Source organism: Silene latifolia, chromosome Y (genome assembly GCF_048544455.1).
Source record: "Silene latifolia isolate original U9 population chromosome Y, ASM4854445v1, whole genome shotgun sequence".
NCBI lineage: Eukaryota > Viridiplantae > Streptophyta > Magnoliopsida > Caryophyllales > Caryophyllaceae > Silene > Silene latifolia.
This window is the reverse complement of record NC_133538.1, coordinates 261,671,150-261,743,238: the sequence shown is the minus strand read 5'-3', so window position 1 is coordinate 261,743,238 and position 72,089 is coordinate 261,671,150. Positions and strand designations below refer to the sequence as shown.

Here is a 72,089-nt window from a genome sequence, read left to right as displayed (position 1 = left end):
TCTTATTAATGTTATTGTTGTTCTTCTTTCTATTATGCGTAGCTAAATCTCTTATCTAGGGTGAAAGGGGATCTAGGTTGTTAGAAAAGGGATTATTATGAATTGATTGTTAAATTGCTCTTAATTGTTGTTTGATTATCGTATTACTTCCAATTAGTTAATTACTGATCAGAATTGATTAATTAGTCTTGCATAAACTAGGATTATCACCGACCGGGTTAAGACTAGTATAGGCCACGATAATTGAATAGAGATAATTTAATGATAGCGACCGCATGTTAAATTAGATCTAAAAGAAATATTGAATCGACCGATCATATGACTTTCAACAATATACATTGCTCAATCAATGAATTAAATTCTACCCTTTGACGACGACCTAGTGAACCCGATCCCTAGACCTTTTAATATTATTGTTATTCATCTTTTATTTACTTGCAATTAGTTGATTAGCATACAAACGATCAAACCCCCAAAATTGGTTACCTTAAGACGAACTTAAATATAATCAAACTAGATAATCACCGCCTCCCTGTGGATTCGACCCTGACTTACCGCTAGCTATTTTGTTAGTAGTAGTTTAGGTTTACTTTGATTAAGGTGATACGACTTTAACCTTATCACATACACCAGCCATAACCACCATACTAGCCTCACCACCACGCCCTAGCACCCACGAGCTACAACAACAACAAACCCAAACGCACATAACACGATCAGTCCACAACTACCCATAACCACGACCACCATAGCGCACGATACCACCTCTGGCCACCACCATTATCACCTCTTACCCACGGTGATTCCAGTGGTGGGTCTCTCTTCCCTTCACCGCCACCATACCGGCCAAGGCAGCCGTCTAAACATGGTCACAACAACACCCCTGTCCTCTCCTGTTTCGCGTTTTCCACCTTCCACCGCCACAAACCACCACCTACGGCCACTAAACAAGCCCCACGATGGTCGAATCGACCCATAGGTACCAACCCTACCAACCCCAGACCACGACACGACCCTAACGGATCCCAATTCGGGTCGAAATTCCCTAAAGTACCTCTGTTTCGCATACACAATTAAAACCGGTCAAACTCCCCACCTTTGACCACCACACGCCACCCTAACATCATAATTAGGACCGACTAACACCCATAAACCACCACCCACAACCGTAGGTCAGATAGGTCACGCTAAGTGGGTCAAATAATGCAAAACAAACCCGAACCCTAACCCTAATAATGACCCGACACCCCCCTTTTGTTATTCGATTTGACGGTCAACGGGTGGTCAACGACGACCAACGACGGGTTACCGTGGACACTCGGTGATCCATGGTCATGGTGACGGTCTTAGTTCGTCAAACGGTAGTCTAGTTTAAGAGTTATAACAAAGCAAAAGTGAGTATGTTATGAGACGATTAGAAAATTACCTTGTGACGATCTCCTAGCTAGTTATTACTTCTCTTTTCTCTTATGTGAATTATTTGTGTTTTTGATCAATAATGTCTATTTATATAGGTAGTCATAGGTATAAGGAAGCAATTAGGAAACTATATAATTACCATATTATTTCTATTATACAAATACGATTATTATTAGTATTATTGTAATTATTATTATTATTATTATTATTATTATTATTATTATTATTATTATTATTATTATTATTATTATAAAATCCCGATACAATTTCCGACCACTATTCATACTAGGCCAATAAAATATGTCCATACAACCATAGCACACGGCCCAAGGCCTTATTGCCAGCTAAGTCCAATTTCCGACTTGCATACTTATTTTATTATTTAATTAATGTCTTATTTGAAACTATTATTAAAATGTCATTAATTAATTATTTAAATTATATAAATTATTATCATAAATTATTATCAAAATACGGAGTATTACAGTCTTCTCCCCTTAAAATGAACTTCGTCCCGAAGTTCGCCCATAACTACAACCACAACACTTATAAACATCTACATAACTGAGCGCCATCCAACTTATGATAACACAATTACCCATTTACGATTATCAACCACACCAATCTTATCATAAAATTTCACAATAATAATTCAAAACATTTGTAGTAATACATCTTTCCTCCACACATTCCTTACCAAAAGGAAGTCAATTTGACTAGCATGATGATTATACAATTGTAAGAAATTCAAAATGTTAGCCCTAGTGCTAGCATGCAATTCGTTTTATGTTGGGATATTTTATGGACATCTTTTTTTATTTTGATAGTAACTCAATGTATTTTGCATTATACACCTACTCTATCAGGTTAGATTTCCTCCATCATTTATTTTAAGAAAAACTCTTATTAAACAATTGCTTACGACCTCTAATCAACACTATCCCAAATACCATCACAATCTATCGCATGCACAATAACAGTTATATTTTATAAACGAAGATTATAACCAAAAACGTCTCTTCCAACGAATAATATTCTCTAGCAATGTCTTAATAGCGCACCTCCTATCAAAAGAACGGAATTGTAAATCCAAAAATGTAAACTCAAGATACAAAATACATAATGTATAGAGTAATAATAGATTGAATAGCAGATAAATGGAATTTTTGAAAGAGAGAATAGATGTTAGAAACTTGAGATATGAACCCTACAATTTAAACATTTGCCATGACAATATAGCTTATGAAATTGGGATTCTCGCTCAATCTCACTCAATCTGATGATTTTGATATACACATTGGTCATTATAATTTTATATTTGGAAGGTACTGTATAAGGTGCATAATCGTCAAGGAAGGAAAGCTTTAACTAACATAATCGTGTAAGTTTCTCCATACATTGCCCCAACCTCCATACGCTCAATTTATTCCTACAAATAAAAGCCAACAAAAAAATTAGCCACCAAAATTTTGATGTAGTCCGAACAAATATGATAATCATGAAATTCAAATCAATTAACATGAAAAAATAAAGAATAAAGAATAAAACTAAAACGTACTTACGGCAATCTCAAATTAGAATCATCATGTTTATAAAAGCACCATAAATCTAAAACTGAATAAAATATAATGTACATAAACTTATTTATAAGACTCAAGAAAGGTTAATCCCTTGAGTGTAGGCAAAGAAAAGCTTTTCATGTATACCGCATTACCGCAAAGCCATAAATATGCAAGCCAAACTATAGACAATGGGTACGCTTTTGTGTATAATGATTCAATGTCATAATTTTTTATGAGATCAAATGGTGGAAAAAGTAGTCTTACAAATAAAGTCTAGTGAATTCATAAATACGGAAAAACGTGATGAATACCTCGTGTATGCAAATCTCGTAGAGTATTGATCATATTACACTGCATGAAAGGAAACAAATAACAGTCATAAGTTTGCATGTAAGATGATAAGAAGATACATTAAGATATAGATCATATAAATTATATTCTCTAGAAAAATAGATCATAAGGAAAGTGTGGATTAGTGCATATATGAATACAATTATGTTAGAGTCCTTCTCACTCTCTATCAAGTTTCAATCAATAATCAACAATTAGTATTATTAATTGTCTAAATAAATAAATGTGAGTTTGATTCAATCAACAATTCTTGGGCTATATTAATTTCATGTATAGCAAATGTAATATTATTTTATTAATTTTTACAATTTCACAAAAGTTAGACTCTTTGTAATCGCTCGAAAAAAGCTTCCTTTAATAATATAGATAGATTGATATTGATTTGAATGATTTTGATCTAAAAAAGTTTTAATTTGAATTTGCCTAATAAAAATTCCTGAGCATATATGTATACGTATATACTTAAATTAGTTAGTTGTTTAGTTTTGGGTGATAATGTCGACTTCTTGTACATCTTTGTTTTTATTTTTCGCACTTGCAGCTATTGAAGGAAGGGCAACGAGCCAAAGAGTCGGAGATTAGAGAACTTTGCTTTATCAGGTTTTTAATTCACGTAATAAATTGTAGTTTGCATTAATATCCTCCCCTTAACTAAAAGAGGGTAAGCCCTTCAACTATTCACTAATGAATAGTGTTTCCATGATGAATAGTTGAACTCAATTGGGCGGGTAAGTGTCTTGGGTTGGCAGGTAAGGGTCTTGGGCTCAACTCTTCCCTCAAACTATTTCCTAAACCTAGCTGCTAAAGATCGTCGACAAATTACTAAATATCGTCGACAATTTTAATGAACTTCCAAAATTGCCCCTCCCTCACACTCCCCCTAATATTTTCCTTTTTATTCAAAAACTACCTTTCACACTCCAAATTTTGAAAAAAAAAAACCCGACTCAAATAACAACAAAAAAACGTATCGACCGCATCATTTCCGTCACGAATTCAAACATTCAACAAGGTATGTGATTAATATTAAAAAAAATTTGTAGTATTTTCTTAGTTTGTAAATTTGTGACGGAATTAGGATAGATGCCTTTATTGTAGATGGAATTAGGATTGATGCTTTGATTTGAATCGGATTAAGTCGTGTTATGCGGAAAATCAATCGAAAAATTCAAAAAAAAAACGAAAAAAAAATGAAATCTGGGCTGGGACGAAGAACATTTTCGTCCAGGTCCAGGCCTGCATTTAAATGTTCTTCGTCCATTATGGGTCTAGGGACGAAAAACATTTTCGTCTGGGCCTGGACCTGGACGAAAATGTTCTTCGTCCAAGCCCATTTTCAGGTTTTTTTTTTTTTTTTTTTTTTTAACTTATTTTTCCGTCTTGTTTTGTTATCGTTAAAAACTAATAAATTATTAATAATAAACCTCTGTGGCGAACTCGTTGTAAAATTATTTATTTTATTTTTTAAATTTTAAAAAACTTATTTTTCCGTCTTGTTTTGTTAGCGTTAAAAACTAATAAATTATTAATCATAGTTTTTGTCTATGGCGAACTCGTTGTAAATTTATTTATTTTATTTTATAAATTTTTTAATTTTTTTTCCGTCTCCTTTTGTTTTCGTAAAATATTAATTAATTATTACTAATAGACCCCGTTCGGGGATGTTTTGTTTTATTTTAATTTTTTAATTTACTTAAACTTATATTTATAAATTATTTTGTTTATTAATTTAAGTAATCAAGGCGTTTTTATTATTTTTTGAATAGATGGCCGGTGGAGGAAAAGACCGTCACGTTCGAGCTCGAAAGGGGCTCCAGTTTGAGTCTGAGGTTGGAGATGGTAGTACCCAGCCGTGGACTGCGGAGCATTTGGAGGAGGTGGTTCGGTCTGGTGATGTGATAGGTGAGGAGGAGGCGGGTGATGAGCGAGTGCGTAGGGTGCCCCGTAGACGGGATGAGGAGGGGCGTTTTCATCGGATGTCGGATGGTAGTTCTAGTAGTGTCGTGGCTCCGAAGAAGAAGAAGTCGGGTAAGGATGTCTCTTGGTTGATTTCCGATCGTGTTCCGGGTGGTCCGATGTTTCCCCACGTGATTCCTAGCTTTGGGGGCCACATTTACAACACCTTATGGCCGACTCCTAATGAGGTTGGTCGACCAGTTTTGACAGGTTACCACCGGTTTGGTAAGACGAGGTTTTTGAGTTGTTGGGAACTACCTTCGGCCGTTCAGACTATTTATGACGGTAGTGGTCTTTCTCACCTATTAGATTCCATGGCCGAGCATTTTAACATGCCCCTTATTTCTGCTTTCGTTGAGAGATGGCAACCCGACACCAACAGTTTTCACATGCCTTTTGGGGAGATGTCCATACTCCTTCACGATGTTGCGCAGATCTTAGGTGTTCGGGTTGAAGGTAACTGTTGTAAGGTGGAGACTAATGACTGGAAGTTGGCGGATCCCTTATGTTTGTTTGTGGCTTCTTTGGGATTTCATCAGATGAGTTGAGGTTGCCGTTAAACCCTAGTAAGAAGGCCCTTATTTACAAGAGTGGGGGTATATTGGTAGATGCAGTTTGTGAAATGGCGGCAGCTAGTTGTGATGTTGTTTTTGCTCAGGGGTTTTTTGTTGCGGTGTTGGGGTCGACACTTTTTGTCGACAAATCAGGTGATAGGTTACGTCCTCAGTTGTTTCCTTTAGTGTATCATACTGATTGTGTACACCATTACGCTTGGGGAGCCGGTGTACTAGCCTTCATTTACCGACAGTTGGGTGTGGCTTCACGTGCTGGTGTGAAGACTATTGGTGGTTGCTTGACTTTGTTGCAATCGTGGATCTATGAGTATTTTCCTATGTTCAGACTCGGTCCACCTTCGGTAATTGACCCTACTCAGCCTCGTTCGTGTTCTTGGAGATCCGTTGGTCCCTTCGCTCAAAATGCGGAGAAATTGTTGGAGTATCGGAGGTTGTTAGATGGGCTTACTTATGCTTCCATTAGGTGGGATCCGTACGGACCGCGTCAGGAGGAGTATCATCCTCGTACTCTGTTTGCCGGTTGTGTTCGTTTCATGGACATAGCCGAGCCGTACCAGCCTGATCGGTGTTAATGACAGTTTGGGTATGTGCAGATAATACCCAATCCCATTATGAGATTGGTAGCGCATCGTCCTGCTTCGGGGATAGGGTACGAGGTTAGTGTCGGGGCTGCGGTGGCTGATCATCTTTGGGATTGCTGGCAGGATCACATGGTTCACCTTTCTCGTAGATCGAGACCAGTTAGTTTCCCGGGTGAGACGGCGGCAGATTATGAGGCTTGGTATAATGGGAATTCTCACCCGTTGATCATTGATCCCGACCACCATGATGCCCCCGCTGCACAGGACGATTTTGATGTTCATGTTGAGGTAATAATTTTACTTACAGTTGTTGTAATAATTGTTTAACTTTCTTACTGTTCGTCGATAATGTTTATAATGTTTTAGTTATTTTTGTCAATTTGCAGACTGCACGTGCTTTAGTGTTTCAGTTTGCCGAGGCCGGAAGGATTACCGATGACAAGAAACAACTTTCCTTCTTCCGCAAGATGAAGAAGAACATCGACCCATTGGTTGAGAGGGCTAGGGAGATTATACGTCATAGAGGACCTCGTCAAACACCTGGTGATCGTGTTCAGCGTAGATCAGATGGTGTGTACACTGATAGCGAGGAAGAGGATGATCAGTAGTCGGGAGACTAGTTTGTGTTTGTTTTCATTTATGTTGTACGTTTTTGAAGACATTTTTTATGTTGGATGATTATGTTAGTTGACTAATTGAACCTTGTTTAATTCAAAAAAGATGACGGTTTTAAATTCTGAAATTTCTGAAATTTCTTGAATACATAGCAACTGATGCAAATTCATACATTTCTGGAAATACTCACTACTTCATGACAATGGCCAACATAATGAAAACAAACAAATACAAGACACACTTGAAATAAAACTTCATCATCCTTGACATTTCTGAAATCTCCTTTTTTATACCTATCACTTGCTCTTTCATGACATTTCCACTTGATGCATCATCACCTTCATCTTCACATGCTATCTTCAACTTTTTTGTTATTGTCAAATGATCTTCAGTCAACCACGACACAAAATGATCGCAAGGTACACACTTAAAATACGCTTTTTTCGGATTAGTAACTGACCCGGAAATCTTGATGATAACGTTTTTGTGACAACGATTGCAAATTTGATTCTTAAAATCAAGGCCTTCAATTGGGTGGTTTCCCCACATTGAGGATGATGTCGACATAAGTAGAGAGTTGAAGAAGAAAATGGAAGAAGATGAAGATGATTGGAAAATAGAAGAAGTTGAAGATGAGTGCAAAAATACAAGAATATGTAGATGTTTATATAGGGAAAAATAACCGTTGTAATTCAAATGTTACCGTTATAATTCAAAAATAGCCGTTACAATTCAAAAATAGCCGTTACAATTCAAAAATAGTCGTTACAATTCAAAATAACCGTTATAATTCAAAATAACCGTTATAATTCAAAAATAGCCGTTACAATTCAAAACAATCGTTACAATTCAAAATAACCGTTATAATTCAAAAATAACCGTTACAATTCAAAATAACCGTTATAATTCAAATGTTACCGTTATAATTCAAAATAACCGTTATAATTCAATGTTACCGTTATAATTCAAAATAGCCGTTATAGTTAATAGCTTATAAATAGGCCATTCTATGTCAATTTCAATCACAACATCCAATCCTATTCACTCACTACAATACTAAAATGGTTCTCACAAATACTCAAAAAATCAGAGGTTATCAAGGCAGAATCGATCTAATTGTTCAAAATTTACCAGTTCTAATTGAGCGTCTTGAATCAGTGGTTACCAGTGACACTGTATGACACATGCTTGAAGAGCCTCCAATTGGTAGCCTTTGTATAATTTTAGCCGGAAACCCGGATCATGTTCTAACTCTAGCAGTTAGAGATGAGGTTGTTTCTGATGAAGCACTAAACGAGAAGATGTGGGAGTTTCGCAGGTTAAGAAGTGATATCTTTACATATTTTGAGCGCATCTTCACCATGATCGATTACCCAAGACTATCAGACTTATGTGCCGGTAGAGTGCCCAACCAAGGAAATCTTTATCTCTACATCAATGATTTGTTGACTCAATATATGTCTACCCAACCTGAAGAAATTAAGATTCAAGATCATGAAGAAGATAAGGAATCGTCATCTTCATCATCGAAAGATAATTAAGTTCGATAGTTATTTAATTATGTTATGTTTTAAGTAATAATCGTTTATGGTATGGGTTTGAGGTTTGGGGTTTGAGGTTTGGGGTTTAGGGTTTAGAGTTTGGGGTTTAGGGTTTATTGTTTGGGGTTTAGGGTTTGGGGTTTGGGGCATGGTATGTTTTAATTATGTTTTAAGTGGTTTATGTAATGTCGTTGTATTTCAAATTAAGGAATGTTTTAATTAAAATATGTCAAATTGTGTTTTAAGGAATGTTTTAATTAAATTACGTTTTAAGTCATTTAATCGGATGCAGAGGATAATAAACTACAATAATCGGATAAATAAAATATAAGCTACAATATTCGGATATATAAAATAAAAGGTACAATAATCGGACAAATAAAAGCTAAGATCAACTCGCGAAACTGCGCCATAAAGATAGCTGATGTCGATACATGCCACTATAATGAGCTACGCTTTCATCATGTACCCAACAAGGTGCTATTGGAGGCATAGGTGACAAGGGGCGTACCCGGAGCCTCAAATAGTGGTTTCTCGCATGTAATACCCATAAGACACAATATGGGGTATGTACTCCGGTGGGGGCTCGTAAAGGCAAATAAGTATAACTAACATTCCAATGTCGGTGACCATCTTGATCGTCAAATGAAGAAATACAACATATCACCCAATTGTACATTGTAGCATAACCATATAGATCGAAACTGTCCATCCAATGACCCGAGCCACACGGTATCTGATCCATAAATGTAATTCTAGCTACCTCCGCATCAAATCTCCCTGGGCTATAAATATGATCACGGTAAAGGGGACTACGGATTTCCCTAAGTAAATCTATTCTAGCCATCGTGAAATGAGATTGGTCAACCCGAACAGCATGTGAGAGAACTCGAAAACCACAATGACCTTCTCCGGAAGGATTATACCACGCTTCTAGATGCTCGTGAAACCAGGAAGGCAAAAAGTCAAGATAAGGAAAGTACCTCGAATGACCAATAGTGTAGTCTACCTCAAGAGGTGCGCAATACGATGTGCCGAAACTCCCCGTACTCGTGGTAGCAGTAGTAGATGGTGTACCGGGGCCCGTTTGAGTGGATCGGGGGGTACTAGACGGAGTAAAACGAACCGTCGGAGTGGAACGGGGAGTAGTAGACGGAGTAACAGGAACCGTCGGAGTGGAACAGGGGGTACTAGACGGAGTTCGTTGGGAAGACGCGTTTCTTTAGGGCGTAGATCTGCCTACTCGAACACGAACCCCTGCATGCTCAACGGCGGACGACTCTCTACAAGTTCCCCTACTCGGACGTCCTCTAGGGTTCTCGTTCACCCGAGGCTCGTTTACATCCTCCTCTTCCGGATGTATCTGAGAGTAAAGGGCATCAAACATGGATGATCTCATACTCGGACCTGCATTCCGAATTTCATCGAATAACTCCTCCAATCGATCATCGTCACAAGCCGGCATTGCCTCGGAACCATCGTACTCCAACTTCCTCCAAAATGCATGTAACACATCAACAAGGACCCGAGATCCATTTCTAGCAATGCGATGAAGTGAACAAGCACATAACAAACCAAGTGTAGTAGCCTTTACATAACCGCAATCGATCATCAAGGCATCTTCCGTCATCTTGGCACCTCTTTCGAATTCTTCACGCAATTCAATGATGACATTATTTGATATTTTATAAGAAAGTCTGGAAAATAATCGCTGCATCCCCGTCAACCGCCTCGATCTAGATAACTCCAACGAGTGTCGAATCTCAACATGTTGCATTTCCTTCAAAGAATGAAACCGAATCCAGATGCTATCAACGGTCAGTTTCGCGCTATTCAACCATCTCTTCAAATTCGCATGAGCCGACTCAACCCGGGATGTAGAAGTGTTCTCAAAATGAGTTATCTTGTTCGTTCTATACTTGGCCCATTTTTCCAAGTGCGGGAACCATTGCCTCTCAATATAAGCTGCCACTCCCGCCCATTGCCTTGCCAAATTGCCCCACGCCACATTAAACTTATCTTTGGTCTCCGCCTCGACAACCGCTTCAAACAAGTTACAAGTTATGTGCTTAGCCCAACTATCCTGACCCGTGATATCAAGTGCTTTCGTCTCCACGTTAGAATATATATGCCAAAGACATAGCAAGTGAGACGAATCCGGAAAAACAGTGGGAATCGCGTTCAACAAACCTTGCTCGCAATCAGTAACAATAGCATTAGGTTGAACGACAACATTGAGAAGGGTATTCAGTTTCTGTAAGACCCACCGATATCCATCCTCGGACTCATGCATCACAAGAGCATACGCGATCACAAAACTCTTCCCGACGGGTGTGACTCCAACCATCTCAACAAGCGGAAGACGGTATTCATTTGTCTTGTACGTGGAATCGATCAGTACCACATAATAGTATGATCGAAACATCTTAACGGCTTCTGGATGAGCCATGAACACGTGGGTTAGCTCACCGGTCTCCTGATCAGTGACCTAATAATGAACGTACTTATGCTGAACCGCAAGTGCTAACATCTGTTGTGCCGGGTTTCTCCCATCTCTTTCCTCGACCCTTACTTTCTGAGAACGATTGTAGATTTGTCGCCGATTAGGTCTTGACTTTTCCGGATTCCGCTTATGCAAACCCGCACTAATAATTGTCGGTCTAACGTGAGCTCTAACTTGGGCATCGATATAAGCCAACTGCTCTTCATAAAACTTTGCAAAGTATCTGTCGCCGTCACAATACAACGTTAAAGCATGATTATGAAACCCGGATCTCATCACAAGCTTCCACTTATTCTCTTCTAATTCAATAACTTTCATTGAAAATTTGCATTTGCACCACGCGGTAGCCGTGTTACCCCTCATTAAAGAATCGGCATCCTTATTTACGGGACCTCTCCCACCCATCCGACAAACAAAATAATCTTGTCTCAAATTCGTGTTACGACCAACTCTCTTGTTGCTTGCTCTTTTTATACCAAACCCGAGTCGAAGTCCGATCTCATATGCCCAATTAAACGCTTCCATACTTGATGCAAAGAACAAGGTAGTCGTAAAATGATTTGAGTAATCAATACCGTCTCCATCGTTATTCACCTGCGCACGCATTTCGATAAATTAGTTAATAATTAATTATTTTCTACGAAACGAGTCGGAAAAAATAAAAAATAAAAAAAATATAATACAAAGACGGTAACTAATTATTTTAATTGTTTTATACAAAACGAGTCGGAAAAATAAAGAAAAAAATATAATATATAGACGGTAATTAATTATTTGAATTGTTTTATAGAAAACGAGTCGGAAAAAATAAAAAATAAAAAAAATATAATACAAAGACGGGAATTAATTATTTTAATTGTTTTATAAAAAACGAGTCGGAAAAAAAAAATATATAAGACGGAAACAAATAAAAAAAAAAAGAAAAAAAATAATACGAATTGGGCCTGGACGAAAGAATTTTTCGTCCAAAACCAGGCCTGGACGAAAAATTCTTTCGTCCACTATGGGCCTTGGACGAAAGAATTTTTCGTCCAGGCCTGGTGTTGGACGAAAAATTCTTTCGTCCAAGGCCCATAGTGGACGAAAGAATTTTTCGTCCAACACCAGGTCTGGACGAAAATTCTCTTCGTCCAGGCCCAATTCGTCCTATTTTTTTTTTTTTTCGATTGCATTTTCAACAAAAATCCGTCACGAATTCTATCATAATTCCGTCTACAATCATGACATTTATCCTAATTCGGGATTCAATCGATAATAAAACATAAATTTTTAACAAAACTAAATCGTAAACTAACCTCGTTACTAGCTTCATTGTTGGAATCGTTGTTAAAATCGTTCCCGTTCATGTTGTTAATTACAAAACCCGTCTTTTTTTTTTTGTTTGAAATATTTTAGTGAGACGGTGACTTGTGTTTTAGTGAGACGGAAATTGCATTTGTGTTTTGAGACAGAAATTGCATTTTGGTGAGACGGATATGGAGTTATGTTATGGAGGGCAAACTTGGAAATTTACATTAATTGTCGACGATAATTAGTAAAATGTCGACGACATCTAGCAGGAGCCCTTCCTAAAATCCGTCTCATATTTTCAGTCCAATACTCAATATTTCATTGGGTTATTTAATGGGATTAATCCAACTTATGCCTCCCCTTCTCAAATTATCCCAACCTACGTTTTATCCCATATTAATCTCATCTTGTCACTCATTTTTCTCGTATTAGACTACATTTAAATTTTACCTGTTATAACAGGTGAAGTTATTAATCAACCTGTTTCTTTCTTAATTTAAGGTTAATTCTTCTTCTCCCTCCACTAACCTTCTTTCCCTTTCTTCTTGTTACTTTAACTGATTGCTTTAACTCCCCTTCAATTCGCTCCACCACCCGCCTCCGAAAACCCGCTCTCAGGAATTAAACCCCCTCATATCCTCCAACGCCTCTTCAGTTTCCGCCGCTGTGGATATTACTACTAAGGATCTATATGATAAGATTGAGTTCAGTGATGTGGATAATGGTGGGGCTCGGAAACAAGGCTGGATGGTTACTTATAAAGGGAATGAATTGGATGCAGCCATGATAATAAATTGAAGATCTTTGATGTTCGGCATTCGCATAATGATTATGGTTTCCTTTTTTTTATTCCATTTCATTTAATTTATCAATGGTGTTTTTGAGTACCGGGTTTTTGAATTGGAGTTTTCAGTGTTTTAATGAGGTGATGATCGATACAGCATGACATTGATGATGATCAATTTGCTCGTAGGTTAATTGAAAAGGGGATTTGTGTATTGGTAATTTGCTGTTGTTTAATTGAACTGATTGATGAAGATGAACTAATTGCAAAAATAGAAAAAGAAAAAAAGATGAGTAAGGGAAGAGGGTAACCTGTTCAGCAGGTTGCCCTTCCAATAGTGTAATACGAGAAAAATGAGTGCAAAGATGAGATTAATATGGAATAAAACATAGGTTGAAGCATTTTGAGAAGGAGAGGCATAAGTTGGATTAATCCTGTTAATTAAGGGCCTCTTCACTCTTCACACTACGAGCAGGTGCCTTGCCTATACGGTTTTCATAAAGCTCATCCTTCATTTTTTTTTTTTTTTTTTTGATTAGGTAAGAAAACTAGGTTGATCCTATAGGGTAGGACCAACCTATCTCATCCTTTCGAATGAGGGAGGTAAGTTGAAGCCACCGGCTATCAAACCACCTCGAAAGAGTTGGACATGAATGTCCAACTGAAGCCATGAAGTCAACAACCTTGTTGGCCTCACGAAAGCAATGTTTAATTATCACTTCATCGAAAAAATGAAGGTCTAATTTCACATCCTTGATAATACTAGAAATTTCCCAAGGAATTTGCCAAGTACCTCGAATCGAGTTAATAACACATAAGTTATCACCCTCCACAATTAAATTTGAGATTCCTAAGTATTTAGCTGCTAAAATACCTTCTTTTAAAGCAAGTGCTTCCGCAACAAGGATACTATTGGATCCGCACTTTTTTGCTCCCAACAAAACGACTTTACCATTGTGATCTCTTAAAGAATATCCTAAAGCAACTTTATTACCTTCTATTCTCGATCCGTCAAAATTTAGCTTTAGGAAACCGTTTGTAGGTTTTTCCCACCAAATCTCTTCCTTACTAGAATTGTTTCTAGCTAACTCTTCTACCTCGGGATTGTTGAGATCTTTAAATCTAGTCACATTCCATATCTTAGTGCTATTATTACATAAAGTAATAAGTTTGCTGGTACTTAAATTAACATTATTAAAGATAGTATCATTTCTATGGAACCATGCATTCCACCAAATAAAGATAATCTTTATAAAGTCATCTTTTGAAATTAAATCCTTGAGATAATTAAGTTTCGTTAGAAAACTTTGACTTATAATTGAATCATAATTTGACAAAAACTCGTTGAAACTAATAATGTTCATGTCTTGGATGACAGACCCAATCAAGGGACATTCGTAAAAGAAATGATTTTTGTTTTCAATAGGGTTGTTGCACAGAACACAATGAGGTGGGACATTAATATGACTCTTGAGAAGTCTACTTTTCGTTGGAAGGCCAACACAAAGCTTTCCAAAGAAAAATTTCAATTTAGGAGGAATATTCAATTTCCAAATCCACCGAAATTCACATTTGTCAAGAGCTTGATCGAACAAACCTTGCGCTAACCAGGTTCTTTGTTTTGGTAGAGAAATTTCCATCTACGGACAACCCCAAATTAGGGTATCGGAATATCATTATGTGGCACTGGAATGTTAGTAATCTGATTAACAATATCGTTATTCACTAAACTGGATAATTTACAAACATCCCATTGCTTGTCTGAGGTTATGAAATCTTTAACCAAAAGATTAAGATCACGTTTCTATCATCATCAACCATACTCGCTTGTAAGTGGGTGTGAAAAAACCCAATTATCAGACCAAAACTTAATGTTGCTACCATTACCTACCCGCCATCTCAGTCCTTTTCTAAATAGAGTCCGAAGACTCATTAGTTTACGCCATTGCCAAGAAGAGGTCAATTAGGCTTATGATCAAATAGTGAACAATTTCTCAAGTATTTTTTAGATACCACTTTGACCCATATACTTTCCTTATCCATAAGAATTTTCCATAAAAGTTTCATTTGAAGAGCTTTATTAGTCGCTTTAAGATTTAATTCCTAAACCACCAACCGACTTTGGTAAACAAACTTTATGCCAACCAACCAAATTAGAAGAACGCTGGGAAGGATTCTTATTCCAAAGAAAGTCTCTATTAATCTTATCTAATCTATTATGGATCGATGAAGGGAGGAGGAAGCTTTGCATCTGAAAAGTTCCCTTTGCGGCTAAATTAGCATTGACAAGAACTAGTCTACCTGCTTGAGAAAGAGAATTCGCTTTCCATTTCGATAATTGAGTGCAAGAAGATTGAATGATGTTCTCGAAAGTATTTTTAGTCACTCTGCTATCAATTATAGGACATCCTAAATACTTACCCAAATGAGCTTCCTCGTTCATATGAAGAATGCCTCTAAAGGATTCACGAAGAGAACGCTCAATATTTCTAGTGCATTGAAAAGTGGATTTGTCAAAATTAACAAATTGTCCGGAAATCGTGCAAAATTTATCTAAAATAGACTTAATAGTTCTACAACTCTGGTTAGAAGCTTTAGCGAAAATGATAGTGTCATCCGCAAAAGTGAGAAAATGAATTTTCTCCACCCCGGACCCAATTCTAATACCAATGTCACTAGAGCTAACATCACTATTCTTTTGCAGAGATCTTGCTAAAATCTCAGCGCACATAATAAATATATATGGCGAAAGCGGGTCTCCTTGTCGAATACCTCGAGTGGGTTTAAAAACGTCTCCCGGTGTTCCATTTACTAACACTGAGTAAGAAACAGTGTTTATACATGCCATAATCCATGAAATCCACTTAGCATTAAAACCCATTTGCTTAAAAATTTTCTCGATAAAATTCCATTCTAGCCTGTCGTATGCTTTCTCCATGTCAAGTTTGATTGCAATCCAACCTCCTTTGCCTTTTCACCTTTTTTCCTTTCATCTCACCTTTTCCTTACTCTCCCCTCTATCACACACACAATGACACACACTAATATGTCCATTCCTCAACCCTTGCCTCTCCATCACTATCCCCGTTCCTATGCAAATTTGCACCATGTGAAGCTCTGGATCACGATTTTTGGGGAGTAATTGTTTGATAATTCCGTTCACATCATAGTGTGATATTATTCATTCTTTTTTAATGGATGATGGATTTAGAGTCATTATATCATCTTATGATTTTGGTTTGATGGATGATTGTCGCTTTGAGCTTCCCTCTAAGAATGAAACAAAGGTAAGTTTCATTCTCTCTCTTTGTAAATCCCTCTATTATACGGAGTAATTGTTTTCACTTTTCTTTTCTTTCTTCGGCAACACAGAAACGAGGGTTCGCCTTCTTTTACTTACTCTTTTTTACTTGATTTATTCAATTTTATCCTTCAATCTAATTGTTTAATTAGGGTTCGTCGATTTTGTATCACTGTGCGATTTGATCGTGTCTGATTTTTCCTCTTTGTGTGATCGTTGCGAATAGTTTTGCGGAGTAAATTATTCGACATCTGATGTAGGTTATGTGTTGAGTGATCATTCATTTGATATGAAAATTAATGATTGAATTGGGGATGAGATTGAAGGAGTGATTATGAACGAACAGTTTATTTAGTTTACTTTTAAGTATACCTTACTACTGTAATTAGTTGAAATTTGCTTAGCGGTAGCGTATGGAAAATTAGTACTTGCTTAGAGTAGTTGTTATTAGAGTGGATTTGTCTCTTTCTTTTCTAATTTTAAAACAACAATTTTGATATCAGTAAGGATAAATTTTACAGCCCATATAGCTGTACTGTTCAAAGTCGTTTCTCTTAGATCAGTTTGTAGAAGTGAGACCTTGAGTGTTTTTACCATACTTGGTCCAATTCTTTAAAATAGGGTTTCTGTCTAAACTTAGGTGAAGAGATGTGTAAACATTACATCTTTACATATGCTGAAATCTTGATGGTCTATCCTCTTCTCTTAGCCCTTACATAGTTACATCTTAGTATGTTACATCTTGGCCTATTCCTCGTTTGGAATATGATGAGAGTAAAGCAAAATCACTCGCTAAACTCTAGAAGAGTGTCGCATTTAATGATGCAATATAAGTATATTACTATGGGTTACCCCTGAAATGATGTTAAGCACCGAATTGAAGAGGATAGACCATCAAGATTTCAGCATATGTAAAGATGTAATGTTTACACATCTCTTCACCCAAGTTTAGACAGAAACTCTATTTTAAAGAATTGGACCAAGTATGGTAAAAACACTCAAGGTTTGCACCATAAGCAGGAACCATTGAGATACTGAAGTTGTGTTTTTTTATCCTCGCATGAGTAATTAAGGATTTAGTGTCTTGTGTTTAGGGCTCTGCAGAGATGAGGAGACACTTCAACCCACTGTCTATTTGAATAAGTAAGACTCACTCTTGAACGATGATATTTTTCTTGTCAAGTTCGATCTTTTGTACATCACCCCTTGAATAGAGAAATTCAATATGTTACTTCTGATTGTTGGTAGTGGAAAATTGTACAAGACTAACTTTATGCATCACTCCTTGGCTTTCTCATGTTCTAGGTTACCTAATAAGTTTTCTGAAGGAGCTTGTGTATTAGTTGTTGACCCAATGATGGCAACAGGTTTGACATCTGTTGTTTTGATTGAGCCCTTTTCAACTTTTGATTGGTTTACACTGTCTTTTTAACAGAAGAGTCCAATTTTATTGATCAAAATATGGCATAAAGTCGCACTAAGTAATATATGAGATAAATTCCGGCTGATCATCTACCATGGTCAAGTATCCATTATAAGGTAAATTGTGCTAATATGCTAATTGGTTAGTGTCTTGATTTTTTTTTTTTTTTGAGGGAAGGTTAATGTCTTGATTAGGTTCACTTATAACAACATTAAACTTAACATCAATAACTGAACCAGCCAAAGCGAAAAATCGAATCTACTAATGTCAAAAAATAATTGAAGACAGAACTTCCAGATTCGAGGATAGTAAGGAGCTAAGGAGTTGATTCTGAAATCACATTGTCTATTTTCATGCCATTTAAAGACGCTTTTCTCCACCTTTCCTTTTGATATTCATTGTTACTGCTAATTAAAGTGCACCATGTTGATATTTGGTAAAATTGAGCTGCAATGGCGTGAGGTATTGAGCATTACCATCTATACATCCATCCATAATGAATATGCCGCAAGTTTCATATTTTTTACAATGAAATCACGATCTTCAATGGCATGAGCTATTGAGCATTACCATCCATATATTTTGCAGAGTGGAATGGAGAGAGTAGGAAAGGAATGGAATAACAATGAAATCATGATCTTCAACGTTTTATCCAACTCCTTGCCATAGTACTCAATTAGCCATCTATGGTTACTAAGCTCAACAACTATAAAGTATGCAAAAGAGGAGCGGGAGTTTAATGACGAATCGATTGTGGTTGTCTAGTACTCGCTTGGAAATATTACTAATGCAAATGCTGTAGGCATGTTATGGACATTGGGAGCCAAAGTATATCATTTATACACTTCAAGAGAAAAAGAGCTATGGGAAGAGGAGACATGCAGTCTGAGACTGTCTCAGCAATGTTGATCCCTTAATGACAATGTGGGTAAAATCTCAACACCGAGTCTCTTACATATTAAAAGCATATTTGATGCATTCCATTGAACTTAGTAAGCACTAGATTTGGCGAACATGTCATAGGACCAGGTCAATAGGGTGCATTGGTAGCAGGTCAACCTAGGCAGGGGACAGTTTGGGTTTGAGTCAATGTTCCAGTTTGGATCAATCGGTTAATTTCCAGGTCATAATTATTGTGGTCTTTATTTTTAAAATTGAAATTAAATCACCCTGATTATTTAAAGACATTCTGCGTCGTGGTTTACTTTTGGTTGTTCTTTTAGGGGTTGGATCAGGTCTCAAAGGTCGTTCAGCATGTTCTCTTTTAGGGATTAATTATTAAATTATGAGGGTTGTCAATGTTTCCAGCTTATCAGTTCTTTAGTTTAAGACTAACCAATTATGATTGATATTCTATACCTAGATCTTTCTTTAATTAAACCTTGACCTTGTCTGTATTCTGTAGTAGTGCAGATGATATGGTATAATCTTGTAGTATTATATTCTGTACAAATCAATGGAATCAAGTACTCGATATTCCTGCACTTCTCGAAACAATTTTTAATGAGTCATTAAGAAATCGTCTTTTTATTTGTTAATACGGAGATAACATTATGTAAATTCAACATCTCTTATTCCGCTATTTACGAGAGTTTTAGAGATACTAAAGTAAGGATCTCCTTGTACTTGGAGAAATACTAAAGTAACGATCTCCTTGTACTTAGAGTACTATATTCACCAAGCCTTCACACCTTATGATGAAGAATTCTTTCTTATTTTCTTGGTATGATCAGAGTTTTCTGATTTTTTATTTCCAAGTCAGCCTTTAGGATATTTGAAATTAGCAGGTAGTTTGTTTCTCCGATGACTTTATTTAACCAATTCAACACACCACTGCACTTCAACTCCAAGTTTTCTGCTTATTTACTTTAAAATTCTAGTTATGATGACGGCATAGTTGTGACTGAAAGTGGTGAGTTATTGGTATTGTGTCAGTTGTATTCTCGCTTTCAATTTCAGTTTACACTCATTCCTTTGCTTGTTTCCCTCACTTTTTCCTAATCTTGATTTGCTATTTCCGAGAAACAATGCGTGTTGATTATTTATGTGACTATACGTCTTATGATTGCTATTTCCTAATCTTCAAAAATTCCTGTGGAAAATAATATTCTGTGGAAGGGGAAGGGGAGGGAGGAGGAGGCGTAAAAGGAGGTTTTGAGGGAATGGAAGGAGAAAAGGGAGAACAAGGAGAAAGGGAAGGGGAAAGATGGCGAGAAGAGAATGTTGAGAACCTCTTACACCTTCACATCATTCAAAGGAAGTAGTTCGCCTAGAAAGGAAGGGAGGAGATTGAGGGGGGAGAAGGGACAGAAAAAGGAAGCGAGGAGACACATAGAAAGGAAAGGAGGAAAAGGGACGAAGGAGGAATAGGGAAAAGGGAGAGGAGGAGAAGGAGAAGGACGAAAATAGGAGAATCAAAATGTTGAGAAACCCAATGTATCGACTGAGTCATATCAGAAACGTGGTTGAGTATGAGTTTAAGTCTCTAAAACAAATTTGATGATGTGTTTGATATAAAGAGCTTTCACATCAATCTATCGAGATAACTTTATATGTATAATCGATTTAATTCATTTTGCTTGACTATATTATGTATGATAAAGCTTCCTTCTATAACATGATCTGTGTGTAACACCCGCAAATTTCTCATTTTGACATTTAAAATTTATTTAACCGTTTAATTACTTTATTTTATATTTTTAAATTATTTATTTTAAACATGATTTTTATAAAAGTAATATTCTAAAGCTTAATTTATATAAAAATACGTGTTTTAGTCGGATAGTAATAATAGTGACAATAATAATAACATTAATAATAATAATAAAGTTCCGTCTTAAATTATAGTAGGTTTAAGACGTATTTCCGTCTAGCAAGACTGTCACTTTTTCACATGTGAGCAGAATCTATTCTCGACCTATCCCGTATCGACAACACAACGCTCACTTTTGTACCTAAATAAAATAATCCCACTCTCTCACCCTCACAATGTTTTTGGACCAATCCCAGCCCACTAACCCTTCTTTCTTTTTCGATTTTCCTGTCAAACAACAATGCACCCGCAGCAACAACAAACCAAACTTCGAGCAGAGCTCATAAGCTCCATTTTCGTCAACCTAAAACTCAGATTTCACATTCATTCCTTCACCATTCCTCTTAATTTTTGTACCATTCTCATCCTTACTTCCTTCATCTTTCAAGGTATTAAAGTCTCGTTTTTGTGATGGTTTCGTTTTTCGCCGTCTTATAAAAGTGTCGTCTTTTAGCTTCTTTATCCCGTTTTCTTACTTTTTAATGAAGGATTTGAAGAACCAGAGTAAGATTCGTGCCTTGTGGACCGTTTATTCGAAGAATAAGGAGCGTTTAAGGTAACGATGATAGGTTACTCGACAAAAATGTCGATATTTCGTCCCTTATCTCGGTTTTATACTCTTATTTGTCTTAAAGTTTGGTTCTTTATGCTTTCCTCAAATGTGTGGTGGAATATGTGAAATTATTAGTCTTTTTACATGGTTATTTGGATGTGTGTTTCGGGTATGGAGGGTGTGTTTTACCGGGTGAAATTCCGTCTTAAAACAGACTGTTTTCACCTACAGCTAAAATAAAATGATTTGTTTCTTTTAGACTTTGTCGTACTTAGTTGGCTATAAAGGCAACATTGCACTTTCGAAAAGGAAAATTGTGTTTTCCAAATTCTGTATTGTAGGACTAGTACGTAGATGAGAGGTCAAATCATGTTGCTAAAACACACTCCGTACTACTTTCAGAATTTATTCACCTACTGTCGGTTTTTGAGTCGGTTTTATTCGAGTTTTACCTATCCGTTTTGAGAAAAGTTTGTACCTTTGGATTCTTGGTGAAGTGGGTAATCATGTTGGGTAATTTGTTTGAATGAATACTATCTTTTCCATGCTTAAAATTTCGTCTTAAGACGGTCACAAATGAATTTAAATCGTGAAAATGGATTTGTTGAGCCGTTTTCGTGGGCTGTTTTTTGACGGGTTTCTAGCTTGGGTTTGAGCCAACTCCCCTATTACCGTCTCAAATGTATATTCGAGAATAATATGGAGCGTATGATAATTTCCATCAACATGAAGAGTTTTTGCAAGGATGCGTTCCCTGCCTTTCTTTTGCGTCTTTTGCTAGATGGGACATGTTGTCAGCCTAGTTACTCAAGATTGAGTATTTGGGTTTCTTGCGGATACAGAGCTGCTGAGGAGTTAATATTACCCATTAACTCATTTTCTTGTCCAATGAGGTTGATTAAACTGCCGTTTATTTAATTTGGTTGTTCGAAATGTTTAAATTTTCGTCTTGTGTTTTATATAACTCAATTCGTTAAATATCGTTCATTCATATATTTTTCTCTCATGATTTATAATTGTGGAATTCTGTTATTTAATTATATTTCCATCTTAACTTTGGCCCCAAAATGGGTGCTTTTGGCGCCAAGTTTGGTTCATTCGAATTGTTTAATTTTCGACTCGTATTTTATATAACGTAACTCGTTAAATATCGTTCTTTTACGTATTCATGCAAGTTGGGCCACTACTCCTTAGTTTTTGGGCTCTCTTTGTTGTACTAAATGAATTCATTATATTCTAATTGTTGGGCTCTATGTGAGTTGGACTTCTTATGACTAAACTTTTGGGTTGTACATGATTAAGTGTTTGGGCTTGTTGTATGCCACTTATTGGATTTCATATAAATCTTATATTGGGCTTCACATGATTATGGTGTTAGGTTTAATATGTTCCATTTAATGGGCCATGTATAGTTTGTGTTTTGGGCTCGTAAATGAGTCACTTGAGTTGGTCACATTTTATCTCGTAAATTATTCATTATTGCTTGTTATATTTCATTTAACCGACGTGTTAAATTATGAAGTGGAATATTTATTAATATAATACATGTATGATATATTTATTATAAATAGTTACTTGTAGTGAGTCGTATTCTATATAATGTCTTGTTTTGCTCGGTTGTGATAGTCTTGGTCCTATCGGATACTAGAGGTGAGCTATAAGCCCTCTAGTTGCGATATGATCGTCGGGATTGATATTCCCATCCGTACTTATGGTGAGATGCAAGCCATAAGTATGAATGTGACATTAGTAATCCCGTCCCAGATACTTTATGTGTTGCCTCAGACATGTTTTAAAGGTAACCTCTGAGTCGGGCACTTGTTTGTAGTATTTGGACATGTTTTAAAGGTAACCGCTGAGCTAGATACTTTATATGTTGTGTTTCAGACATGTTTTAAAGGTAACCTCTGAGTCGGACATTTGTTTGTAGTATTTGGACATGTTTTAAAGGTAACCGCTGAGCCAGATACTTTATATGTTGTGTCTCAGACATGTTTTAAAGGTAACATCTGAGTCAGACACTTGTTTGTAGTATTTGGACATGTTTTAAAGGTAACTGACGGGGCAGTCGTATACCTATCAAAAATACCAACTGGCTCTAACTAATATAGCTAGGGAAGTCGGGTTGATCTCCACAGGGAGATGGGAAAATGTCAGCTTTGTTTAAGTTCGCCACGATAACCAAATTGGGGGGTTTTAATTGATTGATTCTAAACTAATGAGAGTAAGAAAGAGAAATAAGCAGAGAAAAGGAATTAACCAGATAGAGAAAACAGCTAAGACAGACGGTTCACCATAATCATTCGGTCAAGTAATCTAGGTCTCAGGTCAATGTAAGTATGGTCTGAGGAGCAGTGAATATCTCCTTTCGGTCTCAATTCGCCCTAAAGCACAAATAGCTTAGCTTTCGCCCTAACTATAATGCTCTATTGTTCGCTACTAGTCTCACCTCTTCCAACCTTTCGGTCTAGGTTAAGGGTCACTATGATATAAATGCCTAATCGCGTCGACTCAATTAGACAGATACAGATAAATGCAGCAGTTAACAACAAAGATTACACCAGCATTAACCTAGTAATTCGATTATAATCCCTTCATAATTATGGATCCCCTTTAGTCTTAACAAAAGGGAATTAGCTACGCATCATCATTGAATTAACAACATATAGATAATTGATACTAAACATAATAACAAGCTAATAAGGATTGAATAGAGTAGTGATGAAATAATAAGAGAAGAATAGCAACACAATAACAATAAATTATGATTAAGGAATTAAAGAAGAATAATAATAATATCAATAGTAAATCCAAATTTGAGTAGCAAGAGAGTAGAAGAAGAGCAAAAATCCAAGGAACAGTAGTCAAAGATAGAGTAAAAGTGAATGAGAGAGTTACGCAGTCTAGTGTTCTTTTAACATACGAAAATCCTCTCCTAAACCTAACCTATGGACTAATTACAGAAACCCATACGAAAATTAGGCGGAAAAAGTCTATAGAAGGATAAACCACTTGATCGAGTGGAAATAAACCACTCGATCGAGCAATTATGCATAAAACCCCTCGATCGAGTAAGAATAAACCACTCGATCGAGTACTCCTTACAAAGTCTTCTCGATTGGCTACTCGAACTGCTCGATCGAGCAACCTTCAATATATAAAGCATTCGATCGACTAGAAAACTAGTCGATCGAGCTATTTAAGCACGTTAGACATTGAAACACCTCCGAAACCAGCTCACGCGTCTTCCAAGTGTTAGATTTCCAAGCTCCGGCTCTCCGTTCTCCATAAATGCATGCAAATGGGACGAATTAAGGCTCGATTTAGCTCCTCCTTGGTAAATTCCTGCAAATTACATAAAACGAACCAAAGTAGAATATTCGGGGGTATTTGTTGCTAGATGCTACATAAATAGTACAGAAATGCGTGTAAAAATGAGGTAAAAACCTTATGTAAAATACACGCATTAGTAACCGCTGAGCCAGATACTTTATGTGTTGTGCCTCAGACATGTTTTAAAGGTAACCTCTGAGTCGGGCATTTGTTTGTAGTATTTGGACATGTTTTAAAGGTAACCGCTGAGCCAGATATTTTAGAGGCCATGCCTTGAACATGTTTTAAAGGTAACCGCTGAGCCAAAGTACTTATGGATTTGTGGACATGCTTTAAAGGTAGCCTCTAAGCCGGATGCTTTGCTTTATGTGTGATGTTAGTAGTCACATTTCGTGTATTGTATGCTATTTGGCTTTCAAAGTCCATGCCTAAGGTTTCCATTCACATGTAGTATGATGTTAATCTTGTTTGTCCGTAACATATGATATTCTATCGTGTTTATAGTTGTATTATCATTTATGACGTTTTGGTTGGATTGTCTCATATGTATGTATCATATGCCTTATCTATGATTGACTACTCATGTTTTGAATGTTAGTCTCGTGTCTCAGTGTTTACATCAAATGGTTGTATTTATGATGTTCTAATATGTTCGTGTTTATCTGTGTTTCGACATTTTGTGGCTGAGAGAACCTTGAGTTACTTCCCACTGACTGTGGCGTTCATGTTTACATGAATGACAGGTTGTGAAGATGTTCACGTGGGGAAGACGTGTGGGCTAGCGAGAACTAAACCTTGGACTAGTAGTCGGTTTATTAGGATTGCTTGACTCACCATTTATCATTTTGTCATTCGAGGGATATATTTTCCCTCGCCTTTGACTATCATGTTTGTATAAACTTAACTTTATTTCCGCATTCTTTATTTGTGTTTTAAATTTTAATGAACCCGCGCTTTAAACTTTAAAAGTTTCAAAAATTTCCTAAAATTCCGCACTTTATTATTGTATTTTTCTTACCGTTATTGCGGGGGTTCACAGTTGGTATCAGAGCCTTTGTTGCTCTCGACGCACACACGTGTACCCCAAACTTACTTTGAACTTGACCTTATTTTAGATGGGTAAAACTAAGTACCTAAGTTGGTAGTCTCTTTGTGTATGTTATTTGTTAGGTGCTAACTTGATTGATTTATTTGGTGTCTTGAGAAGATGGTGCGACCAACCAAGGTGGAGAATACTATCATGGAAGCCCTTACTCAAATTCTCCGGAATCAACAAGATGCCGATGCTCAAGTCAATCTTCGTCCTAATTCTCGTGGCAAGAGATCCTTTGTGCCTTCATCTTCGTCATCTGCTAACAAGAAGAAGAAGCCCTTTCCAATAGGACAAGTACCAAGTGGACAAGTGCAAGGTGAACAAGCTCCCTCGTCGTAAGACAACCCTGAGGAGACCTGCACGTACTTCAAGTGTAGGCAAGCTTATCACCCCGGGATTGGATTCTTTGATATGCCCTTGAAGTGTTACCATTGGAAGAAGCATGGACATCTCATCAAGGATTGCCCGGGGAAGAAGAAGATTACTCCTCCTCCTCCTCATCGTGATCCGGAATCTGAGCCAAGAAGAGCCGTTCGTGTCGAGAATCAAGTCGGAGCCGTCGTTCCTCCCGACACCGTTACGGGTTTTTTTTCTATCCTTGATCAACCTTATCTTATTTTTATCCCGTGATGCTCATCCTTCTTCTAAACTCCTTTTTGTTTTACCTTCGGAGTTTCTCTTATTTCATTCATTCCGTTTTACCTTTGGAATTTCTTTTGTAATTCTTCCTCTCAACTCACCTTTCTACCTTTCCTTTTTCATTAACCATAAGCTTTATCGTTTATGCATCTCCTATTCTTTTGGTTGTGCTTTCCCTTTTGAATTATAGTCTAGAGGCTTATGAAAAATTCTATCTTTGACATCCATGATTGACCTTACTTCGACTCTTACCCTTAGGAGGTTCATCATAACTCTGTTGTTGGTTAAATTTGGATCCTCTTAGCATACTTTGTATTTATGATTTCTAAGTTGTTTTTCATTTGTACAATTTCCAAACTTTTCAAGCTATCATTTTTGGTTCGTTGTTAAAAATTTGTGTTACTATTACAAAACCTTACCTATTTGTAAAGATTTGAAAAATGAAAATTCGATTTAATCCTCTTTTCGTTCTTTGAATATAACTTCTTTTTATTGATTTTTAGTTGCTAAACCCGAGTTACTTGTAATTTTGCTTAATTTCTAACTAACTTTGATCTATTATTATTTCTTTGCCAAGTTTGAAGTTACATTTTCAAGAACTTAACTTCTTTTGAATTTAAAAGTGAAACTTTTATTTTTATTTTTGTTTTTGCAAAAGAAAATTTGAGTGGATTATCATTTTCAATTGGTTTTAACGTTGATGAAATGTTAGGACTCGTTATTAAAGGCGTCTAATAACTTGTTCTACGCTTATTGGCGAATGATCTTGTTTTAAATTTGTCTTTGAGTTGGAAAGTTAGCGCTCTTGTGTGCACGACAAGAGCCATTTCGTTCCATGAAGGAGACTTAAACTTTTGAAAATTTTACCTAAATGTTTTTTTTAAAGTATTTTGATTTTGGTTTTCTGCAAATGATTTGATAATTGACCTTATCTTCGATTTGGAGTGTGATATTCTTGAATGCGCAACGAGAACACTTCCGTTCCTTTGATGAGAATCTGGTGCTGTTGGAAAATTCTACTTGAAAATTTTGAAGGAACTTTTAATTTTTACAATAAGTAACCTTTTAATGTTCTGGTTGCCGATTTCAAAAAGTTCAGCTTTATTTTTGTAACCTTTCATTTTCTACTTTCAAATTTCGAGGACGAAACTTTTTAAAAGATGGGGTGATTGTAACACCCGCGAATTTCTCATTTTGACATTTAAAATTTATTTAACTGATTAATGACTTTATTTTATATTTTTAAATTATTTAATTTAATTAATTTATTTAAACATGATTTTTATAAAAGTAATATTCTAAAGCTTAATTTATATAAAAATACGTGTTTTAGTCGGATAGTAATAATAGTGACAATAATAATAATATTAATAATAATAAAGTTCCGTCTTAAATTATACTCCCTCCACTTATCTATGTTCACCCCATTTCATTTTGCACAAGAATTAAGGGTGTTGAATAAAGAATGAAAAAGTATTCATGAAAAAGCAAGTGGGGCTTGATTAGAGCTTATAAACTAAAAGCTTAATAGAATTGTTAAGTTAATTAAGTACATTACAGAGTTTTCATTTCCCTCCAAAATACAATGAGAGGGAAATTTAAAAAGTCAAAAATATTCCCCCCAAAAACCTTGGTTTCCTAAACTATTAGGCAGATTCTATGATTACAACTCAGTACAATAAGACTACAATAATTTACAACTTCTTCACTTCCATATTCTTCTTTTCTATATTTTTCTTCTTCTCAATTCTTCTTCTCTTCTTCTTCTCTGCCATAATCTGCACTTCAAAAAAACGTTAGTCACAAGTTGAATGAAAAATATCATCAATAAAAAAGCTGTAATACGAGTAAAACAGAATACACTTACCAACATTAATAAAAAAATGCGTGGTCCAAATCTATCAAATGATGATAGACATAGAATAGGATGCTATTTATTCGAGAATAGCAAGGATGACAAGCCAATGAGAGGTTCAATGAACTTTCTTGCAACAAAATATCAAGTAGACAGGAAAACAATCTTTGAAGTATGGAGGGTTCCTAAACGTCAAAGAGAAAATGGTGATTCTTTGCAGCTGAATTCCAGAATTAAAGGTAAAAAAAGGAGGGAAACACTTGAAGTACCAATAGACAGAATATTAGCTACACCAATGGGAGAAAGGGGATCACTGCATGAATTTGGTGAAGCAATTGGTGTCTCAGCAACAACAATTTTCAATTGGGTTAAACAAGGTAAACTTCGAAGCCATACATCAACATTGCACTCAAGTCTGACTGATGAGAACATGTTCAACAAGTTGATATTTTCACTTTCAAAGTTAAGTTATGATAGGATATCAAACTCTTTGAAGTTTAAGGACATGGGAAATATAGTCCATATTGATGAGAAATGGTTCTATATCTCACAAGATGGAGCTAAGTTTTTTCTATTGAGTGAAGAAATTGATCCTTATAGACATTGTCAAAGCAAAAGTTTCATCACTAAAGTCATGTTTATGGTCATAGCTTTGAAGACCCATTTATGATGGAGATGGTAATCTTTTGTTTGATGGAAAAATAGGGATATTCCCATTTACTTTCCAAGATCCAGCTAAAAGAAGGTAAAAAAACAGACCTGCTGGAACTCTTGAAACCAAATCAGTGGCTTCAATAAACAAACAAGTGACTAAGGATATGCTAATAAATAAGGTGATCCCAGCCATTCACAGTAAATGGCCAGCATCAATGAGCAAGAAAATTATCATCCAACAGGACAATGCAAAGCCACATATAAAGGGTAATGACCTTGACTTTTTAATGGCAGCGAACTCAAATGGTTTCAACATTAGTTTGACATAACAACCACCAAATTCACCAGATCTCAAAAGAGAGCAAGCATAGTTGATAAGTTGGTGTCTAATGTGTTGGAAGCTTGGGATGAAGAACCAGCACAATGCTTAAGTGATGTTTTGTTTAAATTCCTTGTTGACAAGACTAAGCGAAGGTTATCCTCCTGGAATAACATTCTTCTCTCTTCGGCTGGGAAATTGACTCTTATTCGTTATGTTTTTTCTTCACTATCTCTTTTCTCTCTATCGGTATTTCGCATACCGGTAAGTGTAACATCAAAACTACAGTCCTTGATGGTGCATTTTTGGTGGAGTGGAACTAGAACTAAGAAGGCTATTCATTGGTGTAGTAAAGACTTCCTTAGTAGGCCTGTGGGAGAAGAGGGTCTTGGACTTCGCAATATTGGATGTTTCAACCAAGCCTTTCTTGCCAAGTCTGCTTGGAGAATCTTAAGTGTCCCGGGAAGCCTTATTAGTAAAGTTATTGGTCCCAAGCTTGGTATCCAGGATAATAATTTATTCCAGAATCGTTGGAAGGCTCCCCAAGCGTCGTAATGGGCTCTAAAAAGCCTTGTCTGGGGCTCCGACCTTATCCACAACAATATTGCTTGGACTATTGGATCTTCTTCTCGGCTTAATGCTTGGAAGAGTAAATGGATAGAGGGTTGTAGTCTTCATGATCTTTGTGGGGATTTTATTGATGCTCCTAATGATTCCACCTTGTGGTTGGTGACCTTCATGATAATCATAGGAGATGGGACCTCTCCTCTCTTGGTTTCGATCCGGGTGAGGGAGTCACAAAGAAGATCCTCGCTACTTATATCCCGTGTCAACCCTCGGATGACGCCTTCTACTGGAAATTCACTAAACATGGTGATTTCACTGTCAAGTCGGGATACTGTCTTGCTGTTATGGCCTTATCTAATGGACTTACCTCGACTGTTGATCGCTCTAGAATGTCTGCAACAATTGTAACTTTTTGCAAATCAAAGCTATGGAAGTTGCCTATTTCTAACAAATTAAGGGTGTTTTTATGGAAATTTATGGCTAATGGCCTTCCAGTGAGGTCTGAGTTCCTCAAACGAAAAATGAATTGACTCTTCTCCTTGTGTGGAATCTATTTCTCACCTTTTCAGAGATTGTAGCTTTGCAAAGGCTCTTTGGTTTGGCTGTCCTTTAGGACTTGGAATCGCGAGGGGGGTGGATATTGATGTTAGGGTTTGGGTCATACACTAGGTTACTTATTTCTTAACTGGCCCAGATCCTAACTCCCTCCTTTTTCCCCTTACCGCTACCCTCTGGAGAATTTGGTGTTGTAGGAATGATATGGTCTTCAAGAACCGTCGACCTTGGCCTATGAGTGCTCTCAATTCTATACTTGGTGACATTCAATGTATGAATGAGGTTGTGTGCAGTAAGGATGATAGCCCCTTTCAACCGCCCTTGTTAGACTTCTTTCCTGATTTTGTTTTAGCTAAGAGGATTAGAAACTCCTTCCCCTATTTGATTGTTGGCGGTCCTGGGTGCGGAAATGTTTGCACTGTGAAGTGTGATGCTGCTTAGAGGGATGATCGAAGCTCTGGCATATGGGGTGGTGCTTGTTGGATGATAATGGGACCTTAAAGAATACTGCTCACGCCCGCTCGTTTGCCTCCTCTGCCCTGCATGCTGAAGGACATGCAGCTATCATGGCGCTCAAATGGGCTTTGGACAAAGGGTACCTTCATGTTAGACTTGTTACAGATTGTCTTACCCTGGTTATGCAGGTTGCTGGAGCGGGGAAGGCGATTGCATCTATTAATTGCATTATCCATGATATTAAGTCATTTGCGTCTCGTTTTCATTGTTGCTCTCTTAGTTTCTGTCCTAGGGGAGTCAATAGGATAGCTCATAATCTTGCTCAGGAAGCTTTGTTGTAAGCTATGCTATTTAATGCTGTAAAAAAAAAAGTGATGTTTGACTTAGTCTACAAGCATGTATGTTGGAGATTATTAAGGTAAAAGGACACAATAACTATAAGGTACCACATCTGAAGAAAAAAGCACAAAGATTGGCTGGAACATTACCAAGAAATTTAGTTGCAGATGAAGCAATAGTTAGGGAATGTCTTACTCATTTACATGTAAATGGCAAGGATGCAAACTTAGATGAAATAAGTGTGCCTCTTGCCTTAACTCATCCCATTTAGATGAGTGTTTATAGCTTAAACATTGCAAACATACAATGTTTAAGCCATAAACATCATTAGGGTTTGGATTTTTGTGTGCCAATAGACTATGTATTTTGTGATGAACAATGTTTGAAATGAAAATGATTAAGCTCTCAAAACATTAAGCATTTTTATCACTGAGCTTTATGTCCACACAAGAAATGTCTCCTGAAGCCATATACACACAATATACGGTGGAATCAATTCTTATATGAATACAGAATGACAAGGAAGCTCTCAAAGCATTAAGCTTTATTATCACTGAGCTTCATATTTATGCAGTGTTCAGTTTAAATGTCAGCTGAAAAATTTCATTAAGCTTCATATTTATGCAATGAGACATCAACTCTCAGGCCTAAGAATGGCCTCATCATTGAGCTGTGTCAAGTAATAAAGCCTACTTCACACACACACACAATATTCTGGTAGACCATGCTCGTCAAATAGAGTAGTAGCATCACTAAGTAAGGCAACAAAGAAAGCTCTCAAACCATTAAGGAACATTCATCATAGAGCTCTAAACTGTATTTGACATAAATGAGCACACACACCCATTCAATTGTACATCATGTGGTGACTTAATTACTTGTAGTTATTGGCCACTTACCATTCAAGTGTCTTTAAAAACCTAACTGCTCTCAAAGCATTAAGCTATATCATCACTAAGCAAACTACTAACAGAAAATTCAGTCATTGTCAAGTGTCTCTAAAAACCTAACTGCTCTCAAAGCATTAAGCTATATCATCACTGAGCAAACTACTAACAATTTATTCAGTCATTGTGATTTACTTAACAGAAGCAAATTCAGTACCAACAAAAAATTATACTACCAATTAAACCTAACAACAGATAAAAATCAGCAGCATTATACAGTATTGTTCAACTAAGATGATCAAAATAACATTCAATTCAGTCATTGTCAATAGAAGCAAATGAAGTACCAACATAAAATTCTACCAATTAAACTAACAGCAGATAAATCCGAGCAGCATTATACACTATTGTTCAACTGAAATGATGAAAATAATAGTAAAAGGTATAGATTCAGAAGTATACCAATACCAGAGACGCTTATCCCCACATATTCACCGTGTTCATCAAACTCCGTCTCTTCAACATAACTCCCTAAATCACCCGGATCTAGGGAGTTATGAGTAGGTGAATCAAACTCCGTCTCTTCAACCAGACTCCCTTTCTCCTCCACCCCATTACCGTTCTCTTTTATCTCCTTCAAAGGCCATTTCTCGTTCTCTTCCTTCAGGTATTGCTCTTCGTCCTCCTTCTTTCTCTTTCTCTCCTTTGCATGAAACAAAAAATAGAGTCACAACATTACAAACTCTGTGAAAAATCCCAGAAATAATCAATTTTAAATTTTAAATTTTATGGAGTATGGATCATCTACTTTTATAGATCTATGAAAAAAAAAATGTATAAATAGCATAAAAGTTTTAATTTTTACAAAAAATTACAAAAAATTCCTCATGTTATAAGCCATAAATCAATTGTATTCATAATAGATCTAAAAAAAGAAGGAAAAAAGTCACCTAACCTTGTTCTTATTTAGTGAATATTGCAGACAAAAGGATTGATTAAGTACTTCATTATATTCGATCTTGGACAACCCAGAAGGATCAACATCACAACCATCAAACCCATCCTCCGTATCTTGAACAATGTAACCATGAATATCGGAATAATGTAAAAGAGGATTTTTATTCGACATTAGTAAAGGAAAAAAAAAAGAAAAAGGCAGGAGAGGAAGTGAGGGAATGAGAAAACCAGAAAGCGGCGATGAGATTCAATGAAGAAGAGGAAGAGGCGGCATTGTGAAAGAGAGAGAAGAGGGAGAGTTAGGGTTTTTTTTAGTGAGAGAAGGGAGGCAGGAAGTAATTCAACAATGACGGAAGTTTCTAGAGATGGGAGTGGTAGGGTTTTACGTGGGAAATTCATAAATGGGTTGGGTAATATGGAGGGAGTCATTAGGCTAATTAGGTTTGGGTTGGGTTAGTGTTAATGGGTTTGTGTATTAAGCAAAAAAATTAGGCCCATAAAGCAATGGCACATCTTGTAATATCACAAGTTGGACAAGGACACTTTAGTCATTTACTTTGCTAAATAAGGAAATAATAGAAATGGGGTGAAGATAGATAATTTGCCAAAAAGGGGAAATGGGGTGAAAATAGGAAAGTGGAGGGAGTAGTAGGTTTAAGACGTATTTCCGTCTAGCAAGACCGTCACTTTTTCACATGTGAGCAGAATCTATTCTCGACCTATCCCGTATCGACAACACAACGCTCACTTTTGTACCTAAATAAAATAATCCCACTCTCTCACCCTCACAAGGTTTTTGGACCAATCCCAGCCTACTAACCCTCCTTTCTTTATCGATTTTCCTGTCAAACAACAAAGCACCTGCAGCAACAACAAACCAAACTTCAAGCAGAGCTCATAAGCTCCATTTTCATCAACCTAAAACTCAGATTTCACATTCATTCCTTCACCATTCCTCTTAATTTTTGTACCATTCTCATTCTTAATTCCTTCTTCATCTTTCAAGGTATTAAAGTCTCGTTTTTGTGATGGTTTCGTTTTTTGCCGTCTTATAAAAGTGTCGTCTTTTAGCTTCTTTATTCCGTTTTCTTACTTTTTAATGAAGGATTTGAAGAACCGGAGTAATACTCGTGCCTTGTGGACCGTTTATTCGAAGAATAAGGAGCGTTTAAGGTAACGGTGATAGGTTACTCGACAAAAATGTCGATATTTCGTCCCTTATCTCGGTTTTATACTCTTATTTGTCTTAAAGTTTGGTTCTTTATGTTTTCCTCATATGTGTGGTGGAATATGTGAAATTATTAGTCTTTTTACATGCTTATTTGGATGTGTGTTTCGGGTATGGAGGGTGTGTTTTACCGGGTGATATTCCGTCTTAAAGCAGACTGTTTTCACCTACAGCTAAAATAAAATGATTTGTTTCTTTTAGACTTTGTCGTACTTAGTTGGCTATAAAGGCAACATTGCACTTTCCAAAAGAAAAATTGTGTTTTCCAATTCTGTATTGTAGGACTAGTACGTAGATGAGAGGTCAAATCATGTTGCTAAAACACACTCCGTACTACTTTAAGAATTTATTCACCTACTGTCGGTTTTTGAGTCGGTTTTATTCGAGTTTTCCCTATCCGTTTTGAGAAAAGTTGTTTGGGCTAAAATTCACACAATGAGGAAAGCCCACTTAGTAAGTAATGGATCATAATGGAAGGAGTGGAAGAAGGGGAGCCCACGATTGGGAGCAAGGGTGCTGAAAGGGGAAATGGGCCAGCAGGCGCGTGTAGAAGGAGGCTAAAGCCCGCTGAAAGAAGCATCCATGTTTAGGAAAGATAAGTCAGGGAGAAGTCAGGTAGCATTCAGGGAGATCAAGGAGAATTGAGGGAGATAGTGAGATATAGAAAGAGTTATTATGGAAGTTATATTCCTTTCCATAAACATGGTAGGATACACTTAGGGTTCTTACCCTATAAATAGCAAGGTAAGCTATCGAAGAAGGACATCCAAGATCACACATACACAATACCTCGTGCTAGCAAGATTTACATTACGCATCAATTGTATTCATCCTCCCATTCAAAGATAGTGCAATATTTGGCAGGGTACCGTCCCTCCCGCGGTTGTTCCCACATTGGGGTTTCCGCGTCACCAAATCTTACGTGTCAATTTATATTTCGTGTTTTATTTCATAATTTAAATATCAAAAACAAGCGATCAAATCAAGCAACCAATGAATAAGACCGCATTGACCTAATACAATTAACTTGGTAAAAATCACCTAAACAGTTTGGCGCCCACCGTGGGGCATTGTGGTTGTCAATCGTTGATAATCTAAATACACCATGGATAAGCAAGTATCAGAAGCCGTGTGAGGGAGTATTCAACCGTCGTTGCCACCAAATTCTACTCAAAACCCGGCATCAACGGTGTCAACGCAGGCTCTTGGGCACACCTCAAGAACCATACTCACAGCAAAAACTTCTTTGTCTCCTAAAACCCCTGCTGTTACAACCTAAGCCGGATCAGATAAAGGAACAGCGAGCTCAGACCTAACCCCACCGCCCAGTCTAACACAAATCTTGCTCGCTGGCGTAGAGAACCTTAAAAAAGCCATGGAAAACATGAGAGAAGACCAGAGGAAAGCTGAAGCTGAAACAAGGAAAAGAGACAGAGAGCTCTGGGCACAGATATACATTCTAAAGCAGCAATATGCCACATCAGCAAGCAAGGTAGGTGAAGGAAGAGCTCCAGTAGTGGATTTAACACAGAGGCCATCAGGCAGCAGGAATCCGCCTCGACAGGTACCAGCTGAACTACTAACGAGGTTGGATCTAGCTACAGTATTGTTTAGGTATTTTTACCCAAGTCGATTAATTAGGGTCAATGTAGTCTTACTCGTTGGTTGGATGTTCGATCATTCGTATGTCAATAAGTAAATAGAAAAATAAGATGATAATAAGTGCGTCATGATGTTCTCGCTCATCGTATGTATCTCCTTCATCAAAGCTTACCGGGCAAAGTCATCGTGAGAAATTCTCGCACAATTAGTAGCCGGCTGTCTCCTCCTTTGGTCTCGTGAGCACGTCTCTTGGTCGCCGAGTATGTCAACCCGCTTAAGTCTCGAGCGCATGTTATCACGTTTATGATTTTGGTACATGTGGGTGGTTCTGCAGCTTGCGAGCCTACCTTATCTTCTTTCGCTTGCCCCCACGTGGTAATAGGTGGCTCGGCTTTCCTTGTTCGTAGACAGCGCTTGATCTCTCTTCGTAATGTATAGCAATCCTCAGTGTTGTGCCCGATATCTCGGTGGAACTCGCACTTTTTCTTGCTATCCTTTCTCCATGCTTGCTCTCCCTCTTTGGTGGGTTGGGCCACCCGACTCCATCTCCCATCTCCCGAGTGCCTTCGATTCCTCCGATACCCGTAGTAAATCCATATTCCGCCGAGTGGGGAGTAGGCGATTTTCCTCGATTCTCGTTGACTCCCCTCCCATATGGTCTCGTATCTCTAATCCTTCTTCTTTGGTGATTTGCTTTCTTCCCGATTTCTCCACTACCGAGGTATTAGAGATACTAGGCGCGCTTAGTGGTGGCTCGCTAAGACATCTTCCTCCAACCTCGATTGGAAGTCGCCTTCTCCGTACCGCCTCGAAACTATGGCATGGATGCATGGTTAATCGCTTATATAGGTCGAAGTCGTGGTGGAGGCCTCTTCAAGGCTTCTACCGGTCATTGTTGAGACATCACACTCTCGCATCGCCACCTTCTCATTGTTGAACCTAGTATTGTATTCTCCAATGCTCTCTCCCGCCCCCGGACGATTCTCGCATGATCTCCTTCGTGCTTCGTGTTTTTCTGCCGCTTGCAAACTGCCGAGTGAATGTGTTCACCAATTCAAAAGAAAAGTAGATATCGACACATTGGGCGTGCTCACAAACCATCAAGTCTTGGCCTGTTAGGGTGGATCCGAACCCTTTGCACATGCAAGCCTCCTTGACTTGCCATATAGTTATTCCGTCATCATTTTCTCGTTTATATCTTGGTGATATGATCAAAGGGATCTGGCATTGTCTTGTCGAAAGAGAGGCATATTTGGATTTGTGAATCCCTTTGGCATTGTTGTGATGGATATGGTGTCCACGAATGGTGAGTCGGCGTAACTGTCTTGAGCTGCTTTCTCGAGTGGGGGTGGTGATTAGTTATACTGGCTGAATCTGGGGTCCGCCTGTCAGCTGTCTGCATATTTCCTCCTGATCCGGGCTCTTGAAGGTTCTGATAGGCTCCGTGAGCCGATGGGGTTGCGATAGAACGATTGTCCCTCGCCGCTTCATTTGTTTGTTCGACTCGGATCTGCTACAGTGTCGATCGATTGTTGGGGTCACCGACGGGAGGCCACCTGTTTCGTCCCTATGCGGTTGGCCTTGCCCGCCGCTTTACGTGTGAGGTATCCCAACCCTCGTGGGGTTATTCTTCCATCTGACGGTACTGTAGCCAAATATAATCTTGTTATTAATTCAGCTGGTATCTGCCTGCTGCCCAACGCTCCCTGTGTCAGATCTACCAAAGGAGATCTTCCTTCAATGTCCCACTTACTGGGGTGACAGACTGCTGCTTTAGGATATCAATCTGTGCCCAGAGCTCTTTGTCTCTCCTTCTTGCTTCAGCATCCGCTCTCCTCTGGTCTTCTCTCATGTTCTCCATAGCTTTTTGAAAATTTTCCACGCCGGTGAGCAAGATTTGTGTGGGACTAGTTGGCGGAGGGAGGCCTGAACTTGTTGTTCCCTTATCTGATCTGGCTTGGGCCGCGACAGCAGGGGCTTTGGGAGGTAAATAGGTTTTTGTTGTCGGTATGATTCTTGAGGTGTGTCCAGGGGCCTGCGTGGCCACTGCTGATGTTGGATTTTGAGTAGATGGTGGCGGTGGCGATGGTTGCCGCTCCCGACACGGCGGCTTCGGATGCTTGCTTTTCCATTGTATATCTAGAATATCAACGATTGACGACCACAATGCCCCACGATGGGCGCCAAACTGTTTAGGTATTTTTACCCAAGTCGATTAATTAGAGTCAATGTAGTCTTACTCGTTGGTTGGATGTTCGATCGTTCGTATGTCAATAAGTAAATAGAAAAATAAAGTGCGTAATGTAAATTAACACGTGAGATTTGGTGATGCGGAAAACCCGATGTGGGAACAACCGCTGGAGGGACGGTACCCTGCAAAGTATTGCACTATATGAATAGGAGGATGATTACAATTATGGCACAAAGCTAATCCTGTTGGCCCTAGGTGTCAGGCCTGCAAGATCTTGGACGAACGTATGTTATATGTCGAGATGTGATCTTGAATGTTGATGTATGAATGCGGGTGTTGAATGAATGCCTTCTTGATTTGCTTCTTTTGCTATTTATAGGGTAAGAACCCTAGATATATCCTACCTCGAATATGGAAAGTGAATATAATTTCCATAAGGACTCTTTCCAAATTCGGACGCCTTTCCCAATTCTCCCTGATCTCCCTAACTTCTCCCTAACTCCTCTTTCCTTAATCCGGGCGCCTTCTATGATGGGCTTCTGTTCTCCCTTGAGTCTGTTTCCTCTTTCTCTAACCGCGGGCTTCCTTCCTCCTTATCACTCCTTCCATAGCTTTTATTTTATTAAGTGGGCCTTCTTTGTTGTGCTATTTTTAGCCCAAACAGTTTGCCCCAAATTTCTTGTGAAGTACGCTTTCAAGCATCGAGCAAGGAATTTACGTGACCAAATGCTAAAACCCTAAGCCGTCTTTTACACTCCTTCCCATGCAATCCATAATTTCAGCCGCCCTATTCCTCTTTTCTCGCACCCAACCCCCTCTCTCCTCTTTATAACTCCAACGTCCATCTTCCACTTTCATTAATCCCAAATCATTTCAAAAAACACTCCTCTCTCTTAAACCCTCAACCTTCCCTTTCCTTTGCTCTTCGCTGGCTTCACTGTTCCTCTTCCTCCGTCTCCTTCATCAGGTAGTTCTCCCTCCTTTCTTCTTTAATTTTCATTTTCTCTCTCCACCATGGGTAAAACTCGACAATCTTCATCAACCTCCACACCCTCCGACCGTAATCTTGACCCAACCTTTCCTTCTCGGGGACTTTTTAAGCATCCTCACGATCGTGACTCGCTTTAACTCCGCCGACATTCCCACGATCAAGAATCTGCTTGGTCTTGGTGACGGGGTGGATATCGCCATCCCTGAATCGGGGCAAAAAGCTGACGCCCTCCGTCCAGGGTGGGTCAGTTTTTACCTGTACCCATTTAGATATGGCCTTCGTTTTCCTTTCCCCAAACTCGTTCAAGACTTCATTTTCACCAACAACTTTGCCATGGCGCAAATTTCTGCTGCCATCTGGAGAGTTCTTCTCTACTCTCGGGCCGCCGGCCAGAACACTGGTAAACACGTCACTATGGGTGATCTAGCCCATAAGTACAGCATCAGATCCCTGGGCAGAGGTCAGTTCTCATTCCGGGGCCATGGAGAGGCTCCCTTCAAACACGCGTCAAAATCCCGTGATGAGAAATGGTTTGAGGACTTCTTCTACGTGAGGAAGGACTCCATCCAGCCTCTTGCTGATTATATCTTCGAGAAATGGGTTCTGACTTCGAGTAAGTAGTCATCCTGCCACCTGATTTATTTTATCTTGCTGCTTACTAGCTTACTTCATCGTCTTCGTGCAGGCCCCTATGACCTTATCCGTATTGGTGCCAAGATCCCGACCCATGACAAAGAACCGTTCAACATTTCGAATCGAGAAAAGTTTCGGATCCGCTTCCTGGTTTTTCACCGCTTCCTCCTCCAATCCTCCTCGCCACCTCACGATGTCTTCTTACGGTAAGGCTTCTACAATCGCTTTCATTTGCATGTCTGTTTCGCTTGATGTTTTAAGCATTCTGCAATGCGAGGCTATATATGTCTTGCGAGTTCAAAAGTTGATCAGTTGGAAATCATCCTCCAAAGTGCCAAAAGAAAGAGACCTTCTGCTAGCCTTGATGTGGCCTCTGTCTCCAAGAGGAGTGCTCCTGCTGCCTCCTTCCAGACTCCTCCCACAGTTTCCAGTTCTGCTGTACGTGAACCCTTGGAGGTCGACCCGTTATCTCGCCATTCGCCTACTCCTCCTGCTAGTCCTCGTGCTTCGTCTAGTGGAGGCATCATTGCTCATTTCCCAGAGGGCTTTGGGAATGTGGACAAGGTGCCGTATCGGGGCCGAGATTGACCACCGCTCTTCCCCCTGTTGAGGAGACGTTCTCGAGTTCTCCCCGCAGGAGATGGCCGAGAATGACGTGCACAATACCTTCATGGTAAATATTCTTCGTCCTCTATCCGTTTGTCTTTTCTTGCTTAGATTTCATATCTCGACTTCCTTGTCGACTTTCCTCGAATTTTCCCGCCTTTGAAACTCTTGATCTGCACTCTACAACAGAAGATGATTAACATAGTGCGGACCACCGGTAGTGCTACAGCTACCAGCGCTAAGAACCAGGAGTCAAGGAGATCTGCTGCCGATCCGCACAACAAAGATTGATCAAGGAGCGTGTGGTGGAGCGGAAGACGGAGCTTGCTGTCACCAAGAAGAAGCTGAAGGAGGGGGCTGATCAGCTGGCTCGTACTCAAACGGTGTGCAACACTTTCTCTAACTCCCTCAAGCGCTCCGATGAGAAGATCAGTGAGCTGATCTCCCTGGCCACCAACGTTGTTGCCTATGCTACCTGGCGGGGAAAGATTAGCGGGATGCGTGCTGCCCTCGCGGAGGCTCATACCCAGCAGGCTATAGAGGAAGAGGAGAAGCAGCTGGAGATGCTCTACCCCACCCAACCTGATCTGAGTGTGCTGATGCCTGAAGTTGAGGAGGTGAATTCTCCTGCACTGGCTGAACAAGCTGCTGGGGATGGAGTTGGAATGTCCCGGATGTCGCTGACGAGCTCGGGGAGCTATGGCGGGCCGTGGATGTGCAAGCCAAAGTGCGGTACCTTAAACAGAGGTCGCGAGCAGAGGAAACGCCGGAGGTGGAGGTCATTAATGTGACCGATAATTAAGTATTTTTGTGTTTTGATGAACGTTTTTGGCAGTCTGGCCCAGAGGTGGCAGACTTTGTAAGTTTTAAAACTCTTTATGTGGTTGCTCCGCCAAGGTGGCGGTTAAACTTTGGGCCGTACTTTGGCTATATTTTGAAAATGCCCCTTGTCACAGTTTGGCAAGGCTTTAGCTTACATATCGTGTGCCTGTTATTTATTTTCCCTATTTTTAGGAAATTTGCCGTTTTAGGAAATTTGCCGTGTCAGCCTGTTTGACTGATTTAGGCGAGTCCTGTCATCCTGAGAAGGCTGACGTTCTGACTTAGTTAGCTGCCGTGTCAGCCTGATGGCTGATTTAGGCATATGCCGCAATGTAAGGAGGAGTGGCCGTGTCAACCTAGGAGGCTGATTTAGACCCACTGTTCACTGAAAAGGCCGATCCGCACTAAGCTTAGTCGTGTGTCACCGGATGGTCGATTTAGGCGTATCTCATAGATTTTGACTACTTAACCTTGTTCATGACACAAGGTGTGTTCATCTCGTTTAAAGCCAACAGGGGCGTCATTGAGGCAAGTTTATCGTCATTCTAGGACCGATGGAGACGCTGCAGGATTCTGGTAGCGCAGATATCCCTACGTTCCATGTTCGTGTGCATGCATGTTGGGCCCTGATTAATTGCGATTAGTGCGAGCTACGTCCAGGGGGTGGTATCAGGGGTAGTTGGATAAGAGTATTCAGCTGTCAACCAGGCTCCCTTTCGTATGTTTCACAGTCCGCCTGGTGAGGGTGCTCCTTGTGGAGAAAACAGGTTAGGCATGTTGGAGTGTCGTGTGCCTTGTCACTCCGCGTTGGCAGTTGACAGTCTTGCTAGACATCCTTTCAAAGTACCATAGATACCAGAATTCAAAGTGGTGTACTTAGAGAAGCCTGAAAATAAGAAAATCTATTAAAATGATGTGAAGTACCTGTCACCATCTCATGGGGTACCAAAGCAATTGTGGTCCCAGGATGCTGCCAGACCACACCATCTAATAATAGTTTAAAGTCTTAAAAATAACTAGAGACACCAGAAATAAAGTGAAATTGGCAGTATGCCCACTACCGGATTTTTATTTTAATTTTTAAAAGGTGGTTTGGGTTTTCATAGTACATCATTCTGAAAGCTAGAGTCCACTTATTATTAAAAGTAATATCTCTTCAGGGGAAGTATGTTCCATGGGCGTTATATGATTTGACCGTCCATAGTCATCAGTCTGTATGCGCCATGGCCAACAACTCCTTCTACCTGGTATGGTCCTTCCCATTTGTAGGCGAATTTGCTCGCTTTTTCGATTCTTGGTGTTCAAACACCTCTCGAGAACTGTCTCCTACCTCCAGGAGCCCGACTTTCACATTCTTGTTATAACTCCCGCCACAGATCGTTTGTAGGCAAGCTAGACGGATTTTTGCGCTTGCTCGCACTCGTCAATCAGTGTCCAGGCTTCGGTCATCTCTCGCATTGTTTAGTTCCCCGTCATATTTTCATACCGTGAGTGGGAACTAGAACTTCGACGGAATGATCGCTTTGCGCCAAACACCAGGCTAAAGGGTGTTTGACTTTGCTATCTTTGGTGTCGTTACTTCTCGACCATAACACTAGTGGCAATTCATCTGCCCACTTTCCTCCTAACTCCTGTAACCTCCTTCTCAGATTGTCCATGATGATTTTGTTGCTGGATTCGGCTTGCCCGTTGGACTTTGGAGTCCTAGGTGCTGACTTTTTTAAGGTGATGTTCCACCTGGCATAGTATCCCTCGGTATCGTTTGAGATGAATTGTGAGCCATTGTCACATATGATTTCTGATGGGATACCAAATATGTAAATGATGTTACGTTTTATGAACGAAATGTCCTGTTTATCTTTTACCTCCGTGAATGCTTCTGCCTCTATCCACTTGGAGAAGTAATCTATCATTTCTAACATCCAGGTTCTATTTCCTGTGGCCCGTGGTAGAGGTCCTACTATATCCATGCCCCACGCCATGAATGGCTAGGGAGAGATAATAGGTGTGGGGCTCACTGGGCCGATGGATCATTGGTGCCGAGCGGGCAAAGGCGTCACATTTTCGTGCGTATTCTCGCTGAATCGCCTTCATTGTAGGCCAATAGTATCCTGTCCGAGGGCTTTATTTGCCGGACTCACCCGCCCCCGCATGGTTTCCACATTCGCCATCGTGGAGAGCATGCAACACAATCTGTGCTTCTTCCTTGTCCAGGCACCGTAGGTAGGGGCCTGCTAGCGATTTTCTGAACAATGTATCATCAATAAGTATGAATCTGGAGGCCTTCACTCTGAAAGCTCTCACTTCCTTTTTGTCGTCTGTAGTCTATTATGGTGCAGCCAGTCTAGGTAAGGTGTGCGTCATTCGTCTGCTTGATCGGATATTTGGTCAGGTGTCTGCCTGTTTGGCTAGGAGTTCTCACCTTCCTCTGTAACTGCTTGGATTTCTTTCTCGCTATGTGGATCCTCCAGTTCACCTCTGTCTATTTCGTCCGCCTTCTAAATAGACGGTTTCAGCATGTGTGCTATTGGAATCCTGGATAGCTCTGTTGGTTTAAATGTTGCCCCCAAATTTGCTAAGGCGTCTGCCTCCACATTCTGATCTCTGGGGATCTGCTTAAGCTTGCAAGTTTCGAATTTCTGTTTTAATTCCTTTGTCACTTTTAGGTATGCAATCATCTTCGAATCTCTGGCTATAAACTCATCATTCACGTGGTTGACTATTAACAGAGAGTCACTGGATATGAGCAGGTGCCTGACCCCTAACTCCAAAGCTAGCTTCATTCCTAATATCAAGGCCTCATACTCTGTTTCATTATTGGTTGCCTTGAATTCGCATCTTACTGCTTGCGCTATCAGGTCTCCCTGTGGTGACCACAGGATTAATCCTACGCCTGCCACCCTTTGGTTGGAGGCTCCGTCAATATGCATCTGCCAGACTTCTGTCTCCTTGCTTCCTTCTAAGGTGAGGATCTCTCAGATATCGCCAGGATTCTGGATGGCAGATCAAGTCCGATACGAAGTCGGCCGCGCTTGTGATTTGATTGCTTTGCTCGAGGTCATATTGAATGTCGTACCCACCGAGGTGTACGGACCATTTCGATATTCTCGCTGACGATTCGAGCTTCCTCATGATAGCTTTTAGCGGGTAGTTGATCACGACATGTATGATGTGGGACTCAAAATAGGGCGCGATTTGCGAGATGCTACTACCAATGCTAGTACTAACTTTTCAAGAGATGTGTACTGGTCTCTCTCTAATGCAAAGTGAGACTTGCTCACGTAGTATACTTGGCTTCCGCTCCTTTTCTTGCTCTCGACCCGAACAACACTCACCGCCACTTCGTGACGGCTAGGTATAGGAATAATGGTTCTCCTGGCTTTGGCTTTGACGGTGGGGTCACCGAGATAGTGCTTCAACTCTCTCGAAGGCTTGCTCGTGCTCGAGGTCCATTCAAACTTCGGCTTTTCCTTAATACGTCGTAAACACTGCATTTATCTCAAGATCTTGAAATGAACTGCCTCGGCCGCTACCTTTCCAAATTAGTCTTTGAACATCTTTAGGGTTCTCGGTGACTCCATCCGCAAGACGGCTTTGATCTCGCTTTCGATCTTTGGCCTCTATCCCTCTTTGACTTACGATATAGCCCAAGAATTTGCCGAAGATACTTCAAGGTGCATTTAGATGGGTTTAGCTTCATTTTGTATTCCCGAGGGTGTCTTGAATGTTTCGCGGATGCCGCATGTGATCTTTGGCCTTCTCTGATTTCACCACCATGTCGTCAATATACACCTCCATTGTTCTTCCTATCTATTTTTTGAACATTCGGTTAACCAGCCTTTGATATGTGGAGCCTGCATTCTTTAGGCCGAATGGCATGACGTTGTAGCAATATATTCCTCTTTCAGACATAATGCCGTCTTCTCTTGATCTGCAGGATCCATCTTGATCTGATTGTATCCACTCCATGCGTCCAGGAATGTTAACATCTCGTGTCCAGCTGTTGCATCCACCATTGCATCAATATGAGGCAGCGAGAATGGATCTTTAGGGCATACTTTGTTGAGATCGGTGAAGTCCACACATACTCTCCACTTCCCATTCTTTTTAGGCACCACCACTACGTTAGACAGCCATTCTGGATATTTTACTTCTCTTATTTTTCTTCACGCCAAAGAGCTATCTACTTCCTGGTTGATCACCTTATTTCTCTCCGGTGTAAACTTCCTTCTTCTCTGTTGGACAGGCTTACACTTTGGGTCCACGCTAAGCTTATGTGTTATGATGGACGGATCTATTCCTATCATATCATCGTGTGACCATGCAAAACAATCCATGTTATCCTGTAAGAACTTGACTAGTTGTTGTCTGAAGCTTCCTGTGCATCCCGCTCCAATGAGCACGGTTCATTCTGGGTGCAGCTTATCCAGGTTGATTTGATCCAGCTCTTCTGCTGGAGGTTCGATGTATTCGTCCTGGATAGGCTACTTCTGTAATTGCTATGCGCGGGGGGCCGGCAGTGCACTTGAGTGCCTTCTTATAGCAGCCTCTAGCTTCCTCCTGATCTCCTTTTATCATTTCTACTCCCCATGGTGTGGGGAATTTTATGCACTGGTGGTATGTTGAGGGGACTGTCCTCATCTGGTGCAACCATGGTCTTCCCAAGATGACGTTGTAAGTAGAGGGGCCGTCTATAACTAGGTACCTGACCTGCTTGTTGACTCCTCCCACATAGGTTGGGATGACTATCTCGCCTAGTGAGCTAGCTGTTTCTCCACTGAAGCCTACCAGAGGAATAGTCTTCTTCTGCAAATCCTTCTCGCTGAATCCCATGTTTTCTATAGTTTTCAGCATGATTAAGTTGACTGAGCTTCCTGTATCTACTAAGACCTTTCTAACTGTGCAATTGGCCATTGATAAGGTGATAATAAGTGCGTCATGATGTTCTCGCTCATCGTATGTATCTCCTTCGTCAAGGAAATGCGATTGCCCAAGATTAGGAGGTACCAACGTATCAGACCTTATACCACGGTTAACTCTCTTCCTTTTAGAACTTCAAGACCTCCGATTCGAGATAAGGGATTAGCTAGGTTAAAGGGAAGGTAGGTCTTTTCGGTCACGGAGCCGGCCGGTAATGCTTACCGCTGGTAGGTCACTGTGAGAAATTCTGCACGAATTAGCTGGCCTGTCTCCTTTGATCTCGGTAGCACGTCTCTTGGCTGCTGAGTATGTCATCCCGCTTAAGTCTGAGCCGCCTGTTATCACGTTTATGATTTTGGTACATGTGGGTGGTTCTGCAGGCTTGGCGGAGCCTACCTTATCTTGCTGCTTGCCCCCACGTGGTAATAGGTGGCTCAGCTTTCCTTGTTCGTACAGGCGCTTGATCTCTCTTCGTAATGTATAGCAATCCTCAGTGTTGTGCCCGATATCTCGGTGGAACTCGCACTTTTTCTTGCTATCCTTTCTCCATGCTTGCTCTCCTACTGGTGGGTTGGGCCACCTGACTCCATCTCCCATCTCCCTGAGTGCCTTCAGGATTCCTCCGATACCTGTAGTAAATCCATATTCCGCCAGAGTGGGGAGTAGCCGATTTTCCTCGATTCTCACGACTCCCCTCCCATATGGTCTCGTATCTCTAATCCTTCTTCTTTGTGATTTGCTTTCTTCCGATTTCTCCACTACCGAGGTACTAGAGATACTAGGCGCGCGCTTAATAAGTCGGCTCACGGCTAAGACATCTTCCTCCAACCCGATTGTGGAAGTCGCCTTCTCCCCGTACCGCCTCGAAACTATGGCATGGATGCATGGTTAACTGCTTATATAGGTCGGAGTCGTGGTGGAGGCCTCTTCTCAAGGCTTCTACTGCGTTGAGACATCACACTCTCGTCATCGCCACCTTCTCATTGTTGAACCTAGTATTGTATTCTCCAATGCTCTCTCCCCCCGGACGATTCTCGTACGGATCTCCTTCGTGCTTCGTGGTTTTCTCGCCGCAAACCGCCGAGTGAATGTGTTCACCAATTCAGTAAAAGTAGATATCGACCTGTTGGCGTGCTCACAAACCATCGAAGTCTTGGTCTGTTAGGGGATCCGAACCCTTTGCACATGCAAGCCTCCTTGACTTGCCATATAGTCATTACCGTCATCATTTTCTCGTTTATATTGGGCCGATATGATCAAAGGGATCTGCGTCTTGCGTCGAAGAGAGGCATATTTGGATTTGTGAATCCCTTTGGCATTGTTGTGATGGATATGGTGTCCACGAATGGTGAGTCGGCGAATCGTCTTCAGAGTTTGCTTTCTCGAGTGGGGTGGTGATTAGTTATCTTGGTGAATCTAGGGTCCGCCTTTGTCACCGTCTGCATATTTCCTCGATCCGGGCTCTTGAAGGTTCGATAGGCTCCCGAGCCGGTGGGGTTGCGTAACGATTGTCCCCTGCTTTGCCCGATTCATTTGTTGGTTCGACTCGGATCCTGCTACAGTGTCGATCGATTGTTGCGAAGGGGCTGACGGGGAGGCCACCTTTTGTCCTATGCGGTTGGCCTGACTATCGGTGTGAGGTATCCCAACCCTCGTGGGGTTATTCTTTCATCTCGACGCGTCTGTAGCCAAATATAATCTTGTTATTAATTCAGCTGGTATCTGCCTGCTGCCCAACACTCCCTGTGTCAGATCTACCAAAGGAGATCTTCCTTCAATGTCCCACTTACTGGGGTGACAGACTGCTGCTTTAGGATATCAATCTGTGCCCAGAGCTCTCTGTCTCTCCTTCTTGCTTCAGCATCCGCTCTCCTCTGGTCTTCTCTCATGTTCTCCATAGCTTTTTGAAGATTTTCCACGCCGGTGAGCAAGATTTGTGTGGGACTAGGTGGCGGAGGGAGGCCTGAACTTGTTGTTCCCTTATCTGATCTGGCTTGGGCCGCGACAGCAGGGGCTTTGGGAGGTAAAGAGGTTTTTGTTGTCGGTATGATTCTTGAGGTGTGTCCGGGGGCCTGCGTGGCCACTGCTGATGTTGGATTTTGAGTAGATGGTGGCGGTGGCGATGGTTGCCTGCTCCCTGACACGGCTTCAGATGCATTGTAACACCCCCATACTCCAAGTGCCTTACCAGGACCACTCAGGTATGAAGACATTACCATCTCGGTTACCCGAGGCAATGATAATCAAACAACAATAAAGAAACAATGTTTATTATAAATAATTTAGTGAATAGATACAATCCTCAAAACCAAACCAAAGTACGTTACATGATTTCAAACTGACTCGTCTAATCGAAATGTAAATAAACTAAAGGCTACAAAAAGACTCCTATCATCATGTCGTGGCATCCCGGCTATCCCAAGATTTCATCTCAATACCGCTCAATATCTCGCTCACCATCCCCGAATGGATCACCGCAGTTTTCAAAACAACACCGGTCGATACTAATCACACAATCAACATGTATAACAATAATAAGATAAATGCAGACGAAATTTAATCACATCACACACACACACACGCACGCCCAACCAACTCCCATCATCTCAATCCCGACTATCCACCGGACCCACCGCCAAATGGGGGACCGCAAATGGCCGTACCCACCAAATCCCCGCCCCACATAGTGAGCGATAACGCTGTCCATTAATGTGCACATCCCCTTCCGTGGCGGGTTCCACGAAGGGCGAAACTAGGCGTGAAGTCACTCCCGCAAGTGACCCCACTCACCGAGAACGCATCTCAAGAACCATCAACAAAGAATCACAACCACAAACACAAGACAATCATTATATCAAACAACCAAATACAAAACATCACCAATATCCCATTATGGGACTAATACCGAGTAGGAAATCCTACCTGAAAGCACAACAATGTGATCAGACGGTATCAACAAATTGTATCAAAAAGCCTCTTCTACGAACCCTCCTCCTATCATATAACACATAGAGGCTACACATCACATACTACACGCAAAACCCCCAATCTCTAAATTAGGGTTTAACCAAATCAAGGGAAAAACAATAAAAAGGGTACGTAGATCTTACCCTCGACGCAAGGAACTCAACGATATGAATAACGACAAGAACTCGACCGTCCAACTCCGGAATTGCTAAGAATGCGATTAGGAAGATGAACTTGTTGCTTTCTCTCTTAAACAGGGTTTTAGGTTTTGTAAAAGTGATTTAAAACAATGACGACGATACTTAAATACCTTAATCGCATAATTAACAAAACCCGAGAAAACTCCCCGTAAAACCGGACACTCGATCGAGTACCCCCTTACTCGATCGAGTACCCCAAATACTCGATCGAGTACCCAACAGTCGAAACTATTTTATTTCGCAACTTACCCTTACTCGACAGAGTAAGGCCTACTCGATAGAGTACCCCAAGACTTATAAATACGGAGTATTACAGTCTTCCCTCCTTAAAAGGAACTTCGTCCCCGAAGTTCAAACCACTACTAACAAAGGTACTCCCATAACATTCCCGACTCAAAAGCCAAACAAAAATTTAACATAAAACATGATACTAACCCAACTCATCCCGACAAACCTACCGACACTACATATAAAAGGTGTATAAAACTCTTAAAACTGCTCGCGATCATCTCCTACCCCCCTAAAAGAAACAAGGTTACGTCGCCGTAACCATACATACCTGATCAAAGAGGAAAGGGTAACGCTCTTTCATAGCTTCCTCTGGCTCCCATGTAGCTTCCTCGGTCTCGTGGTTAGACCACAGGATCTTAAGCAAAACTGTCTCACCACTCCTAGTCTTTCTAACCTTTCGGTCTAGAATCTGCTTAGGCACCTCCAGATATGATAAGGACTCATCTAGCTCTAAGCTCTCTGCCTCCAACACATGTGACGGGTCACTCACATACTTCCGCAGCTGCGATATATGAAACACATTATGCACTCTCTCTAACGCAGCTGGTAAAGCCAGACGATAAGCAACTTCCCCAACTCGCTCTAAGATCTCATAAGGCCCTATAAACTTCTGACTTAGCTTGCCTTTCTTCCCAAATCTCATAACTCCACGCATCGGAGACACTTTCAGAAGAACCTTGTCCCCAACTTGAAACTCTATATCCCGCGATGTAGATCCGCATAACTCTTTTGCACATCTCCGAGTGCTCTCATCCTTTCCCCGATCATCTTAATCTGCTCCACCATCTCATGCACCATCTCTCGGTCCTAAAACCATCGCCAAAGACCTTTGTCGTCCCAACAGATTGGGCTCCTACATCTCCTCCCATACAAAGCCACAAACGGTGCCATGCCAATACTGGTGTGATAGCTGTTGTTGTAAGAAAACTCTATCAAGTCCAACCTCTGCTCCCAACTACCACCAAAATCCATCACACAAGCTCGCAACATATCCTCAAGAGTCTTGATTGTTCTCTCGATCTGCCGCCTGTCTGTCGCAGGATGAAATGTTGTACTCATCTTCAAAGTTGTTCCCAACGATTCCTGCAACTCCTTCCAAAACCTTGATATAAACCTCGCATCTCTATCGGACACTATGTCCTTAGGGACTCCATGTAACTTAAGCACGTTCTTTCGATAGGCCATAGCCAATTGTGCCTTAGTCCATGTATCTTTCATTGGAACAAAGTGAGCTGACTTGGTCAGACGATCCACTATCACCCAAATCATGTTGTTACCTTGTTGACTCTTAGGCAAACCCACAATGAAATCCATGGAAATGGATTCTCACTTCCACTCGTGCACCTCTAAAGACCGAATCTTACCTTGTGGTCGTCTCTGTTCCCCTTTAACTCTCGGCATGTCAAACAACGGACACAAACTCACTGTCTCTTTCTTCATCCCATGCCACCAAAACGTTTTCTTCAAATCCTTGTATAGCTTGTCTCCACCGGATGAATCAATATGGTGTGCAATGCGCCTCTGTCATGATTGTCTTTTTCAACTCCTCGTCATTAGGAACACACCACCTACCATCGAACCTCAAGCTACCATCTGTATGAATAGAAAACCGGGACACTGTCCCTTTCTCTACTCCAGCTCTCCACTCCACTATCTTAGGATCCAAAGCCTGTTTACCTCGAATATCATCATAAAACTCCAGATGTACTGTCATATCACCCATGGCATCTCCTTTCTGCATCATATGTATCCCAAAGCTCGCTACCTCATCCCTCAGCCTCATCAAAGATAGAGCTGTACACAAGGAATGTACACTCTTCCTACTCAAAGCATCAGCAACAACATTGGCCTTCCCTTCATGGTAGATGATTTCCATGTCGTAGTCGCCAATCAACTCCATCCACCTCCTCTGTCTCATGTTCAACTCCTTCTGCGTGAAGATGTACTTAAGACTCTTGTGATCAGAAAATACCTTAAAGATTGCTCCATAAAGGTAATGTCTCCAAATCTTGAGAGCAAACACCACTGCACCCAACTCCAGATCATGAGTAGGGTAATTCTCCTCATAAGGCTTCAACTGCCTAGAAGCATAGGCAATCACTTTACCATTCTGCATTAACACACATCCCAGCCCATTCTTCGAGGCATCTGTATAAACCTCAAAATTCTCGCTCCCTTCAGGCAATGCTAAGACAGGAGCTGTGGTCAAACGCTCCTTTAATGTTTGGAACGCCGTCTCACAACTCTCATCCAACCGAAACCTGTTCTCTTTCCTCATCAACGCTGTCATCGGTCTAGCTATCTTTGAGAAATCTTTCACGAACCGTCTGTAGTATCCAGCTAAACCCAAGAAACTCCTAACCTCAGCAACATTCTTCGGTGCTTCCCACTTTGTCACTGCCTCAATCTTCGCCGGATCCACAGCTACCCCATCTTTAGAGATCACATGTCCCAGAAAAGCAACTTTCTCTAACCAGAACTCACACTTGGACAGTTTAGCATACAACTCATGATCCCTCAAAGTCTGCAACACGGTCCTCAAATGCTCCTTATGCTCCTCCTTAGTCTTAGAGTAGACTAAGATATCGTCGATGAACACTACTACAAACTGGTCCAAGAACTGTCTGAAGATTTTATTCATCAAATCCATAAACACTGCCGGCGCATTAGACAACCCAAACGGCATCACCACATACTCATAGTGGCCATACCTTGACGTGAAAGTCAGTCTTTTGGTATGTCCACCTCTAATCTTCACCTGATGGTACCCCGACCTCAAATCAATCTTAGAAAAGACTGTTGCACCGCTCAACTGGTCAAACAGGTCATCTATCCTTGGCAAAGGATACTTGTTCTTTATCGTTACACGGTTCAGCTCCCTGTAATCTATGCATAACCTCAAACTCCCATCTTTCTTCTTCACGAAAAGAACAGGTGCTCCCCACGGCGATACACTTGGTCTAATGTATCCCTTCTCTATCATATCATCCAACTGCTTTCTAAGCTCCTCCATCTCCTTAGGACCCATACGGTACGGTGCCTTAGAGATTGGCCCCGTCCCTGGCTTCAACTCCACGGTGAAATCTATCTCCCTCTTCGGTGGCAACCCTAATCTCCTCGAAAAACATCTCGCAAACTCTCCCACCACCGGTATCTCATCAACTCGTCGGAATCTCTATCCTGGTCGTCTCTCACATGGCACAGATCAAAGGACATCCTTCCTCGTATAAGACTTCAAGGTAACAGATGCAATCAACTTAACTTTGGGTTTGACTAGAAACCCACGATAAGACACACTAACACCCTTTGGACCTCTTAAGGACACTTTCTTTTGATGACAGTCTATCTTAGCTTTATACTTTCCTAACCAATCCATCCCAACTATCATCTCAAAACCGTTAAAAGGAAACTCTAGCAAGTCTACAGGGAAATCAACTTGCCCAACTATCAAAGATACATCTCTAAACAATCTCCCACACGATACAGACTCACCCGAAGGTATGAAGACTCGCTCACTAACAGATTCATATACTCTCAAACCCAACTGTTTGACATGACTCAAGACACAAACGACCGAGAAGCCCCGAATCGAACAAAACAAAGGTAGGAATACCATTAACAAGGAATGTACCGGTGATAACGTGCGCATCTTCCTCACCGCTATCTTCTCCATCATGAATAACTTGCCATCGGTCTTCCGTCCACCTCCCCGGACAAGATCGGGGCGATGCGGTCGGCTTAGCACCCGACCCTTGATTGTTGTTGTTGTTTGTCGGTGTTTTCGATAAAATTACCGCCGTTGCGGTTGCCTCCACTCGGTAACTCGACTTCCCCGGTTTGGCCATGATCCAGCCGGTCTGTTGCTCGCGAAGCTCGTGCGTCTCCGAAAGATCTCGGTGCACTCGTGCACTCATGTATCTTGTGGCCTACACCACCACAACCATAGCAAGTCACTCCCCAACTATTACTCACACTTCCACGGCCACGCCCAAAGGAAGCCCCAAGACTAAACCCGGACCTTAAGAAAATCCTTTAGACTGATTGTGGTTGCCTTTCTTGTGATTCGATTGGCCACCACCCTCGCTCTCGGACTTCCTCTTCTCACCACCCGACCTCTCCGAGCCATCTCCACCAACCTCTCCGCTCTCCCACCCTCTCATAAGCTTCCTTAACATCGAAGGATCCCCACGGTAACTTATCTATAATCTTGGTGGTCAACCCCCTCTTAAACCTCAATGCCAAATTCTCCTCACTCAAACCCATGTCCTCGCATACCTAGACTTCTCATTGAACAAATTTGTAGTACTCACCACGGACATCTCAAATGGTCATCTTAAAACCATCAAACTCTTCTCTCAACTTACTCCTCACATGTTCCTAGACAAACTCCTTTCTCACCCTGCGAAAAACTCCTCCCAAGGTATAGCAGGTAAGCCTTGGTTGGTATATATTTCCTTAGCACTCACCTTCACCGAATCCCACCACTTGCCCGCCGCCTCCCTCGGATAGAACGCACTGTTCCACTCTCATCTCATCGGAGACAATGAACCAAGTCTAAGATGTTCTCCATCTCTCTCAACCAACTATCAAGCAGATTAGGCTCCCCAACTCCCTTGTACTCTTTCGGGTTAAACCTCGCAATATAGAGGCTGATTTTAGAATGATCAACCTCCTTCTCCTTATTCTTATCCTTGTCCTCATTCACTCTCTTCAGGGTCTCAGTAAGAGCATCCTGGTGCTCTAACATCTTAACGATGTCATCCACGGTCATAAGCTCGGCTCTCGCATACAAAGCAGTTCTCTTGGGCGGCATCTTGAAACTATATAAGAAAGGGTAAACATAAACACACGTACTAAACCTCAAAACACTAAAACACGCTGCCCAGAACCCACTCGATCGAGTTCCCAAACACACTCGATCGAGTAACGGGCTACTCGATCGAGTGCCCCACGTACTCGATCGAGTACCCAAACTTCAGACCCAAACAGACCTTCTGATCTCTTACCTACTCGATCGAGTATCTAGGCTACTCGATCGAGTGACCCCCTACTCGATCGAGTACCCCTAGTTACTCGATCGAGTGCCCCAAAACTCGATTCTGGACTCAAAATCGCCAAAAACCCACCCGATCGAGTCAATCTCACTTGATCGAGTAACACTAATTCATAAAAGCTACCCGCATGTTATGTCATATGCTAACATGCTAAACTTTATAAACCACATTATATCATAATAAACATGCTACGCATCTTTTCTACTATCTACGAAACCATTTCATCATGTTATTAAATGCCACATTGTAAATCATCCAACATGTTATCATCTCATCAACAAGTTTCCTCATATCACCATTTTCTTTCACATGCTCAACTTTCTACTTCAACATCCAACAATTAACACATTCCATCACATTCGTAAACCAGTTAACCAAACACACATACGACTCGACAAACACTTCCCCCATGTGACCGGTTCAAAGTTGTAGGGCGACCCCTGCGACTTTAGGAGGTCTCCCAAGCCTTTGCACTAGCTCCTACAACTTTTACCCTGGGTTTATTTTAATTGACTCCCTATGTTCATTAAGTTCATTGGTTACAGGTTTCAGGATCGTCGCTCTGATACCATTTGTAACACCCCCATACTCCAAGTGCCTTACCAGGACCACTCAGGTATGAAGACATTACCATCTCGGTTACCCGAGGCAATGATAATCAAACAACAATAAAGAAACAATGTTTAATATAAATAATTTAGTGAATAGATACAATCCTCAAAACCAAACCAAAGTACGTTACATGATTTCAAACTGACTGTCTAACTGAAATGTAAATAAACTAAAGGCTACAGCGGAAGACTCCTATCATCATGTCGTGGCATCCCAGCTATCCCCATACTCATCTCAATACCGCTCAATATCTGCTCACCATCCCCGAATGGATCACCGCAGTTTTCAAAACAACACCGGGTCGATACTAATCACACAATCAACATGTATAACAATAATAAGATAAAAGACACCTTAACTCACACACACACACACACGCACGCACACCAACCAACTCCCATCATCTCAATCCCGATCGTCCACTGGACTTACCACCGCCAGGGGGGACCGCAATGTACCCACCAAATCCCCGCTCCACATAGTGAGCGATAACCCTGTCCATTAATGTGCACATCCCCTTCCGTGGCGGGTTCCACGAAGGGCGAAACTAGGGCGTGAAGTCACTCCCGCAAGTGACCCCACTCAGCCGAGAACGCATCTCGAGAACCATCATCAGCAATCACAACCACAAACACAGTACAATCATTATATCAAACAACCAAATACAGCACATCACCAATATCCCATTATGGGACTAATACTGAGTAGGAAATCCTACCTGGAAAGCACAACAATCGACGGTATCAACAAACGTATCAAAAGCCTCTTCTACGAACCCTCCTCCTATCATATAACACATAGAGGCTACACATCACATACTACACGCAAAACCCCCAATCTCTAAATTAGGGTTTAACCAAATCAAGGGAAAAACAATAAAAAGGGTACGTAGATCTTACCCTCGACGCAAGGAACTCAACGATATGAATAACGACAAGAACTGACCGTCTGAACTCCGGGAATTGCTAAGAATGCGATTAGGAAGATGAACTTGTTGCTTTCTCTCTTAAACAGGGTTTTAGGTTTTGTAAAAGTGATTTAAAACAATGACGACGATACTTAAATACCTTAATCGCATAATTAACAAAACCCGAGAAAACTCCCCGTAAAACCGGACACTCGATCGAGTACCCAAGGTACTCGATCGAGTACCCTTACTCGATCGAGTACCCTGACTACTCGATCGAGTACCCAACAGGTCAGAAACTATTTTATTTCGCAACTTACCCTTACTCGACAGAGTAAGGCCTACTCGATAGAGTATCCCAAGACTTATAAATACGGAGTATTACATGCATGCTTTTCCATTGTATATCTAGAATATCAACGATTGACGACCACAATGCCCCACGATGGGCGCCAAACTGTTTAGGTATTTTTACCCAAGTCGATTAATTAGAGTCAATGTAGTCTTACTCGTTGGTTGGATGTTCGATCGTTCGTATGTCAATAAGTAAATAGAAAAATAAAGTGCGTAATGTAAATTAACACGTGAGATTTGGTGATGCGGAAAACCCGATGTGGGAACAACCGCGGGAGGGACGGTACCCTGCAAAGTATTGCACTATATGAATAGGAGGATGATTACAATTATGGCACAAAGCTAATCCTGTTGGCCCTAGGTGTCAGGCCTGCAAGATCTTGGACGAACGTATGTTATATGTCGAGATGTGATCTTGAATGTTGATGTATGAATGCGGGTGTTGAATGAATGCCTTCTTGATTTGCTCCTTTTGCTATTTGTAGGGTAAGAACCCTAGATATATCCTACCTCGAATATGGAAAGTGAATATAATTTCCATAAGGACTCTTTCCAAATTCGGACGCCTTTCCTAATTCTCCCTGATATCCCTAACTTCTCCCTAACCTCTCTTTCCTTAATCCGGGCGCCTTCTATGATGGGCTCCTGTTCTCCCTTGAGTCCGTTTCCTCTTTCTCTAACCGCAAGCTTCCTTCCTCCTTATCACTCCTTCTATAGCTTTTATTTTATTAAGTGGGCCTTCTTTGTTGTGCTATTTTTAGCCCAAACAAGTATCATCAGATGAAAGAATAACCCCGCAAGGGCTGGGATATCTCACACCAGATAACTGGCCGCCAGCCAGCCACGTGGAAGCACGAACAGGTGGCACCCATGTTGATAATTTTGTAGCAACCGGCCAGACACCTGGAGTAGGGTCCGCGGTAAACCCGCAGGTGAACTGGCAGCAAGAAACAATCGTAACCTCGACCCTCTAGCTGCCGGAACACATCAGAACCTTCAAGAGTTTGGGTCAGGAAGTAGCGCATTGAATCAGCAAGCAGCTGACAGGCGGATCTCAGATTCAGGCAGCATAACAAATCAGTAGTACTTGGAGTTAAGAGAGATGCTAAGCAGGGTTTCAGGATTGCCACCCCCACTTGAGAAAGCAGCACCTGACAGTTATGCCGACTCGCCATTCGTGGACGCCATATCCATCACAGCCATGCCAAAGGGATTCACAAATCCAAATATGCCTCTCTTTGACGGCACAATGATCCCTTTGACCATATAAGCCATGTCTGGCGAAGATGATGAATGCGGCCGTAAGGCAGATCAAGGAAGCTTGCATGTGTAAAGGATTAGGATCCACCTTAACGGGGCCGGCACTTCGATGGTTTGCGAGTCTACCCAACAGGTCGATCGCCACATTTGCTGAGTTGGTAAACGCATTTACCCAGCAGTTTTCAAGCAGCCGGAAGCCACAAAAGCATGCAGGAGATTTATACAGAATCGTCTAAGGGGCAGGAGAAACCATTGAAGAATACAATACTAGATTCAACAATGAGAAGGTGGCAGTACGGGAATGTGATGTTTCAACAAAGCGAGAGAAGCTTTCGGAGAGGCCTCCACCATGACTCGACTGTATGCAAAGCGGCTAACTATGCACCCTTATCATAACTTTGAAGCGGTACAAGAAAAGGCAGCAGCCGCAATTAGATTGGAGGAAGACATTCTAGCCAGAGCCAGCCTGCCCAATACACCAAGCGTCTCCAGCACCTCAGCCGTAGAAAAGTCAGGAAGAAAACAATCTACAAGTAAAAGGGACGAAAGGTATAAGCCATATGGAATGGGAGACAACAGAATCGAATAAATTCAGCTACTCCCTACTCTGGCAGAGTATGGATTCACTACAGGCATCGGAGGAATCCTGAAAGCACTCAGGGAGATGGGAGATGGAGTAAGATGGCCCAAGTCACCAGTAGAAGGACATGCATGGCGAAAAGATAGTAAGAAGAAGTGTGAGTTCCATTGTGACATTGGGCATAACACTGAGGACTGCTACACACTACGAAGAGAGATCAAGCGCATGTATGAGCAAGGTGAGCTGAGCCACCTATTACCACGTGGGGGCAAACAGCAGGATAAAATAGGCTCCGCGAAACCTGCAAATCCACCCACATGCACCAAGATAATAAACGTGATAACAGGCGGCTCAGACCTAAGTGGGCTGACGTACTCAGCACCTAAAAGACATGCCACCGAGACCAAAGGAGATAGACCAGCAAATTCTTGCAGAATTTCTCACAGTGATTTACCAGCTGTCACCTTTGATGAAGGAGACACATATGACGAACAGGAACATCACGACGCACTCATTATCACCTTGTCAATGGCAAACTGCACAGTTAGAAAGGTCTTGGTAGATACATGCAGCTCGGTCAACCTGATTATGTTAAAAACTATAGAAAACATGGGATTCAGCGAGAAGGATCTACAAAAAAACAACTATCCCGCTGGTAGGCTTCAGTGGGGAAACAGCCAACTCACTGGGCGAGATAGTCATCCCAACCTATGTGGGAGGGGTCAACAAGCAAGTCAGATACCTGGTCATAGACGGACCCTCTACCTACAATGTCATCCTGGGAAGGCCGTGGCTATATCAGATGAGAGCAATCCCTTCAACGTACCATCAGTGCATAAAGTTCCCCATACAATGGGAGGTAGAGACAATACGAGGAGATCAGAAGGAAGCTAGAGGCTTCTACAAGAAGGCACTAAAGTGCACTACCAGCCCTCCCGCATAGCAATTACAGAAGCAGCCTGTCCAGGATGGGTACATTGAGCCCCCTGCTGAAGAACTAGATCATATCAACCTGGACAAGCTGCACCCAGAGAGAACTGTGCTAATTGGAGCTGGATGCACAGGAAGATTGAGACAACAACTAATCAAATTTCTGCAAGATAACATGGACTGTTTCGCATGGTCGCACGACGACATGATAGGGATAGACCCATCCATCATAACGCATAAACTCAGTGTGGATCCAAAGTGTAAACCCATCCAGCAGAGAAGAAGGAAGTTTTCAGCAGAAAGAAATAAGGTAATTAATCAAGAGGTAGATAGCCTTATGGCAGCGAAGAAAATAAGAGAGGTAACATATTTAGAGTGGTTGTCCAACGTGGTGGTAATGCCTAAGAAGAATGGAAAGTGGAGAGTATGCGTGGACTTCACCGGCCTCAACAAAGCATGCCCTAAAGATCCCTTCCCACTGCCTCATATCGATGCAATGGTGGATGCGACAGTTGGACATGAGATGCTGACATTTCTGGACGCATGGAGTGGTTACAATCAAATCAAAATGGATCCTGCAGATCAGGAGAAGACGGAATTCATGTCTGAAAGAGGAATATATTGTTACAACGTCATGCCATTCGTCCTAAAGAATGCAGGCTCCACATATCAGAGGCTGGTCAACCGCATATTTAAAGAGCAGATAGGAAGAAGTATGAAAGTATACATCGATGATATGGTGGTGAAATCAGAGAAAGCCAAAGATCATATCGACACCAGCGAAACATTCAAGACTGAGGGAATACAAAATGAAGCTAAATCCATCTAAATGCACCTTCGGGGTATCCTTTGGCAAATTCTTAGGCTACATTGTAACACAAAGAGGGATAAAAGCCAACATCGAGCAGATCAAGGCTGTTTTGCAATTGGAGTCACCAGAAAAGGTTAAGGACGTTCAAAGACTAGCTGGCAAAGTAGCAGCCCTGAGCAGGTTCATTTCAAGATCCACATATAAGTGCAGGTTATTATACGACATACTAAGGAAGAGCCAAAAGTTCGAGTGGACAGCAGACCACGAGCAAACATTCAAAGAGCTGAAACACTACCTCAGCAACCCACCACTGCTGTCAAAACCGGGACCAGGAGAACCACTGTTCCTCTATCTAGCCGTCACAGAGGTGGCAGTGAGTGTTGTTCTAGTCAGAGAGCAAGAGAAGGAACAGAGGCCAGTATTCTATGTAAGCAAGTCTCTGCTGGCAGCAGAGATCAGATACACATTTCTCGAAAAACTAGTACTAGCTCTGGTGATATCATCTTATAAGCTGCGCCCCTATTTTGAGTCCCACACCATACATGTTGTGACCAACTACCCGCCAAGTCTCATCAGAAAAACCTAAACCATTAGGCGTAATGTCAAAATGGTCTCGTACACCTTAGTGGGTATGATATCCAGTATGACCCTAGAACAGCAATCAAGTCGCAAGCATTAGCAGACTTTGTCTCAGACTTCAGTCCAACCATCCAAAATCTGGCAGATGAGGAAATCCTCACCCTAGAGGGAAACAGGGACGTGGAGATCTGGCAGATGCACATCGACGGAGCCTCCAATCAAAGGGGGGCATGTATAGGGTTAATCCTGCGATCACCACAGGGGGATTTGATAGCACAAGAAGTAAGATGTGAATTCAAGGCAACCAATAATAAAACAGAATACGAGGCTTTGATACTAGGAATGCAGCTAGCTCTGGAATTAGGAGTCAGACACCTGCACATATCCAGTGACTCTCTGCTAATAGTTAACCACGTAAATGACGAGTTTATAGCCAGAGATTCAAAGATGATTGCATACTTAAAGGTAGCAAAGGAGTTAAAGCAAAAATTCAAAACGTGCAAGCTCGCGCATTCCCGAGAGATCGAATGTGGAAGCAGATGTCTTAGCAACTCTGGGGGCAACGTTCAAGCCGACAGAACTATCCAACATTCTCATCGCACACATGCTGGAACCTTTTATCCAGAAGACAGATGAAATAGACAGAGGAGAACTGGAGGACCAGCAGGACGAAGTGGGAGTTCAGACAGCTACGGAGGCCGGGGAAGACTCTCAGCTGCTTGACCAACCAGCTATACAGGTACGTAGATGAGTGGGATTGACGCACACCCTACCTAGACTGGATGCGTCATAGCAAGCTGCCAGATGACAAGAAGGAAGTAAGAGCTTTCAGAGTGAAGGCCTCCAGATTTATACTAATTGATGATACACTCTTCGAGAAGTCACCGGCGGTCCCTACTTACGATGCCTGGACAAGGAGGAAGCACAGATCGTGTTACATGCTCTCCCACAATGGTGAATGTGAAAACCATGCGGGGGGCAGAGTCAGAAATAAAGCTCTTAGGCGAGGATACTTCTAGCCCACAATGATAGCGAGATGCGGCGAGAATACGCACGCAAGTGTGACGCTGCCAGCGCTCGGACCAATGATCCATCACCCGGTGAGCCCTTACACCTATCATTTCTCCCTGGCCGTTCATGACATGGGGTATGGACATAGTAGGCCCCCTACCAAGAGCCACGGGAATAGGATATGGATGCTTTGGCGATGACAGATTACTTCTCCAAGTGGATAGAGGCGAAGCATTCACGAAGTGAAGGACAAACAAGTCATCTCTTTCACAAAACGCATATCATCTGCGGTTTGGTATCCCATCAGAGATCATATGTGACAATGGCTTACAATTCATCTCCAACGATGCTGAGGGATACTGCGCCAGATGGAACATCACCTTGAAAAAATCAGCACCCAGGACTCCAAAGTCTAATGGGCAAGCCGATTCCAAAGAACAAAATTATCATGGATAATCGAGAAGGAGGTTACGGGAGTTAGGAGGAAAGTGGGCGGATGAATTGCCACCGGTGTTATGGTCGGATAGAACGACGCCAAAGATAACAACAAAGCTAAACACCCTTCACTGGTGTTTGGTGCGGAAGCGATCATTCCGTCGAGGTTCTGTTCCCACTCACGGTATGGATGTATGACAAGGAACTGAACAAGGCGAGAGATGGTCGGGCGCTGGATACGATGAGGCGAGCCGTGAGCAAGTGCAAAAATACGTCTAGCCCTACTCTGCGATCGGTGGCCGGAGTTACAACAAGAATGTGAAAGTCAGGCTCCTGGAGGTAGGAGACCTGGTTCTCCGTGAAGTGTTCCAGAATACTAAAATCGCCTACAAATGGGAAGGACCATACCAGGTAGAAGGAGTTGTTGGCCATGGTGCATACAGACTGATGACTATGAACGGTCAAATCATACAACGCCCATGGAACATACTTCACCTGAAGAGATATTACTTTTAATAATAAGTAGATTTTAGCCGACAGAGTATTGTACTATGAAAAGCCAAATTATTTTAAAATAAAAGAAAGTCCGGTAGTAGGCATACTACCAATTTCATCCCCATTTCCGGTGTCTCTTACTCTTTCAAATTTTAAACTGCTATTGGATGGTGTGGTCTGACAGCGTCCTAGGACCACAATTGCTCTGGTACCCCATGAGATGGCGTCAGGTACTTCACATCATTTTAATAGACTTTTATGTTTTCAGGCTTCTCTAAGTACATCACTCTGAATCCTAATGTCTATGGTACGTTGAAAGTGTATCTAGCAGGACTGTCAACTGCCAAAGTGGGGTGACAAGGCACATGGCAATCCAACATGCCTAACCTACTTTCTACACTAGGAGCACCCTTACCAGGCGGACTGTGGAATATACGAAAGGGAGCCTGGTTGACAGCTAAAAACGCTTACCCAGCTACCCCTGATACCACCCCCTGGACGTAGCTCACACTAATCGCAATTAATCAGGACCCCAGCATGCATGCACACATATATGGAACGTAGGGATCTCTGCGCTACCAGAATCCTGCAGCGTCCCATCGGTCCTAGAATGACGATAAACTTGCCTAAAGTATTCCCCTGTTGGCTCTAAAATATGATGAACACACCTTGCGTCATGAACAAGGTTAAGTAGTCAAAATTGCGGCATACGCCTAAATCAGCCATCAGGCTGATACAGAAGCTAGCTGAGTCTAAATCAGCCTTTTCAGGCTAACACGACTGGTCTAAATCAGCCTCTAAGGTTGACACGGCCACCCCTCCTTACGATGCGGCACATGCCTAAATCAACAAACAGATCGACACGGCGGCTAATGAGTCCGAGTCGACCTCCTCATGATGACATGACTCGCCTAAATCAGTCAACAGGCTGACACGGCAACCTCCTAAACTAAGAAAAACGAAATTTAACACACAGCATATAATTAAAACTTGCCAAACTAGGGCAAGGGGTATTCCAAAAATCTGGCCGAAAATACGGCCCTAGAGTTTAATCGCCACCATGGTGAGCTACCAGAAAAGTGTTTCAAAATATTACAGATCTGCCACCAAAGGGCCAGACTACCAAAAGTTCATTGATATATAAAAAAAAAACTTCTTAATTGTCGGTCACATTAATGACCTCCACATCTGGCATCTTTTCTGCCTCCTCCTGCTGACCATTTATTTCAGGTACGGGACCAGCTTGCACACCCTCAGCTACCACAGCTTCCTGAGCTCCGTCAGCAATATCCTGAGGCAACCCAACATCCTCAGCAGCAGCCGTCTCAGCTAGCGCAGGAGAATTCACTTCGCCAACTTTGGCTTCAGGATGCTCAGGTCAGGTTGCACCGGGTACAGGGTCTCCAACTTCCTCTCTTCTTATTCAATAGCTTGCAGAGTTGGAGGCTCCTCAAGGGCAGCACACATTCCGCTGATCTTTCCCCGCCAGGTAGCATAGGCAACAATGTTTGAGGCCAGGGTAATCAGCTCACTGATCCTCTCCTCAGAGCGCTTCAAGGAGTCAGAGAAAGTGGTGAAAACCTCCTGGGTACGAGCCAGCTGATCAGCCCCTTCCTTCAGCTTCTTCTTTGTGTCGGCTAGATCTGCCTTCAGCTCAGCCACCCGTCCCCTCAAATCAGCGTGCTGCTTCTCTAGATCAGCGACGGGCCTAGCCAGCTCCCTGTTCTTGGCGCTAGGAGCATGGCTGGTGGTCTGCACTATGTTGATCATCTTCCTGTTATAGAGAGCAGACTGGAGGGCCTGGGGGTAAGGAAAGTCAAAGTTAGCAGGAATTGAAGATTAGAAACTTAGAACAGGTGGAAGACGAAGGATACTCACCATGAAAGAATTATGCACATCGTTCTCAGCCATCTCCTTGGGACCAAACTCCGAGAAAGCATCAACCAGAAGAGGGAAGAGCAATTGGTCAATTTCAGGCCAGTATGGCACCTTGTCAACATTTCCAAAGCCCTCTGGAAAATGGGCGATGATGCCACCGCTAGTAGAAGCACGAGGGATGGCAGGAGGAGTAGGAGGATGACGAGACATCGGGCTGACCTCTAGAGGTTCAGTCCGAGCAGAGCTGGAATGAGTAGGAGGTGACTGGAAAGACGCAGCAGGGGCGCTCCTCTTGGAAGCAGACGCCACGTCAGGACTCGCAGCTGACCTTTTTCTTTTAGCACTCTGGAGGATAGCCTCCAAAGGGTCGACTTTTGAACCTGCAAGCAGTCATTATTTCAGGTGTCAGGAAGGGTTTGGCAGCTAGCAAGGTTGCACGTAGGTAAAGAAGACTTTAGGCAGCTTACCGGAAGACATGCTGTGGGCTGATTGCAAGGGTGGAGGAGGAAGCAGGTGAATATCCAAGCAGCAGATAAGGGAACTTCCTCTCACTCAGAGGAATGCAGAACAGTTTGTTGCGAGCAGGGATCGGGGCACCAATGCGGGTTAGGTAGCAGGGACCTGCATGAAAACGATAGAGTAAGCCAGTAAGCATTGGGATGAACAAGCCAGGCGTCAGGAAAACTACTTACTTGAAGTAATAATCCATTTCTCGAAGTTATAGTTAGCAGGCGGCTGGATAGAAGCCTTCCTCACATAGAAGAAGTCCTCAAACCATTTCTCGTCTCTGGACTTTGACACATGCTTGAAGGGAGTCTCACCAGAACCCCGGAGCGAAAATTGGCCCCTCCCCAGGGACCTGATATCATACATATGGGCCAAATCGCCCAGAGACATGGAATTGCCAGAGTTCTGACATGCAGCTAAAGAGTAGAGGAGAACCCTCCAAACGGTGGCCGAGATTTGTGCCATAGCAAAGTTGTTGGTAAAGATGAAGTCTTGGATAAGTTTCGAAAAGGGGAAACGGAGGTCGTATCTAAATGGGTATAAATAGAAACAAACCCACCCCGGACGGATATCATCAGCCTTTTGACCCGGTTCAGGGATGGCTATCTCAACCCCATCACCAAGGCCGAGCATACCCTTGATTAGGGGAATATCGGCGGGAGTCAGGGCGGAGTCACAATCATGGGGGTGAGTAAAAAGATTTCGTGAAGGAAAGACGAGGTCTGGATTCCGGTCAGCTGGGGTAGAGGATGAAGAGGCTTGTCGGGTCTTTTCCATGATTGAATAGAGAGAAGAAAGGAGGGAAGGGAGAAATACCTGGTGAAGAGGACGGCGGGAGTGAGGCAGTGAAGCCGGCGAAAAAAAGAGAAAAGGGAGAGATGAGAATAAGGGGAAGAGTTGTTTTTTGGGGAAATAATGGAAGTGAGTAAATGAAGTGAGGAGGGAGTTGAGATTATAAAGGAAGGGAGAGAGAGGGGCGCGAGAAATGAGGAGGAGGGCGGCGAGTAATGATGAGTGTGCATGGGAGGAAGTGTAAATGACGGCTTAGGGTTTTAAATAATCAACTACGTAAATTCCTTGTTCGACGCCTCGAAGCGTACCTCGCAAGAAATTGGGGGCAAACTGTTTGGGCTAAAATTCACACAATGAGGAAAGCCCACTTAGTAAGTAATGGATCATAAAGGAAGGAGTAGAAGAAGGGGAGCGCACGATTGGGAGCAAGGGCGCTGAAAGGGGAAATGGGCCAGCAGGCGCGTGTAGAAGGAGGCCAAAGCCCGCTGAAGGAAGCATCCGTGTTTAGGAAAGATAAGTCAGGGAGAAGTCAGGGAGCATTCAGGGAGATCAAGGAGAATTGAGGGAGATAGTGAGATATGGAAAGAGTTATTATGGAAGTTATATTCCTTTCCATAAACATGGTAGGATACACCTAGGGTTCTTACCCTATAAATAGCAAGGGAAGCAATCGAAGGACATCCAAGATCACACATACACAATATCTCGTGCTAGCAAGATTTACATTACGCATCAATTGTATTCATCCTCCTATTCAAAGATAATGCAATATTTGGCAGGTTACCGTCCCTCCCGCGATTGTTCCCACATTGGATTTTCCGCGTCACCAAATCTTGCGTGTCAATTTATATTTCGTGCTTTATTTCCTAATTTAAATATAAAAAACAAACGATCAAATCAAGCAACCAACAAGTAAGACCGCATTGACCTAATACAATTAACTTGGTAAAAATCACCTAAACAAAAGTTTGTACCTTTGGATTCTTGGTGAAGTGGGTAATCATGTTGTGTAATTTGTTTGAATGAATACTATCTTTTCCACGCTTAAAATTTCGTCTTAAGACAGTCACAAATGAACTTAAACCGTGAAAATGGATTTGTTGAGCCATTTTCGTGGGCTGTTTTTTGACGGGTTTCTAGCTTGGGTTTGAGCCAACTCCCCTATTTTCGTCTCCAGTGTATATTCAAGAATAATATGGATCGTATGATAATTTCCGTCAACATGAAGAGTTTTTGCAAGGATGCGTTCCCTGCCTTTCTTTTGCGTCTTTTGCTAGATGGGACATGTTGTCAGCCAAGTTACTCAAGATTGAGTATTTGGGTTTCTTGCGGATACAGAGCTGCTGGGGTGTTAATATTACCCATTAACTCATTTTCTTGTCCAATGAGGTTGATTAAACTGCCCTTTATTTAATTTGGTTATTCGAAACGTTTAAATTTCCGTCTCGTGTTTTATATAACGTAATTCGTTAAATATCATTCATTCGTATATTTTTCTCTCATGATTTATAATTGTGGAATTCTGTTATTTAATTATATTTCCGTCTTAACTTTGGTCCCAAAATGGGTGCTTTTGGCGCCAAGTTTGGTTCATTCGAATTGTTTAATTTTCGACTCGTATTTTATATAACCTAACTCGTTAAATATCGTTCTTTTACATATTCATGCAAGTTGGGCCACTACTCCTTAGTTTTTGGGCTCTCTTTGTTGTACTAAATGAATTCATTATATTCTAATTGTTGGGCTCTATGTGAGTAATTGGTTGGACTTCTTATGGCTAAACTTTTGGGTTGTACATGATTAAGTGTTTGGGCTTGTTGTATGCAACTTATTGGATTTCATATAAATCTTATCTTGGGCTTCACATGATTATGGTGTTAGGGTTAATATGTTCCATTTAATGGGCCATGTATAGTTTGTGTTTTGGGCTCGTAAATGAGTCACTTGAGTTGGTCACATTTTATCTCGTAAATTATTCATTATTGCTTGTTATATTTCATTTAACCGGCGTGTTAAATTATGAAGTGGAATATTTATTAATATAATACATGTATGATATATTTATTATAAATAGTTACTTGTAGTGAGTCGTATTCTAGATAATATCTTGTTTTGCTCGGTTGTGATAGTCTTGGTCCTATCGGATACTAGAAATGAGCTATAAGCCCTCTAGTTGCGATATGATCATCGAGATTGATGTTCCCATCCGTACTTATGGTGAGATGCTAGCCATAAGTATGAATGTGACATTAGTAATCCCGTCCCAGATACTTTATGTGTTGCCTCGGACATGTTTTAAAGGTAACCTCTGTGTCGGGCACTTGTTTGTAGTATTTGGACATGTTTTAAAGGTAACCGCTGAGCTAGATACTTTATATGTTGTGTCTCGGACATGTTTTAAAGGTAACCTCTGACTCGGACACTTTTTTGTAGTATTTGGACATGTTTTAAAGGTAACCGCTGAGCCAGATACTTTATATGTTGTGTCTCAGACATGTTTTGAAGGTAACCTCTGAGTCGGACACTTGTTTGTAGTATTTGGACATGTTTTAAAGGTAACCGCTGAGCCAGATACTTTATATGTTGTGTCTCGGACATGTTTTACAGGTAACCTCTGAGTCGGACACTTGTTTGTAGTATTTGGACATGTTTTAAGGGTAACCGCTGAGCCAGATACTTTATATGTTATGCCTCGGACATGTTTTAAAGGTAACCTCTGAGTCGGGCACTTGTTTGTAGTATTTGGACATGTTTTAAAGGTAACCGCTGAGCCAGATACTTTAGAGGTCGTGCCTTGGACATGTTTTAAAGGTAACCGCTGAGCCAAGGTACTTAAGGATTTGTGTCTCGGACATGCTTTAAAGGTAGCCTCTGAGCCGAATGCTTTGCTTTATGTGTGATGTTAGTAGTCCCATTTCGTGTATTGTATGCTATTTGGTTTTCAAAGTTCATGCCTAAGGTTTCCATTCACATGTAATATGATGTTAATCTTGTTTGTCCGTAACATATGATATTCTATCGTATTTATAGTTGTATTATCATTTATGACGTTTTGGTTGGATTGTCTCATATGCCTTATCTGTGATTGACTACGCATGTTTTGAATGTTAGTCTCATGTCTCAGTGCTTGCATCAAATGGTTGTATTTATGATGTTCTAATATGTTCTTGTTTATATGTGTTTCGACATTTTGTGGCTGGGAGAACCTTGAGTTACTCTCCACTGAATGTGGCGTTCATGTTTACATGAATGACAGGTTGTGAAGATGTTCACGTGGGGAAGATGTGTGGGCTAGCGAGAACTAAACCTTGGACTAGTAGTCGGTTTATTAGGATTGCTTAGACTCACCATTTATCATTTTGACATTCGAGGGATATATTTTCCCTCATCTTTGACTATCACGTTTGTATAAACTTAACTTTATTTCCGCATTCTTTATTTATGTTTTAAATTTTAATGAACCCGTGCTTTAAACTTTAAAAGTTTCAAAAATTTCCTAAAATTCCGCACTTTATTATTGTATTTTTCTTACCGTTATTGCGGGGTTCACACTGTCCCCCTCTCCTCTATTTTAGAATACCTGATGTGGAGAAGACAAGCCAACTTTTTTAATTCAGAATGCGCCTGGTAAGTCTACGCTAACGTGTATGTGTGTAGACATGTTTGTGTGATTAGTTATGGATACATCACATCTAATACGCTGGATAATACATCAGAACACATCAGTTAGAATGTTTACGGAGTCTACTTATTTTATAGTTTCTTGCAACGAGCTCAATCAACCGTCATTTGTACACTACAGGTTTTACGTAAGCTGTTTGGAACCAATGTTTTACCGGAGCATCGTTGCTATGGTAAGAGCTCTCCATTTAAATCACATTACTAGAAATCTACAATATCTTCCATCTAAGCAAGAACTATTTGGTTTAGCCGCTTTCCGTTAATTTTACCAGGTGTAATTTTTAGTTTTATATTGGATAATAATTTGAGTTTATATTGGCGTCGCCGAGGGTTATTGTTGGTTGAGTTTGTTTCGATCCCTTTCGGTGTTAATGTATAAAATCCACTATGTAGTGAGGTAGTACATCACGCTCACAAGGTTGATAATGAATGATTCCACATTAAGATGATAATTTCTTCCTCATTTTCTTAGTTTAAAAAAGCGCGCCTTGAGTGCGCTTAAAGTGCACCTTGGATGAGGCATTAGCCAAAACGCCTCTGTGCATTTTAGGTGCGCCTTTTAGACAAGGCCCACATAACCAGGCTAATTAGTACGGACTTTCTATATCTTTTAGACAAGTCTCACTGATAAGACGGGTTTAGTACTGTATAAGAGTATAGATTTTGAGTGAGTATTTGTGGAATAAGTGGAGTTTTAGAGAAGTAATTGTATAAATTCTCATGCTTTAATGTTGACTATAATTGAGAATAATTAAGTGGAATTTTTGAGTAATGGATCATAGGAGTGATTTGGTGATGAGTTGGATTTAAGACATTTGATGTTGACAACATGTTTTGGGCTCAACAAAGACGGAAGGCTAAGTAGGATACAAGAGTCCAAAATTCTAACTAGACCAAACAAATAAATTCAAGAAGTCCACTAAGAAAACATGAGCACATGATGTGTTTCATAATGGGCCAACAATAGAAAGGAAGAGCAAGTCAACAGGAGAAGAAAAAGACCAAGCAACGTTTTTGGGCAGACTTTCGCGCGGGTCGCGCGTGGGACAAGATGAAATAGTCGAGCTTCGTGCCTTATTTCCTAATTTCAGCTATTTTCAGTATTATTATTAATTTCTAAGTAAAAGCAATTAGGGTTCTAGAGAGTATTTTTTCAATTACACTTATTGAATGAATAATAATATCCATGATTAAAAGATAAAAGCTAAGTACTTAACCTAATAAAAATATTAACTAATAAAAATAATATACTAATAACTAGTCCTCCCTTTCTTGGATCGATAAACTGAAGCTATCTTCCGATTATTTATGAGATTGTTTCTTTCTTTCTTTATTTCTCATGTATTGTTTATGTCTTTTGCTCGTATTTTATGATTATTGTTTCTCTTGCTAATCTGATCAAATTAGTAATTGTTTACTTTAATCTATTGCATGTTTAGAAATTGAATACGGATTAGTTCAATTTCTAGACTATAGTAGCAAACTTTACCCTAATAATTTATATGTGTTTCATCGTTATTAGGACGAAGTAGAGACTAGACATATAATTCGAATCGTTAACCGCGTGTGTTAAAGATCGTTATCTTTATTGCTTCCTTGGATTGTTAATGTTGTTATTGGATTAAATCTAGACGCTTCGCTTAGACTATTCAATAATTAGAGTCTTCTAATATCGCGTTTCGAGTTAGTTGACTAAACTTAAGAGGAAGGGGAAACTTAAATTTCCACAATAAAGTGCTTGAGAGTAATTGAGTTAAAGACAATCGATGACCAATTAGTTTGTTGATAGTGGATGTTTGTTGACCCAAGAACTTTTAATCATCTGAATTCATCTTATTTACTTATTCCTTGTTTAATTAGTCTTTAGTTTATCAATCATCAACAAAACCCCCCTATTATTATTATTATTATTATTATTATTATTATTATTATTATTATTATTATTATTATTATTATTACTTGTACTCTTTACTTTTTTTACACATTAATTACATCGCCTTCTCTGTTGATCGATCCTTATTACCATATACTATATTTAGTTTAAGGTCATAAGTGTTATAAATATTATCTTTGGGAGCATACGACTTCGGCTCACCACTCACCATTTCTTTTCCCCACTATTCCTAACTTTACTCTTTAACATGTTAGCCAACTTGAAAACTCCTAAAAAGCTATTATTGCCAAAAAATTTATTTGGAAATTACAAATTTGTTATAAAAGAATAGGGTGCCTCTCGTCCAAAAGGCACGCGCCTTCGCTTTGTGCTTTGTGCCTCCTCGCCTTGGCCCCTTAGCGCCTCGGTGCGCCTTGCGCATTTTCAAACTAACCTCATTTTAAGGCACCGGTTAATATGTGGTGTTCAGGAGACATTAGGCGTGCGTTGTCATCTATAAAACAATTATAGAGCTTAATCGAACTTTCAGCTTCTAAAATGTTTTCTTACTATGGAACTATTACTCTTTTATGATGTATGAATACTTCAAATCTGCAGGTTTCAAAGCGAAAAGAGAAGGGAAGGGTGGAGGAAATGCAAAGAAGAAGGTGCAGGGGAAAAGGAAGGGAAAGGATTATGAGAAGAGATTGTTGAGAATCATATAAAGGTAGGTTCTATTATTATGTGTCATGGAGAAAAACTTATGTTGCTGTTTGTTTTCTTAAGTTTGAAATTGAATATGTTGGTTCTTTGGTGTCTGGTTGTTAAAGCTTTTTCTTCTTATAATGTCTTTCAAAGATTGTTGAAAGAGAACTAAATGGGGTTGAAAGATACGATGTAGATGGGCGATCGATTTCTGTTGAGGAATTTGTAGTGGATTTTGAGGAATTAAATAAGTC

General features: G+C 40.8%; 1 protein-coding gene and 2 long non-coding RNA genes across 5 annotated transcripts in view; all 3 read left to right on the top strand.

Annotated features, from left to right (window-relative positions):
* Positions 1-16,050: 16,050 nt before the first annotated feature.
* On the top strand, positions 16,051-25,641 carry LOC141627272 (uncharacterized). Of its 3 annotated transcripts, XR_012536839.1 has the most exons (5): positions 16,052-16,464; positions 17,573-17,621; positions 17,784-18,825; positions 21,202-21,269; positions 25,343-25,641. It is a non-coding gene; the product is annotated as an uncharacterized LOC141627272 (long non-coding RNA). The 3 variants fall into 3 exon arrangements; XR_012536837.1 differs by having other exon boundaries at positions 16,051-16,464; positions 17,573-18,825; XR_012536838.1 differs by lacking the exons at positions 21,202-21,269; positions 25,343-25,641 and having other exon boundaries at positions 16,062-16,464; positions 18,490-19,385.
* A 2,573-nt stretch (positions 25,642-28,214) lies between these two features.
* LOC141630548 (uncharacterized) lies at positions 28,215-28,856 on the top strand. The gene has a single exon (XM_074443344.1). The coding sequence runs from the start codon at positions 28,215-28,217 to the stop codon at positions 28,854-28,856; it is 642 nt and encodes a 213-aa protein (XP_074299445.1).
* A 42,514-nt stretch (positions 28,857-71,370) lies between these two features.
* LOC141626648 (uncharacterized) overlaps positions 71,371-72,089 on the top strand; it is a 4,201-nt gene continuing 3,482 nt past the window's right edge. The window contains exon 1 of the long non-coding RNA XR_012536248.1: positions 71,371-71,857. This is a non-coding gene — a long non-coding RNA (uncharacterized LOC141626648). The remainder of the gene's footprint in view (positions 71,858-72,089) is intronic.

Excerpts from the sequence above, each read along its gene's own strand:
- LOC141630548 (XM_074443344.1), top strand. The coding sequence starts at position 28,215 with ATGCGTGGTCCAAATCTATCAAATGATGATAGACATAGAATAGGATGC.